At 44.5% G+C, this 72,089-nt stretch overlaps 1 protein-coding gene and 1 pseudogene across 1 annotated transcript; both read right to left on the bottom strand.

The window, feature by feature from the left end:
- Nucleotides 1-32,580: 32,580 nt before the first annotated feature.
- Nucleotides 32,581-35,899, bottom strand: LOC136330025 (SNW domain-containing protein 1 pseudogene; annotated as a pseudogene).
- Nucleotides 35,900-39,995: 4,096 nt separating this feature from the next.
- COA7 (cytochrome c oxidase assembly factor 7) lies at nucleotides 39,996-58,589 on the bottom strand. The gene is made up of 3 exons (XM_066269177.1): nucleotides 58,426-58,589; nucleotides 55,428-55,568; nucleotides 39,996-41,210 (listed from the first exon to the last, which is right to left on the bottom strand). The coding sequence occupies exons 1-3, from the start codon at nucleotides 58,529-58,531 to the stop codon at nucleotides 40,762-40,764; spliced, it is 696 nt and encodes a 231-aa protein (XP_066125274.1). The 5' UTR covers nucleotides 58,532-58,589; the 3' UTR covers nucleotides 39,996-40,761.
- Nucleotides 58,590-72,089: the final 13,500 nt, after the last annotated feature.

Raw genomic sequence — 72,089 nt, 5'->3', positions numbered from 1 at the left:
TCTTATAACATAATCTAGTTTTGTGTACCTCTTTTATTATTCTTATTTAAGTATTGAATGCATGAAATAATAAACTATCTTTCAGTATATTGGTTTTTTGTACTTAAAATGGTCATTAGGGCAGAGAACCAGTTGTTAAATTATTTGAATCCCACCACTGCTTACTCCCTCGGGACAAAGAGTAGGTTTGTTTGACCCATGAAACACCTTGAGAGAAATTAGAAAAAGTTTAAAAGCATATGCCAAGGCGTTACCTGGCCTGTGGTGGCACAGTAGATAAAGTGTTGACCTGGAATGCTGAGGTGGCTGATTTAAAACCCTAGGCTTGCCTGGTCAAGGCACATATGACAAGCAGTCAATGAATAAAGTGAAGCAACTATGATTTGATATTTCTTCCCCCCACCCTTCCTCCTCCTCTCTCTCTCCTCCCTCTGTAACATCAATAAATAAAATCTTAAAACAAAACAAAAAAAATGCCAAGGTGTTAGGCAAAGATACATTAGAGTTCCAGAAATTCTAAAACAGAAGAAATAGTCTGGAAACCTTTGTGGAGGAAGTGGGGGTTGAATTTGAACTTGATGGACCATGGCAATATTTGAAGGGTCTCAATGAGGTAGACAAAGTGTTCTATAATGTCAACTTTATCTTTAAAGAGAGTTCCATTTGTGGTTCCAAGGGCTTTTGACAAGTAGACCATTCAACAGCCTCATCCCAAGCCATAGTCATTCAACAAATACACACTTAATATCTTTTGTGTGCCAGCCCTTGCCCTAAACTGTAGGAACAAAGAACTGAATTACTCATAAATCCTACCCTTAGGGAGCTCTTGGGCTATTGGGGGAAGACTGATAGATTAAACAGACAATTATAATAGTGTGGGAAGTACTATGATTTCTTTATTCATTCATTAGTTGGAAGATGGCTTACCACTAAGATAGGCTAATACATGGCATCACATTAGTACTATTTAACTTTGCTGTGTCTTTTATCAAGCAGTGGAATGTATTTTCCTATCCTTTTTTTTCTGTGCTGACTTTGTAACTTGCTTAGATAAATAACATGTGGAGAAGTAACACTGTGCTACTTTTGAGTCTAGGCTTTAAAAGATCTGGTAGCAAAAAGATTTACCACCTTGGAATGCAATATCAATGCTGGAAGATGAGACCATGTAGAACATACATGAACTCTCCACTGGAGCCCTCTAAATCAGTGGTCCCCAACCCCCGGGCCACGGACCACTACCAGTCCACAGAGAAAGAATAAATAACTTACATTATTTCCGTTTTATTTATATTTAAGTCTGAACAATGTTTTATTTTTTTTTTTTAATTACCAGATTCCCTCTGTTACATCTAAGACTCACTCTTGACACTTGTCTCTGTCACATGATACATTTATCCATCCCACCCTAAAGGCTGGTCAGTGAAAATATTTTCTGACATTAAACCGATCTGTGGCCGAAAAAAGTTGGGGACCACTGCTCTAAATCAACCAGCTCCCATTTGAACTACCAGATGACTGCAACTACTGAGTGATCCCAGGTGAGATCAACAGAACTACCAGCTAAGCTGAGCCCAAAATACCAATTTATAAATTCAAGAGCAAACTGTAGTTATTATTTTAATCCATATGTTTTCGAGTAGTTTGCAACACAGCAATAGATTACCAATAGGCTATTATTATAATTGTGAAGGTACTTGCTTTCTCCATTTGTTTGTGATTTCCTCCTTCGAAACTGGCTTTGTGCTGAATATCTTCTATCTCTTCCTTTCTTGACTTTGTTCCATACCAGGGGTCCCCAAACTGCGGCCCCTTGAGGCCATTTATCCGGCCCATGTTGCACTTCCGGAAGGGGCACCTCTTTCGTTGGTGGTCAGTGAGAAGAGCATAGTTCCCATTGAAATACTGGTCAGTTTGTTGATTTAAATTTACTTATTCTTTATTTAAAATATTGTATTTGTTCCCGTTTTGTTTTGTTTTTTTGCTTTAAAATAAGATATGTGCAGTGTACATAGGGATTTGTCCATAGTTTTTTTTATAGTCCGGCTCTCCAACGGTCTGAGGGACAGTGAACTGGCCCCCTGTGTAAAATGTTTGGGGACCCCTGCTCCATACCTTAGGACTATTTGTATGGGTTATATCAAAGGTTACCTTGCCCTCTGTATTCTGGTATGGTTTGGCCTACTGGGCTCCCAGCAGGGTATATATTTCACTAATTAACTTCCTGAAGTTACATAATGAACTGGCTAGATCTTTTGACTACGGCTCTCTTTGTCTCCAGATATCAGTAATTTCTCCTCTGCTCCTTTAGGCATAAGGGCAGTACAAGTATCCTAACATGATTTGTGCAGGAGTACTATCCTATCCCTCGTCCCTGTATTAAATAAGCTCTTTAGTCCTGACTAAATAGGTCTGTTGGTTAGAGTGCAGTCCCCAAAGTGCAGAGGTTTGATGCCTTGTCAGGGCACATACAGGAACAGATGGATGTTCTTCTCTCTCTCTCTCTCTCTCTCTCTCTCTCTCTCCCCCTTATTTTATCTCTAAAGTTAATAAGTTTTTTAAAAAGTTTAAATAAGCCCTTTATTAAGCTCTTCTCAAATTACCCAATTTGAGAGTGCCATCTCTTTCCTCTTGACACCCTGATTGATAGTGAGGAGCCCTGAGGAACCACTGCGCCACCTCACCGCAGGTGTTGTAAAGTACCAAAAGCTACAGAATCGATATTAATATTTTAAGAGGCTTAAAGAACATTTTATTAATTTAGGTTAAGGTGTGCAGAGAAATTTTGTGAATAAACTCTGTACTGTGTGATTGGCATAAAACCAGGATGGTCCTTGGCATTGTATTATAAATGCAAAGGGAAGGAAAACATGGATTCTCTGACATTCCACCACACCTGTGGGGAAAGGGGTGAATGGCTAGCCAGGTGCAGGAAGAGAAAAGCTAAAATAAACCTTTTCTTATAGTAATGAGCCATTTGCGGGCATTTGTCCCTACGAAGCTACCTCTCCCATATGAATACATATAGTTAATGTGTGTGACTCTGGACAAAGAGATGGTGGATAAACATTAGAAAATATAGGAATGTCTCTTAATATGTAAAGAGACATCTTTCTATCATTGTGTTGACTTGTAAATTTTGTTTTCTCCAAAATGATGTATGGCTTGCAAATTGAACATGGTCCTATCATGTTAAAGGGCATATGACTATAACCAATAGTGGTACAGGGCACCTAATTGCTTCTATACTTCCCGCTTGCAAAACTATAAAAACTAAGTAGAGCAAAGGGCCGGCACGTTCTCCCCCAGATTTCTGTTGGAGTTGTCGCCATTTGGCCAAGCTAGACAATAAAGCTTTGGTGTGTAATTGATGGATTTTGTTCGTGTCTTCAATGTTTCTAGTCCCTCTGGATTAGGTTTAACAATAGTGTTTCATTTCTTAATCTATCCCAGCTGCCACCTAGTTTATAGTACATGCTCAGTAAATATGGTTTAGTGAAGAAATGAAGATGCTGTAAGATCGGTGGATAATGGAGGAAGGCCACGTGGGGAACTCAGTCCCGGGAATTTTGGCTAGTACCACCCACAACCAAGCGTGCCAAAAGAAACTTACCAAGAGCCTTTTGGAAAAGAGCAACACCTCTGTCAGCCAGTGAGATTTCACCACGTCATATTAACTCGACCACCCTAGGGACCCTTTAAATATCTCTCACGCGGGTTACCCCTTACGACTTCTCTGACCCCTGACCCCCCAGGACCAGAGACTTCTCTGACCCCTGACCCCCCAGGACCAGAGAACATCGTCAGGGCAGTACGATACTCAATAAAGCCTTTACTATCCCACACATTGTGGCTACTGCCCCTTCCTTCCTTCTCGGCAGGGAAAAATACCTTACAGATGCCAAGGGATCTTGCTGTTAGAGCTGCACTTGGATCAGAAAGACCTGGGTCTGGATTCTGGCTTTGTGGCTTCCTAGCTATATGGCCTGAATTCTCTCATGTGTTAGATTTGGATAATAAATACCAACACTGCAGGATTTCTGCTCAGATTACAGATGTTTGTAAAATGTTTGGATTACAGTAAATGATAAATATGACTTTGGTGAGGAGGTAGAAAGGGTTTAATAACCATTTTCCCATTTGATTCTCACTATATCACTTCTGAAGATCACTATTCCCCATGTTGTTGTTGTTTTTAGTAACCTAAGACCAGAAAAGGAAACAACCTGCCGAAGGCCACACATTGAGCTGGAGGTAGAGTCAGAATTTTAGTCCAGGTTTCTGATTCTTGATTCAGTGATCTTTTAGCCATCCCAGGTTCCAAAGAGGCGTGGCCTAAACACACCTTCTCTCCAATAAGCCAACAGGGAAAAAAAAAAAAAAAAGAGAAGCTGGCAGGGGTCTCCTCCCCACCCTCTTCTTCAACAAAACTTCTTGAATTTATCTAAGAAAAGGCCCTTGGCCCACCTGCAATGCCTCATTGCCCACCAGGAACCTTGAGAATGAAATCACCCTCCTGGAGATGGGGGATGGGAGAAATCATGCTTGGCTGGGAAGGCCCAGGAAATGAATGCAGAGCGTTTTGTAGGGCAGCTCAAGGCACACGAGTTCTCTCCCTCACCTGTGCCCTCCCAGGCATTCCTTCTCTTTGCCCCAGGCTTCCTCCTCCAGCAAGCCTTCTGGACCACTCCAGAACTCAGTGATGAGCCCTTCTCTGAGTTATCATAGTACCTGGCACATAGTAGGTGTTCTTTAAACCTTCGGGAACAAAAGAATGAATGTGTCTGCATAAATATTCATTCCCAAAATACCAAGGTCTGCTCTGTGCCCCCACCCCCCAATTTGTGGGGTGGAGCAGTCAGAAAATGGTCATGCCTCATAGACAGGATCCTCATCTTAGTAGTCACCATCTTGGGTGAGTTTGCCAACAGTGTCATGGAATACTATCTGAGCTGGAAGGGCCCTCACTGGCTCATTATAAAAATGGGGAAACCAAGATTCAGAGAAATGATATTCTGGTACAGAGAAGAGAAGTGACTAGAAGGTGGGACAGCTAGTTTCAAACGCCAGCCCTGCCAGTAACTGGCAGGCAACTCTCATTGTGTCTCTGGGCCTGGTTCTCCTGTCTGTCACACGGGGCAAGACTTATACTTCACTATCCGGCACAGATGGCTGTCCTAGTGCCGCGCTCTATCTCCGAGCTGGCCTTTCCCCGGGAGGAGGGATCTTTCTTTGTGAATCATTCATTTTCAAAACCTCCAGCTCAGGGTTTCCAAACTCCACCTCCTCTCCTGGCTGCTGTGCGTTACCATAGAAACCGCAAGCCCCTGGCAGCTCCCTGCTGTTCTGCACCCCTCCCCCTCTGCCATCTCTCAGCCGTTTCTCCTGTAGCTGTAGATCTCCCCCAGGCCTGATAAACTCTTGAATCTACAGGAATTATTATCCCCATTTCAAACTGCGGACAATTGAGACCCAGAAAAGGGCCGAGATTTGTTTCCAGGCTTCCTGCCGCCTGTTCTGGTAGAATCTTAAACACATATTTCCTCCACTTGGAGAACCTGGTGCTCACCACAACCACCCCCCTATGGTGTTATGCGCTCCTATCCAGGGTGGCTTGTTTTTTCTTTGTTTGGGTTTTTTGTTTATTTGTCATTCTGCAGTTTTGGTAGTTTAACTTTTTATTCTAAGAAAATCAGAACATGTTCTGACTAAACCTAGAGTGACTTGAAGTCCACGCATTACATTAGTGACTTTAAATCTATTTTAGGATGTGTTGTTTAAGTCTTTTGTGAACTGAAAATAGTGCTGGGTGTTAAAACCTGACAAAAAGCTACCACAGAATGCACCAGCCCTGATTATGCTGATGCAACAAAGAAAATCACGTTTTAGTGCATTGTAATATGCAAGAATGCATTAAGAAAAATAGTGCAAGACCATGCAGAATTTACACAGCAAACACCTGAGAATTTGGACACATTATGTCAAGTAGTTAAAAGTGTTTCTAGACTGACCTTTGGTGGCCCAGTGGGTAAAGTGTCCACCTGAAACATTGAGGTCACTGGTTCAAAACCCTGGGCTTGCAGGGTCAAGGCACATTTGAGAAGCCCGACACATGGAAAATATAATTTATCCCCTCAGTCTCAACCGGCTCATTTTCACCTTCTGTTTGTTACTTAACCTGAAGACCCTATTAACACGCACTCCCGTGTGACGGCTGTACAGATAGATGTAAAAGCAGTTGTGGGACTCAGCTGGTTTACACCAGTTCGGCAGAACCGATACCTAATTTTTTGTTGAGTTCAGTGAACCATTTGTTAAAATGGCACTTGTAATCAGGATTCTTTCTAAGGTGGGCACCTGGGCAGCCGCCCAATGTGGAAATCACAATTTACATTCCGTACTCTTTTTAAACGTTCATCTGTGCAATAGCGTATGCTAAGCGCCTGTAGTAATGTTCATTCTGTCTATAGGTGAAAAAAAATTGCAAGTGTGGACGCCAATCAAGAAGCAATATGGAAATATCTTAAATAACAGTTTTATTGTTTTTTGTCAGGTATTATTTAATATATTTTCATTAATATTTTAAAACTCTTATAACAATCTAGTTTTGTGTACCGCTTTTATTGTTCTTATTTAAGTATTAAACACATGAAATAAATGGTTATTAATTATTTTAATCCCATCACTGTGTGAAAGGACTTTGGAAGTGGTGAGCTACCCAGCTGATGTTATTTATCATTATTGAATGAAGGTTGAAGAAGGATCTCCTAAAAAATTCTCCCCCAGGGCCTCTGACTGTCAGATTTTTAGATTCTGATATTTTCTATTAATTTATGTAATGCTAAAGGTCTATGAGTCTAGAATCCTAAATCTGATTCTAATCCCAGAACCTTGTGAGTCTGACATTCTCTGCTTCTATGCAAGTGTGAAGATAAGATCTGAAGGCCAGGGCAGAGTAGAGACCCAGGTCAGCAGGATGGTTCTGGGCCCCAAGGGAGGAGCAGCTGTCCCTGCTCTTACCATCTGGGCTCACCTAGGGAGCCAGAGCCTAATTCTCATCAGACCTGTCTTTAGCTCATCATCACTCTTTGTCCAGCCAGCTTTCCTTGGGGCCTCCTCACCGGTATTATCCATATTTATCACATATTATTTTCATTTAGATCCAATTAAGCCCCTTTGTCAACAATGAAGGAATGAAAACCTCCTTTGATTAGTAGGCCCAGAAGGGTTTTTATTTTTTGTTTTTTGTTTTGTATTTTTCTGAAGCTGGAAATGGGGAGAGACAGTCAGACAGACTCCTGCATGCGCCTGACCGGGTTCCACCCGGCACACCCACCAGGGGCAACACTCTGCCCACCAGGGGGCGATGCTCTGCCCCTCAGGGGCATTGCTCTGCCACAACCAGAGCCACTCTAGCGCCTGGGGCAGAGGCCAAGGAGCCATCCCCAGCGCCCGGGCCATCTTTGCTCCAATGGAGCCTTGGCTGCGGGAGGGGAAGAGAGAGACAGAGAGGAAGAGGGGGGTGGAGAAGCAAATGGGCGCTTCTCCTGTGTGCCCTGGCCAGGAATCGAACCCGGGTCCCCTGCACGCCAGGCCGATGCTCTACCACTGAGCCAACAGGCCAGGGCCAAAAGGGTTTAATTTAGAATGACTCTACTTGTCTGTTCCCTACCTCCACCCTTTTCCCTCTTTATAATTCCCCTATTCCTCCACACCCCAGATCAGCATAGTGGCTACAGGAGCATTCCTTTCTGCAGGTTCTGGTACATGGTGTTCCCTCCCTGATGGTCCAACAGGCAGTGGCTGACTCACTCCCGTTGGCTAATTAATGCATCAGGTATCCATGTATTCAGATGGAGCTGCTTATCTAGATGTAGCAGCATGTGTACATGTGAGTTTCATGTGCAGACAGCACTAGAATACTAGCCCTGGGCTGAAAACTTGAGACCTCAGTTCCAAGTCACTACTATTTACTAAATTATCTTGATCTAGTGCCTTCTTCTCTAAAGAGAGTATTCTGATCCTGTGGGCCTCACAGGGTGTTTTGAAGCTTTTGAACCAGTGAATCAACAATAAATTGTTTAACAATGATATATTGTGATATAAAGTGATATCTAAAAACAATGTAACACTAAAGTGTTCATGGTCAGCCCATACCAGTGCAACTGCATAGCTGTGTGTCCTCAGACAGGTAATTGTACTTCTGAACCTTAGTTTCTGTGTGTGTGTGTGTGTGAGAGAGAGAGAGAGAGAGAGAGAGAGAGAGAGAGGAGCACACATTCATGTGTGTGGTTTTTGAGTGTTTACTATATGCTGGGCACTGTGTCTAGCATGCTACATGGTTTACTCTGTACCAGTCAGGATTCTCAGTTGCAAACAATTGAAATATCTGGCAAAACTAAGCAAAAGGGCTTTATTGGAAGGCTACTAGATAGCTCACTGAAATGATAGAGAGATTGGAGAGCTAGACAGGAATTAAGACAGCTGAGCACAGCCAAAGTCCTACCACAGGAACTCTGTTTAGGACAGACTCCACCTCAGGACACATGGCCACTTGCTGCTCACCACTGCGCTGCTGGGCTCTTGTCCCCCCTGCAGCCATCTGAAGTAATTAATCCCTGACTGTGTCGCCTTTCTGCCTAATGCCCACCAGGCTCAAGGCCCGGGTAGGGCACCAAGTTGTCCAAATCCAGACCCACAGAGCACAGGGGAAGAGTAGTTGGCCTCTTCAAGTTCCACATAGTTTGAAATTTCTCCACATAGGCAGTGTTTGGATGCTGGGCAACCAAAAGCAGCTAATGTCCATTAAAGCCTTCCGCAGCACTGAGTCGGGTAACATTACATTTTACAGATGAAGAGACTGATCCTCTCAAAGGTTTATTTACTGATCATCCAGCTAGTAGGTGAGTACATTAACAGCCACCTTGAAGGAATAAAAGAAACAAATGGATGTAGGTAATCAGCAAAGATTAACTCCCTTTTTTACCTTAGTAATAGCTCTTGCTGGGAATGTTTGCCCAGCCATGGGGAAAGCTTTCAAAGACTTGTTCACATTCCCTATGATTTTGGAGCTGGCCCCTAACTTCCTGGTAACATCCACAATTTTAATTTATTTCAAGAGATCGACTAATATGCAGATAGATCATCATTATCACCAAATTATCATATTGCTTTTAGCTCGTTGGAGTTTCACAAAGTTCTGTAAGGTATCACCTCAGTTTACCAAATGAGAAAACTAGGGCTCAGAGAGGTTTAATGAATGTCTCAAGCTCACAAAGCAAGTCAGAACCTGAATCATATCTAGGATCTGTCCCCCGGGATCACACAGCCTTTAATTTAAAAGAGCAGGCTGAAAACAGGACATCCAGGATTCCACATAGACACAGAATGTCAAGTCAGGAAGAGACCTTAGCAATATTTGCATGCTTTTCCCCTTTTCTCTAATGGGAAATCTGAGGCCTAAAGAGAGGAAGTGCCTTGCTCAACCTTATCCAGTGCCATCTGTGAAGTAAGTCTCTATACAAGAGCCAGGGTTTGAATACAGTTCTCTTACCTCCCAGTTTAGTGAGTATTCCCCACACCCTTATGGAGCTCATTTTCAAGATGATATAATTAAGATGGACAGCAGGAGAACACATGGGCCACCCAGCTATTAGGAGGAGGGCCAGGCTAAGATGCATACCCAGAAGAAAGGACATGGTAGCAGGATGGCTAGGAGGTAGGAGACTATGTACCTCCAGAAGATTCTATTCTCTCATAATCACAAAAATGTTTTCAAACACTAAGAACCAATTATATTCTCCTGGTTGGCATCTGGCAACTGTCAAAATGTTCTCTATATCTATCTATGAGTCTTTCTAATTTGCTTGTCGTTTATTTTGTTTTTTAAATTCAAATGTTGACAGATATGTATTTATTGCCATTTTATTATTCATATTTCTTTTCTTCTTCTTCTTCTTCTTCTTCTTCTTCTTCTTCTTCTTCTTCTTCTTCTTCTTCTTCTCCTCCTCCTCCTCTTCTTCTTCTTCCTCCTCCTCCTCCTCCTTCTCTTTCTCCTCCTCCTCCTTCTTCTTCTTCTTCCTCTTCTTCTTCTTAAAGAGGACCCTCTAATATTTCATATAATACTGGTTTGGTGATTATGAATTCCTTTAGCTTTTTCTTGTCTGGGAAGCTTTTTATCTGTCCTTCGATTCTAAATAATAGCTTTGCTAGGTAAAGTAATCTTGGTTGTAGATCTTTGCTTTCCATCACTCTGAATATTTCTTGCCAATCCCTTCTGGCCAGCAAAGTTTCTATTGAGAAAGCAGCTGACAGTCTTATGGGAGCTCCTATGAGCCACTGCTTTTCTCTTGCTGCTTTTAAGATTCTCCGTCTTTAACCTTTTGCATTTTAATGATGATGTGTCTTAGCATGGGCCTCTTTGGGTTCATTTTGTTTGGGACTCTCAGCACTTCCTGGACTTGTATGTCTATTTCTTTCACCAGGTTAGGGAAGCGTTCTGTTATTATTTTTTTTCATATACATTTCAATTTGTTGCTCTCTCTCTTCTCCTTCCAGTACCCCTATGATGAGAATGTTGGTATGCTTAAAGTTGTCCCAGAGGCTCCTTACACTATTTTCATTTTTTTGAATTATTTTTTCTTTTTGCTGTTCTGATGGGTGTTTGTTGCTTCTTTATAATCCAGATCACTGATTTTATTCTCAGCTTCATCTAATCTCCTGTTGATTCCCTGTTAACTATTCTTCATTTCTGACTGGTTCTTTTTTATGCTTTCCATGGCTTTTTTTATGCTGTTGAAGTTCTCACTAAGTTCATTGAGCATCCTTACAGCCAGTGTTTTGAAATCTGCATCTAGTATATTGCTTTTCTCCATTTTGTTTGGTTTTTTATTTTTCTAGAGTTTTGTTCTGTTCTTTCATTTGGGACATGTTTCTTTGTCACCTTATTTTGGCTGTCTCCCTGTGTTTGAGTCTATGTATTAGATAGAGCTACCTCATCTCTTGGGATTGATAGAGTGGCTATATATAGTAGGTGTTCTGTAGGGTCCAGTAGTACAGACTCTCCATGCACCTAAGCTGGACACTCCAGCTGCACTCCTCTGTGTGGGCTGTGTACACCCTCTTGTTGCAGTTGAACCTTGAGTGTTGTTGGTATATCAATGGGAGAAATTTATACCCAGGCTAATTGGCAGCATAGATTGGCTGTGACCACCACCATCCACAATGGAGAATCAGCTGTTCAGGGGCCCACCTCACAGAGCAGAACTTAATTCAGTGGGGTGCAAGTTTGCTCCTTGAGTGTGTTGCTTATGGAAGTGGTTGGGCGGTGCTTTGATGTGGTCTGAAGCTATCTACTGAGTGCACTGGTTCTGGAGCCTACTGGAAGCTGCAGGCCAATGTCAGCTGCCACCTGTGTTCTTCCCAGGGCCACCCAGCATGGGCTACAAAGTAATCTACGGATGACTATATTCTTGTGCTGAGCTTGTAGGTGCTCAAGTGAGGTTATGTTTTTTTGTTTTTTGTTTTTTAAAATTTTTATTTATTGATTTCAGTGAGAGAGGAAGTGGGGGTGGGGAGACACAGGAACATCAAGCTGTTCCTGTATGTGCCCTGACCGGGGATTGAACCAGCAACCTCTACACTTCAGGATAATGCTCTAACCAACTGAGCTATCTGGCCAGAGCGAGGTTATGGTTTGAGCCAGGGTCAGCTGCTACTAATGCCAGGCCTGGGGCCCCTTAATGAGCGATACAGGACACACTGTGACTAGATGTTGCCTTTTTTTTTTTTTTTACAGAGACAGAGAGAGAGTCAGAGAGAGGGATAGACAGGGACAGACAGACAGGAATGGAGAGATGAGAAGCATCAATCATTAGTTTTTTGTTCCGCATTGCAACATCTTAGTTGTTCATTGATTGCTTTCTCATATGTGCCTTGACCGTGGGCCTTCAGCAGACCAAGTAACCCCTTGCTTGAGCCAGTGACCCTGGGTCCAAGCTGGTGAGCTTTTTGCTCAAACCAGATGAGCCCGCGCTCAAGCTGGCGACCTTGGGGTCTCGAATCTGGGTCCTCGGCATCCCAGTTTGACGCTCTATCCACTGCGCCACCGCCTGGTCAGGCTATATGCTGCTTTTTTTTGAGAGAGAGATTTTAGGAAAGTAGAAGCATGAACCAAGACAGGCTATTTGTATGGGAATACCACTGGAGTTAGCTTGGGTGGGCTGCAAATTGGGTGGGGCAGGGTTTCAAGGAATCAAGATGGGTGTAAGAGTGGGGACCAGGTTGATGAAGACTGAGGTATGGCACCTGCCTGCCAGCTCTGTGTATGTGTGGAGGGGGAGTTCTCAGAAAAGGAACAGACTCTGCCAGCCCTTTTGTCTGGCGGAAAGCTGCACCTCAGCCCCCACTCTGATGTCAGACAATTCAGTTTCTCGTTGTATGGCCCTGGTACCTTTTGAGCTGCTGCCCCAATGCTCAGAGGGAGTGAGTCTGAGTAAGTCTGTGCGTGAGCCCTTAAGAGAAACTTCCTGGGACTCTAGTAGCCCTCCCTCTTACTCAGCCACAATCACTATAGGTTTTTACAGCCAGAGGTTATGGGGACTTCTCTTCCTGACATGGAACCCTGGGCTAGGGGCCTGGTATGGGGCTAGGACCCCCTCACTCCTCAGGGGGGGACTTTTTTTTTTTAATTTTTTATTTATTTATTAAATTTAATGCAGTGACATTGATAAATCAGGGTACATATGTTGAGAGAAAATATCTCTAGATTCTTTTGACAATTGATTGTGCTGTATACCCCTCCCCCAAAGTTAAATTGTCTTCTGTCACCTTCTATCTGGTTTTCTTTGTGCTCCTCCCCTCCCCTAACCCCTCTCTCCTTCTTCACCCCCTCCCCCCCCACCCCCCACCCCTGTTGCTATCACATTCTTTTTTTTTTTTTTTTTTTTTTTTTTCATTTTTCTGAAGCTGGAAACAGGGAGAGACAGTCAGACAGACTCCCGCATGCGCCCGACCGGGATCCACCCGGCACGCCCACCAGGGGCGATGCTCTGCCCATCCTGGGCGTCGCCATGTTGCGACCAGAGCCACTCTAGCGCCTGAGGCAGAGGCCACAGAGCCATGCCCAGCGCCCGGGCCATCTTTGCTCCAATGGAGCCTTGGCTGCGGGAGGGGACGAGAGAGACAGAGAGGAAAGCGCGGCGGAGGGGTGGAGAAGCAAATGGGCGCTTCTCCTGTGTGCCCTGGCCGGGAATCGAACCCGGGTCCTCCGCACGCTAGGCCGACGCTCTATCACATTCTTGTTCATGTCTCTGAGTCTCAGGGGGGACTTCTGCAGCCAAGATATCCCTCCTGATTTTTATCTGCCACACGTGGGTGTGGGACCAACCTGTTCTGCCTGTCTGAGTCTCTGCCCCTCCTGCCAGTCTCAATGTGCCTTCTTCTTTGAATCCTTAGTTGTAGGACTTTCATTTATCTAAATTTCAGGTGGTTCTGAATGGTGGTTGTTCTGTAGTTGTTGTAATTCTGATGTGGTTGTGGGAGGATACAAGTACTGCATTTATCTACTTTGCCATCTTGACTGGAACCACAATAGTCTTAAATCTTTGTGTTACTGGAATAGCTGGGGAGAACGGTCTGCAAGCAATTAGATTAGACCTAGACAGATTAAACTTGTGCAGCTCAAAGAAACGAACAATGCAATCATTAGCACCATGATCTGAGGCCCACACCTGAACACTGGGGAATCTCAATGTACTTTAGCCCTTGAGGCAGACTTCCTACCACACAGATGCCCCACCCCCACCCCTGACTCCTTCAACAATCAGATCAAATGGTTTCCTCTAGGAACAGTTTTTTACTCCAACACTGGATTGAGAATTACTCTGGTCCCCCACAGTTCCTACAACTTCCCTATGTCACAGCTCTGACCACACTGAGTTGTCATTGTCTATGTACCTGTCTCGTCTACTACAGACTGTTTACTTCAAGATATGGACGGTCTGCCACAGAGAGGCCTCAGCAGATGTTGGCTAATCAAATGAATGAATGAATAAAAGAAGGAGAGAACATCCAAGAACCCAGTCCTCACCCCAACTCCTCTTCTATCTTCCCCCACTCTAAACTCCAGGCTGAATGATGGCAGTCTCTATCTATCCTATCCCAACTCCCGTATTTGGATTTTGGATCATGTCCCTCTGCTAATGAAGCTTCAGTTCTCCCTCAACTAACTTTGACCTGGCTTCCCCTGCTCCTGACCAAGTCTAAGGATCCAGGGTTGCCTTTAGTCTAATGTGCCTAAAAACTGAACTCCAGCCCTAAGAGCCCCATCTACAGAAGCCCGCTGACCAGCAGCTTAGCCAGAGTAGACAAAAGGTTGGCATGCCCTCTGGGCAGGCCCTGAGGCAGGCACTGAGGACATCAGAATTGGACAGGTAGTCTAAAGGGGCCCTGAGTCTGCAAGATATTTGAGACCTAGCTCAAAAGAGAGTGGGCATTTCAGAAAGGAATGGGCATCTCCATGTGAAGTTGACAGAAGCCCAGGAGCCAGCCACGTGCCCATTAGCAAGATCTCTTGCAGCCAAATGTGTCTTTACTGGGCTCGTACAGGGCACTGAGCTAGGAATACGGGAGATTTAGAGGCTGAATCAGATAGAGGCCCAACCTTGGGGTAAAATGAACCAAGAAGGATGCCAGGACATCTGGAAGAAGGCATTCTAGGGACCAGCGGTCAGATTAAAATAATTTAACAATTGGTTCTCTGCCCTAATGACCATTTTAAGTAAAAAAATATATATACACCGAAAGGTAGTTTATTATTTCATGCATTTAGTATTTAAATAAGAACAGTATTTAAATGTTATGAAGCGATTTAAAAAAAGAAGCATTTGATTTTTTTTATTAAACAAGAACAGCAAATGACAAGTCAAAGAAAGTTATTTAATCATGCAAATGAGATGCAAAACCAACTTTTATTTCATTGTTGAAAATGCATTATACAAAAGGCTGAAAGTACTAAAGTATCTGCACGTTCCCTGATCCCCTAATTTGTGTGAGCCGTATTAGAAACAGGTGACTTCTCTTCTCTGAACACTTTATATATATTTTTTTCATTTCAGACAAATGAAATTTTTTATTGATTTAAATTTATTGTGTTTACATAGATTCAAGTGTCCCACTAAATACATCCACCCCACCCCCGTGTTCCCCTAAATATCCCCTTTGCCCCCCTCTCCTCTAAGCCCTCCCCCTTTTCCTCTAAGATTTGCTTTCCTGCTCTCTATAACGCTGTGTTATGTATATATAATTTCATCAATCTCTTTCCCTTCTCTGATCTCATCCTCTCCTCCCCTTTCCCTCTGTTCACTTTCCCTCTGGTCCCTTTGATCCCTCCTCTGCCTCTGTTCCGTTCCTCGGTTCACATTGTTCATTGGATTCCTCAAATGAGTGAGGTCATGTATTTTTCTTTCTCTGCCTGGCTTATTTCACTTACCATAATAGTTTCCAGGTCCATCCATGTTGTCGCAAAAGGTAAGATTTCCTTCTTTTTCATGGCCCCATAGTATTCCATTGTGTATATGTACCACTGCTTTTTAATCCACTTGTCCACTGACGGACACTTGGGCTGTTTCCAGATCTTGGCTATGAACACTTTATATTCATCGTTTAAAAACCCCATCTTAGAGAGAACCCTGATTACAAGAACCATTTTGCCTGACAAGGTGGTGGCGCAGTGGATAGAGCATTGGACTGGGATACGGAAGGACCCAGGTTTGAGACCCCAAGGTTGCCAGCTTGAGCACAGGCTCATCTGGCTTGAGCAAAAAAAGCTCACCAGCTTGGACCCAAGGTCACTTGCTCGAGCAAGGGGTTACTCGGTCTGCTGAAGGCCCGCGGTCAAGGCACATATGAGAGAGCAGTCAATGAACCTAAGGTGTCCCAACAAAAAACTGATGATTGATGCTTCTCATCTCTCTCCATTCCTGTCTGTCTGTCCCTATCTATCCCTCTCTCTGACTCTCTCTCTGTCCCTGTAAAGAAAAAAAGAACCATTTTAACAACTGGTTCGCTGAACTCAACAAAAATTAGATATTGATTCTGCCAAACCAGTGGGAACTGGCTGAATCCCACCACTGCTGGGGACCCTGTTAAACATTCCAAAACACACTAGTATTCTAGCACGCTAATATTTCAGCACACTACATTCTGTTACCTTGGCATTCTTTTATGGAGAGCATTCCACCCCACTAACATTCTCTTTCTGCCATTCTAATGTTCTGCCACACCAACATTCTTTCAACCTTCTTTTTCCTTTTCTTTTCTTTCAGTGAGAGAGACAGAGACAGGAAGGGAGAGAGATGAGAAGCATCAACTCATAGTTGGAGCACTTTAGTTGCTCTTTGATTGCTTCTCATATGTGCTTTGATTGGGGGGCTTTAGCTGAGCCAGTGACCATGGAGTCATGTCTATAATCCCATACTCCAGCTGGGGACCCCATGCTCAAGCTAGTAAGCCTACACTCAAGCTGGTGACCTCAAGGTTTGAACCTGGGACTTCAGCTTCCCAGGTCAACACTCTATCCACTGCGCCATGACCAGTCAGGTCTATCACTCCAACCTTTTAAAACACCAGCACTGGCACTGGCTGGCTGGCTCAGTGGTAGAGCATTGGCTGGGGCTGTGGATATCCCAGGTTCAATTCCCAGAGTGACCATCTGCTTCTCCACCCTTCCCCCTCTTGCTTCTCTCTCTCCCTCTCTCTCTTCTCCTACCACAGCTCTGGCTTGATTGGAATAAGTTGGCCCTGAGCACTCAGGATGGCTCAATGGCCTTTGCCTCAGGCACTAAGAAAAGTTCAGTTGCTGAGCAATGGAGCAACACGCCAGATGGGAAGGGCATCACCCTCTAGGAGGCTTACTGGGTGGATCTCAGTTCAACACTAGTGGGAATCTGTCTCTGTCTCCACTCCTCTCAGTTAATAAAAAAATAATAAAATAAAACACCAGCACTACAATTCAAACTTTCAACCTTTCAATTTCCTTCTATTAAAAGCATTTATTTGTTTTTTTGTTCACTTATACCATTGGCTCTTTTTTTTTTTTTTTTTTTTAATTTTAGAGAGGAGAGAGAAAGGGTGAGAGAGAGCCAGAGAGAGAGAAGGAGGGAGGAGCTGGAAGCATCAACTCCCATATGTGCCTTGACCAGGAAAGCCCAGGGTTTCGAACCGGTGACCTCAGCATTTCCAGGTCGACGCTCTATCCACTGCGCCACCACAGGTCAGGCACCATTGGCTATTAATATATATTTTTTCTTAAACCAAGGCTTCCCTGATTGTGGGATTGAGTTGCAGCCTTCTTTTATTTATTTATTTATTTATTTATTATTTATTTATTTATTTCAGAGACAGAGAGTGAGTCAGAGAGAGGGATAGACAGGGAGGGAGAGAGATGAGAAGCATCAATCATCAGTTTTCCATTGGGACTCCTTAGTTGTTCATTGAGTGCTTTCTCATATGTGCCTTGACCGCGGGCCTTCAGCAGACCGAGTAACCCCTTGATGGAGCCATGCGACCTTGGATTCAAGCTGGTGAGCTTTTTCCTCAAACCAGATGAGCCTGCGCTCAAGCTGGCGACCTCGGGGTCTCGAACCTGGGTTCTCTGCATCCCAGTCTGACACTCTATCCACTGCACCACCGCCTGGTCAGGCCCAATGGCTCTTAATATTTTGGAGAACACAGACTTCTTTAGATGTGATTGCCTGACCAGGCAATGGCACAGTGGATAGAGCATCAGCCTGGGACACTGAGGACCCAGGTTCGAAACCCTGAAGTTGCTAGCTTGAGAATGAGCTCACCAGCTTGAATGCAGGGTCACCGGCTTGAGCGTGGGGTCACAGACATGACCCATGGTCACTGGGGTCACTGGCTTGAACCCAAAGGTTGCTGGCTTGAGCCCAAGGTCACTGGCTTGGCTGGAGCCCCCTGGTCAAGGCACATATGAGAAAGCAACCAATGAACAACTAAGCTGTCACAATAAAGAATTGATGCTTCTCATCTCTTTCTCTCCCTTCCTGACTGTCTGTCCCTCTTTCTCTCTTTCTCTAAATTAAAAAACTAAGTTATTAAGCCTGATCTGTGTTGGTACAGTGGATAAAGCGTTGACCTGGAATGCTAAGGTTGCTTGTTCAAAACCTGGGCTTACCTGGTTGAGGCACATACCAGAAGCAACTATTATGAGGTGCTGCTTTGTGTTCCTCCCCCTACTTCTTTCTCTCCTTCTCTGCTCTTTCTAAAATCAATACATAAACTTTAAAAAAAAGTTATTAAAATCTACAGCTCCCTACCCAAGGGTAAAAAATGTATATACACATCAATTTTGCATATCACTTCAGATTTTCAGTGACTCTAGGCAGAGTCCATGGATTCCAAGTTAAGAATAGTTTAATTGAAAAAAAAAAGAGAGAGAACAGTTTAATTTTACTCTGCCTTAATCCAGAAAGACATTTAAAGTAAAACAAGGTCAGAAAATTTCACATAAGACAAGATAAGATAAAAAAAAACAAGGTGGGGACAAAGGAGAACCTGGAATGATGCAAAAAATGCAGAACATAGTGATCTACCCAGCTAAATTTGTGTTCCACATATTTAGCAATATGACTTCCAGCAGCCAGGGCAAAAAGGGAAACCTGTTTATGTGCACAACTCACAGTGTTCATGAGATAAAAACAAACTGCTTTCACCTTAGGACATACAACTATTCTTGGTATGAAGACCAGACAAGACTTTCTACTGAGATCCTCATAAAGAATAATGGACCATGGCCTCCATGGGACTCTTACAATAGACCCAGAGATGAGTTATATGATAGGGTAACCAGTTTGTCCTGTTTTTTTCCTGGGACTTTCTCATTTTTTAGCTCTGAAAATCTTGCCTCCCAGGAACTGCTTTAGTCCCAGACAAACCAAGATGGTTGGTCACCTTATTTGTGAGTTACAGTTCAGTCAAAGCTTCCCTACAGTAAGGTTCTAAAAGATCGTGTATAACTAAAGTTATCATTGGAGATCCTTTTAATCACCCATAAAGTATAGAACCATCTCAGCACAGCCAATTTTATATCTAGCAATGGAACGAAATGCTGTTTTTTTGATGGGATATCTGAGGAAGGGACTGACTTACTTGGGGACAAGACGTACCCTTAAACACTATAATCACACTCAGTGTCGCAAAATGCACATGCATTGAGGGTTTTATGAGGCATATAGGAACTAATCCAAATGGAAGATACTGCAGATTCACCTTTCCTGTGATGAAGCCAGAATGCCAGTGCTCATACTACCAGTCACCACAAACCAATATGCAGAGACAAGAACTGAATCAGGATAATGCACTTTTAATAAGATGGCCAGTAATCTGAGAAGATGGCAGGCTTTAGACCTAAAGTCCGTCTTAACATCTCATTTCAAGCTGGGCTACTTTTATAGTGATTTCAGAGTGGTTAGTAACATGTATGATTAGTCAAGAAAAGATGGAGGCAGTGAACTTTTCTCAGGATTGTCTTTAAAGACTTTGGCATGTCCTTTCAGGTTGTCCAGTCAGGTTGTTCCTTCCCAGAGATCTCTTGATTGCTACCAGGACAGCTGATCTACTCCCAGATCTTATGAGTGATTGATCACACCATCTAATTCTGCAAAAACAGGTTTTTTTAGCCAAGTATCCTAGGAGAAAAGGCAAAAGCAAATTATATAAGATACATTGTCTAGAGGTAACCCCTTACCCTCCCTAGACCTTTTCAGTGATACATCATCCTGGGGCATATGCTGAGTGAGTGAAATGTTTAATATATTGATATCATTGCTCTATTTCCATCACTTTTTTTTAGTCACAGCAAGTAAAACTGAATTTCTGTAAACTGAATAAAGATAATACCCATCTCAGAGTTGTTGTGAGAATTAAAAGTTAATATTTAAAAATATTTATTTATTGACTTCAGAGAGAGCGAAAGAGAAACATCATTTTGCTGCTCCACTCATCCATACACTCATTGGCTGTCTCTTGCATGTGCCCTGACTGGGGATCAATATCGCAACCCTGCCTGACCAGGAGGTAGCGCAGTGGATAGAGCGTTGAACTGGGATGCGGAGGACCCAGGTTTGAGACCCTTAGGTCACCAGCTTGAGTGCGGGCTCATCTGGCTTGAGCAAAAAAGCTCACCAGCTTGGACCCAAGGTCACTGGCTCAAGCAAGGGGTTACTCGGTCTGCTGAAGGCCCATGGTCAAGGCACATATGAGAAAGCAATCAATGAACAACTAAGGTGTCACGACGAAAAACTGATGATTGATGCTTCTCATCTCTCTCTGTTCCTGTCTGGCTGTCCCTATCTATCCCTCTCTTTGACTCTCTGTCCCTGTTTTTTTCTGAAAAAAGAAAAAAGGAAAAAAAATACCGCAACCCTGGCACATGGGGATGATACTCCAACCAACTGAGCTACCCAGCCATGGTAAAAGAGTTAATATTTAGAAAGCACTTAAAACAGTTCCTGACACAGAGTGATTGCTCTCACTGTTGTTAAATACCTATATAGTGGCTCTCAACTGTATGTCCTACAGCCGTGATGGAACCTATGACAAACGTGTCAGCACTGACATGAGTAGCCATTTTCAATGACACGCGGCCGCATGCAGCCGCATACCAGAGAAGTATGGGGCCGCATACCGAGAAGGACGTTCCATCCTCGGCTCCTGCACGGCCAGGTGTAGTAGCCAAGGATAAAACATTTGCTGTAATGTAAACACTCTGTGCTGGAGGTCTGGAGGTCAAAACAACAGAACTCAGGCACAGAGCGTGTAGTTCTGGGACTTCCGGTTAAGGCCATTAGGGGATCTTTAACCTCACTTCTGGCCTGCGGAACAGGGAGCAGCCGAATGCCTCGGGGGACGCATCTCTGGGGGCCATGTGATCGCCATTACCAGCAACCACATAACCACAGCAACCATCATCCAATCTACTGTTCTGGGGTTTTGTGGATTTCTAATTGACCATCATTACTGAGATAAGTGAGGGTGAGGCTGGGAGAGGCGAGGGCCTGTGCTATGGGTGCCGTTCCCTGCCATTAGAATAGCGGCAGCCATCTTAATTTACATAAGATGCAACTTATAGAATTTCAAGACAGCATCTGGGCTCAGGTGTTTGTTGACTTGAGGTCAAACTTTGAGAATCTGGAAAGGTGCCGCTTGGAGAATCAAGAGGAGTGCCACTATGAACAGGAAATTTGGAGTGCCTGGAACCGATTACCAGACACTTTTAGCACCCTGAAAAATATATAGCAATGGCTTTACTCACAATTTTTCCCTCTACATACTTTTGTGAGACCTTATTCTCAGCATTAAATAATATCAAAACCAACAAAAGAAACAGATTGACAGATGAAGTTAGTAGCGCTTGCTTGGGCTTGCAGTGTACAAAATACCAACCTTCAATTGAAGATTTTGCCAATGAAATTCAGCAACAAAAAAGTCACTAATAGGCAGGTTGTTAGTTAAAGAATTCCCCCTCCCCCTCACTTATCTTAGTTCACGGCACCCCACACAAATTAAATAATATCAAGACTAACAAAAGAAACCGACTGACAGATGAACAAAGAAGTCACTAAGCAGGTAAGTTAAATAATTTGTTTTTGGTTTATTAAATAGGTATATATTACAATTATACATTTTTGTTATTTAAACTATAAATATCACAAAATTATGGTTATTTTCTCGAAGTGACACACCAGCCGAGTTATGCTCGTTTTTTTGGTGAATTTTGACACACCAAGCTCAAAAGATTGCTCATCACTGTCCTACAGCAATCCTGGATATAAGTTGATGGCAATTTGGAAAAAGATATTCTGTGAAGGGATGAGGTCTAGAACCCAGCCCTTTGTACTTGCAACTTCATGAAGGGATGCTTTCTAAATTTCTAGAGGAGCCTAGAACTCACTGCCTTCAGATAGTTCTCCCCAAGCACTGAGATCTTCATCATGAGTGGCCGTGAACACTACCTGGAGAGGCCCCAGCTCCTTTGAGTCCACTCCTTGATTTAGAAAATCCCCAAACGCATGCAACCAGGAGAGCAATATCTCACTGAGCTCCCCCAAGCCTCAGGACTGCACACCCCTCAAACGTCATCTTCCCTGGTCTAGGGGTGGGTATCCCCAGCTGGCTTGGGTCTGTTCAGAGGCCTGGCATAAGTACTGAGCTGTCTGCCACACAGACCAATGAGTGCAGATGTGAGAGACTGAGATTAGTACCATATTTTTCGCTCCATAAGATGCACTTTTCCCCCCAAAAGTGGAGGGGAAAATGCCCATGTACCTTATGGAGCAAAAAATACAGTATTTTATTAAATATTTTAACACATCATTTGGTTCAGAATATTTTTTTTCTTATTTTTCTCCTTAAAACCCTAAGTATGTCTTTTGGTCAGGTGTGTTTTTTGGAGCGAAAAATACGGTATACAGTTTCTGAATTCAGAGTCCAGAGATAAGAATTGACTAGAGCATGGGAAGTGTCCACAGTGACAAAAGGAGAGAGCACATAGGCAATTAATTCAGAAGACCTAGAGTGGACATGCGTGATACTTAATTATGCTGAGGCCAATAATTAGTAAGAAATCCCAAGGTGGCTGGGTTCCTTAATCTTCCTCCAGTCAGAGCACACATTTCCCAGAGGCTTGGAATCTCAGAGATGAAAGGAACAGTAATGAATTGATTAATTTAACAAAAACTCCCCAGATGCCTACTCCGGTCTAAGCACTGGGCATGCATAATTGTCATGAAATCTGACCTGACTCCTAAGGTGGAATCTCCTCAAAACTTCCTTGACTGCAGGCCAAACCCCAATTCCACCACTTACCAACTCTGATCAGCAAGTCATTTACCTCTTCTAAGGCTCAGTTTACATATCTGCTAACCGGAAATAATGCTGAATAATATATTATACCTACACCATAGGATTGTCCTGAGGATTAAATAAAATAACTAACAAACCTTATATATAGTTCTTAGTATACATCAAACACTAAGTGTTTTCCATATGTAAACTCATTTAATAAAAATAACCCTGGGAGGTAGGTACTATTCTTATCCTCATTTTTCAGTTGATGAAACGGGCACAGAGAGATCAGTTAACTTGCCCCAGGTCACAGAGCAAGTAACTGGTAGAGCCAGGATTGAATTTAGCTCTGATTATATTGTTAACAGCTTTATTGAGATAGATTACATTTGACTGTTAGGAAAGTTTCTCCCTCCGAGCTGAAATCCCTCTCAGATCATGCCCCTTTTCTATGGCTTCCTATTATTCCCCCCAAACCTCTGTAGAACCTTTCTTCTCTCTTATTCAGTTAAGGTCTCTTAGAGATTTGCAGTCAGGCCAGACCTATATTGTGGGATTTTGTCTGGCTTCCTTCCTATATGTTGGTGACTCAGCCATTGACCCACAGGATTGACAAGCCTCTGACAACTCCCAAGACCACTGCAGGTTGGGGGCTGCTGCCTCTCATCCCAGAGCACTACACCTACATAAATAAACTGCACCTAAAAAGAAAAGAAAAGAAAAAACAACAGGCAAAACTACATAATGGCCCTGGCCGGTTGGCTCAGCGGTAGAGCGTCGGCCTAGCATGCGGAGGACCGGGGTTCGATTCCCAGCCAGGGCACACAGGAGAAGCGCCCATTTGCTTCTCCACCCCTCCGCCGTGCCTTCCTCTCTGTCTCTCTCTTCCCCTCCCGCAGCCAAGGCTCCATTGGAGCAAAGATGGCCCGGGTGCTGGGGATGGCTCTGTGGCCTCTGCCTCAGGCGCTAGAGTGGCTCTGGTCGCAACATGGCGAGGCCCAGGATGGGCAGAGCATCGCCCCTTGGTGGGCAGAGCGTCGCCCCATGGTGGGCGTGCCGGGTGGATCCCGATGGGGCGCATACGGGAGTCTGTCTGACTGTCTCTCCCTGTTTCCAGCTTCAGAAAAATGCAAAAAACAACAACAACAAAAAAAACACACACTACATAATATGTGGGGTACAGTGAAATGAAATGCAGGGCTCCTTGTTCACAATTACTAAGAATTTCAAGACTGTGACAGCAGAGTATTAAACTAAACATGGGGTCCAGTGCAAATAAATGCACAGGTGGCTCATCCACAAAGCTGGCCCTCAGCAGCACACTTCATCTCTTCATCACCCCACCCCACACTCAGCCCATCCTACCATGTACCCCTGGGGAGGCCAAGCCTGTAAAGTTCTTAGCACACCTGAGAAATACAGGAAGCATTTGATACTTACCAAGTAAAAGCCTATTTGAGCTCTGGAGTCTGTCAGTTAGCTATAAGTCTATCTTGAACCTCAGTGGCTGTAAGACTCAGTTGGCTCACCTCCCTCTTTGACTTTCTTTGTCAGAGACAGTCCCCTGGGTTAGTGGATGTGGTACAAACACCAGACTAGGAGTTGGAAATATACTACTGCTTTGCTGGATAACCAGAGGCATTTTACGCCTTCTCTGATCTCAGTTTCCTTGTCTATTACATGAAATGGTTAAATTCAGCATTAAATAAAATGCTACTATTGAGTACTGACCAGCATGTTCACATCATAATCACTATATCATTAAACTGAGTACTTATTATTTACCAAACACATTACACCACTGTACCTTTCTCCATTTAATTCTTAGGACAAGTCAATGAGGTATTTTCCAAAACTCTAAAATGTAAACTTGTAGGGGTAGTAATTTTTGTCCGCTATTTTCACTGATGTTTATCTTCAGCAATGCCTGGCACATAGTTAGTGCTCAAAAGCTATTTGTGGAACAAATGAATGGGAAAACAGGCTCAGGGAGGCAGCGATTTATTTGGCCAAGGTCTTATAGTTAGGAAACTCCAGAGCCAGAATGCCAATGCAGATCTGCCTAGCTCTAAAGTCTATGCTAATGCTTATTCGCCTGCCATGTGGGTGTGCTTCCCATTTTATAGATGAAAAAATAGGCTCAGGAAATGCAGATGCACTCCAGGATCTCTACCGGCTCTCAAATCCTGTGGTTCTAAGCACGTGGGTCCCACTCTGCTGGAGTAACATCACTTTGAAAGCTGATACAATTGTCTCCTCTGCCCAGGACTCTTCTGAGGTCATGAGAGTACTCTACTCTCTTCACAGAAGCAGGGTTACTGGCAAAGGCAGCCCAGGCTTGAATCCTGCTCTTCTATATACTGTGACCTTGGGCTAGTTCTTAATTTCTCTAAGCCCCAATTTTCTCATCTGTAAAATGGGTTCCATACTTCCTAGACCTCCCTTGAAGGATGTCTCTTCCTCTAGGAGGTGTTCTGCACACAGTGGACCCTTAATAATTATAGCTATTATTACCCTACACCGGAACAGCTTCAAGGTCAAAGCTTACTGCCACTGATATCTGGAGTCTGCTGGGGTCTCCTGGAACCAGATCGGAGGTTACCCTCTGGAGGAGGGTAGGGTCAGCTGCTATTCTTGGAGTTCATGGAACTCAGCCGGGTTTCAAGTTCCCTGAGGGGAGTCCTGGCTGGTCTGAAGTCAGGATGTTCTCCTGGACTGTCTACATGGCCCAGGCTGGAGAGAACCCTGGGGTACAGAGTGTGTTGCGGAGAGACCACATCCTCTCAAGGCTAACCTCAGCCTTTTAAGTATGTTCATTAGAATCTACTTGGTACTCAGAAGGGTCCTGAGTGCTATTTGGGGATTTCCCTGAGAATACAGAGAGTTTTCAACATCTGGATGACAGGCAGCTTTGAGTAGTAGAAAGAGGGGTTATGAGACAGGCAGGACTAAGTTTTAGTCCCAGTGACACTACTCTATTGGGTCTGTCTCTTTGCAGTCACTTTGTCAATCTGGGCTTCAGTTTCTTTGAAAATGATGAGAATGAGAGCTTCCTTAGAGGGTTATTGAGAGGATTAGAGCACCTAGCATAAATGCTCAATAAATGATCACTATTTAGACTGTGAGCTCTTAAATGGCAGGGATCTGTCATATTCAGCTCTGTATCTTCAGTGACCAACCTAGGGCCCAGCTGAGGTGAGCCTCTTAGTGTTGGTTAAATGAATAACAAATTATGGAGGGGACTGAAGAGCAACGCCTTATAGGGTCCCCATTTTTCACCACACTCACTCCTACCCTCCACACCCCAGTCTCTCTCCCCCACAACATCCCTGACTGCTGAGCATCTGCTCTCATTTTACACATTCCTGTATTAGGAAGCTCCCGTCCTAACAAGGCTCTCTATTCTGTCAAGTAGAAAGTTCTTCCTTCTGTTTAGACCTCTGTAAACTGAGGTCTGTCTCCTTACAGTTTTCAGAGGAGCTGAACAGATTAAGCCTAGTTCTACTTCCAGAAGACAGTCCTTCAGGGACTTTGAGCTACCTCATTTAACCCTATAACCCTCACATTAGCCCTGAGAGTAAACATCATCCCTATTTCAGAGATGAGGAAAATGAGGCTTGTTTTTATGTGGCAGAGAAATGATTTAAATCCAGATCCTCCTCTAAAACACTACCTTTCTAATGCTCAATGATTCCACTGGAAGACAGGATTTATTTCCAAAGTCCCTTCCCTTCAATAAAGATTTATCAAATATCTGTACCAGGTCTTGAGGTAGGTACTAGGAATACAGATGAGTCAGATATAATCTATGTCTTTGAGGCACTTACAGCCTCTCCCAAACCACGTGGAAAGAACTGAGAGAGACTCGTAAGGACTGTCAAAGCTTCATAGACCTTGGTCTTCTAGGAGGGCTTCCACAAGGAAGTGACATCTGGATTGAGTTTTGAGGATTAATAGGAGTTGGCCTGGCTTGTTGAAAGTAGAGGGGAGGGGCACAAGAAAGCAAGATGTTTTGGTCAAACTGCTGTGCAAAGAGCTGAAGGTGTGGAGCCCAGACTGCAGAGGCATAGTGGTACCAAGCTCAGGAGCTAGGACTATGTAATATACCACTTGAGTGGGTCATCCACTGTAGGACATAAACGAATCTCCTGGGATTTGCTTGCTTGCTTATTTATTTATTTATCTGAGAGAGAGAGAAAGAGAAGAAGAGGGAAAGAGAGAAGGGAGAGAGAGAGAAACATCAGTTTGTTGTCCCACCTATTAATGCATTTATTGTTCGACTCTTTTTTTTTTTTTTTTTTGCATTTTTCTGAAGCTGGAAACAGGGAGAGACAGTCAGACTCCCGCATGCGCCCGACCGGGATCCACCCGGCACGCCCACCATGGGGCGATGCTCTGCCCACCAGGGGGCGTTGCTCTGCCCATCCTGGGCGTCGCCATGTTGCGACCAGAGCCACTCTAGCGCCTGAGGCAGAGGCCACAGAGCCATCCCCAGCGCCCGGGCCATCTTTGCTCCAATGGAGCCTTGGCTGCGGGAGAGGAAGAGAGAGACAGAGAGGAAGGAGGGGGGAGGGGTGGAGAAGCAAATGGGCGCTTCTCCTGTGTGCCCTGGCCAGGAATCGAACCCAGGTCCTCCACACGCTAGGCCAACGCTCTACCACTGAGCCAACCGGCCAGGGCTATTGTTTGACTCTTGTATGTACCCTGACCCAGGATTGAACCCGTAGCCTTGGCATGTCAGGACAATGCTTTAACCAATTAGGCTACCCGGCCAGGGTGGGATTTGCTTATTTAAAATCCAGATTTTTTTTTTTTATCATTTCTTCAGCTTTTGGCTAAGATCAAGTGTAAAATCCAGATTTTCATTTATTTCCTCTAGGTGAACCCAAGAATCTCTATTTTAAACAGGCACCCCCAAAAGATTGAGGATTAGTGGGTCATCATTGCTGTAGGGGACAAGAAATCTTTGAAAGATTTCAAAGAGGATTGAATTTTTGGTCTCTGTCTTCGGAGTCTCACAGACTAGTGAGGGAGAAAAATATGAAAACAAGTCATTATAATGATGGGCAAAGACTATTAATTCTTAGTACTTCAAGTAAGATATTCTTAGTATTCCAAGAAAAAAGAAAGTGCTATACTTAGACTCATGATTCTTTGGCCATGAAGATATTAATAATGGTTTCTTGGCACTATGTTATAGAGCACATACTTCAGGGTGCCAGGTGGCACTGTTGGGCCCTTTTCCTTCATTATTTACAAAAAAAAAAAAAATTTTTTTTATAAATAAATTTTTATTTTAATGGGGTGACTTTTTTTTTATTTTAAAACCACTTTCCTGAATAGAGCCCAAAAAATAGTATTGCTCTGTCACATGCCAGCTCCAGCTCAGACATGTGGTTTTCTTGATATGCAGTTTCAAAAACAGTACAGCCTGGTGGCTTATACTGATTCTTGGATGTGAGACAGCCTGGCTTGATTTGTCTTGGGGTGGTCAGAAGGTTGCTAATGTGCCACCGTGTACTCTTCAACTCAGCAAGTAGCCATTGGTGGCCTAGAACGGGCCCAGCCTCATTCTGGACACTGCTGACACCCTGTCCCTGTTTTCCCGGAACTCAGTCTTGTGGGAAGTGGAGACCATCAATACACAGAGAATAACACAGTGTGATCAGTGCTGTGATGGATGGAAATTCGGGGCACCAGTGGGCAGAGAAAGCTTCTAACCACCTGGGGGATGAAGGGAATGCTTCCAGAGTCTTAAAAGATGAAGGTCATTTTTATATAAAAGATAGGACAGTGCAGACAGAGGAACCAGCATCACAAAAACATGGCAGTAAGAAATACTCTGTGTGTTTTTATTTTTTTTGGCAGAGGTGCAGAGATTATAAATGGCTAGTTCCCTGTTGTAGAGACCCAAGTTAGGAATGAGATGGAGCTAAATATGGAGGCAAGGACTGTATCATGGGGGTGGGGAGACTTATATGTTGGGCAAAGAATGTTGGCCTTTCCCCTTTAGACAGTGGGGAGGCCTGATTTATAAACTGTAACACAATCACCACTCCTCAAGCCTGGGAGGGGTACCAGCTGGGAATAGTTTCCACTCTGGGCCCCCAGCAGGTGCAAGTCTTCTCAGTGACTCTCTACTAAGGGCAGCAGAGAAAGGAGGAGGGAGGAGGGAGGAGGGAGGAGGCAGGCCCCACTCCACCCTCCTCAGCAGTCCAGCCTCCTGCAGCTGTTTTTTGACCTGAATACCCTTAGAGAGCCTCACCATCAATTCCCTGGGTTTAAAAGAATGTCAGCAAAGGCAGACTGTTTTAAAAGCTAGACTTTCACAAGCCAGCATTGCCACCTGGAGAAAAAATAATTATCTAATTGTAAAGTCTGGTCCCATAAAAATCTTATCAAACAAGCATTTATCATTCTATGATAAAAAGCTACTATTTAATCCTCTTAACAACCCTAGAAGGAATTATTATCCCCATCTGAGACAAAATCAAGCGTGACAAAACCAAGACCCAAGAAGTTAGGTAATTTGCCTAAGGTCACACAGCCAATAAAAGGCAAACCCCAGATTGGAACCCCAGTTAAGACCTTTAGACCTAAGAACTGCCAAGAATCTGGTGCCCCAACCTTAATGTAGAATCAAATGAAAGAGACCTAAATTGCATAAAAAACCCCAAAAAACTGTATTTTTCCCCCAGAAATTATTACTTTGGCTTTTTATAAATATAAAATTATTTTTTAATTCCTACTTTTTTTTTTTCTTTTTTTTAATTTTTCTGAAGCTGGAAACGGGGAGAGTCAGTCAGATCCGCATGCGCCCGACCAGGATCCTCCCGGCACGCCCGCCAGGGGCAACACTCTGCCCACCAGGGGGCGATGCTCTGCCCCTCCGGGGCATCGCTCTGCCGCGACCAGAGCCACTCTAGCGCCTGGGGCAGAGGCCAAGGAGCCATCCTCAGCACCTGGGCCATCTTTGCTCCAATGGAGCCTTGGCTGCAGGAGGGGAAGAGAGAGACAGAGAGGAAGGAGGGGGGGGGTGGAAAAACAAATGGGCGCTTCTCCTATGTGCCCTGACCGGGAATCGAACCTGGGTCCCTCTGCATGCCAGGCCGACGCTCTACCGCTGAGCCAACTGGCCAGGGCCAATTCCTACTTTTTCATTCTTTGTTTGGTGCCCTAAACACTCACACTTTGGTATGCCTTTCACTAATCCAGAGTTGCACACATCTGTAGGATCTGAAGTCTAGGCATTTTCCCTCTGTCCTCTCACAAAAATTTTCAAGCAATTTCCTAAAACTTTTTACTTATTATTTTCTAATTTTTAAATGTTTTTTAAGTGAGAGGAGGGGAGATAGTGAGACAGTCCTGCATGCACCCTGACCAGGATCCACCCAGTAACCCATCTAGGGCCAATGCTCCGATTCAACTGAGCTATCCTCAGTGCCAAAGCTCAATGCTCAGACCAGCTGAGTTACTGGCTGCAAGAGAGGAAGAGAGAGAGAAGGGGGAGGGAAGAGGAATAGAAGCAGATGGTCGCTTCTCATGTGTGCCCTGACTGGGGATCAAACCTGGAACTTCTACATACCAGGCCGATGCTCTATCCACTGAACCATTCGGCCATGGCCTTCGTGAACTTTAACAAATTAAAATGTAATGTTTTTCTAAGTTAAAAAAAATTTACCGGCCTGACCTGTGGTGGCATAGTGGATAAAGTGCTGAGCTGGAACGCTGAGGTCACCAGTTCAAAACCCTGGGCTTGCCTGGTCAAGGCTTATATAAGAGTTGATACTTCCTGCTCCTACCCCCTTCTCTCTCTCCCTCTCCTCTTTCAAATGAATAAATTAAATTAAAATAAAATAAAATAGGTGCTTAGAAAATATTTCTAAAAAAAAAAAAAAAGATTTACCAAACAGCTCAAAAATTTTTTGTTCTCATCTTGATCTCATAGGCTCTAAATCAATATGAATGGCTCCCACGTCCAACCAGGTGCCCACGCTAGAAATCTGGTTATTTTTAAACCCCATGCCTGACTCTACCCACCTTCTATCCCTACATGATTCTCTTCCAATCTATTTTTCACATGAGGGTGATCTAATTTCCAAATGTGATTATTTCATTCTCCTGCTCAAAACCTTTCAGTGTTGCTGTATGACTCACAAGATAAAACCCAATTCTCTAGACCCTCCGGCCTTCCCATCCCTCTCTGAGACTCTTGCTTCCCTTTCTCATAGCACCAAAGCATTACACTATAAATTTTATTTTTTTAATCTTAATTTATTGATTTTAGCGAGAGACGAAGGGAGAGAGAGTAAGACAGGAACATTGATCTGTTCCTGTATGTGCCCTGACCAGGGATCAAACCAGCAACCTCTGTGCTTCAGGACAATGCTTCAACCAACCGAGCTATTTGGCCAGGGCGAGATTTTATTTTTATTCATTTGTTTGTTTAAAGAGATAAACGGAGACAGACATGAAGGGAGAAAGATGAGAAGTATCAACTCGTATTTGCGGAACTTTAGTTATGCATTGATTGCCTCTCACACGTGCCTTGATGCGGGGTGGGGGGCTTCCAGCCCAGCTAATGACTTTGGGCTTCAAGCTAGTAAGCCTGAGATCAGGCTGGCAACCTCAGGGTTTCAACCTGGGTCCTCAGAATCCCAGGTCAACATTCTATCCACTGCGCCACCACCTGGTCAGGCTTGTTTTTATTCTTTTTTTTTTTTTTTTTTTTTTTTTTTACACAGAAGTAGAGATAGACAGGGACAGACAGACAGGAACGGAGAGAGATGAGAAGCATCAATCATTAGTTTCTCGTTGCGCATTGCGACTTCTTAGTTGTTCATTGATTGCTTTCTCATATGTGCCTTGACCGTGGGCCTTCAGCAGACTAAGTAACTCTTGCTGGAGCCAGCGACCTTGGGTCTAAGCCAGTGAGCTTTTTTTTTTGCTCAAACCAGATGAACCCGCGCTCAAGCTGGCGACCTTGGGGTCTCGAACCTGGATCCTTCCGCATCCTAGTCCGGCGCTCTATCTACTGCACCACCACCTGGTCAGGCCTATTCTTTTTTTAACATCAAACAAAAGGAAGCAGTCTTGCCCTGGCCGGTTGGCTCAGCGGTAGAGCGTCGGCCTAGCGTGCGGAGGACCCGGGTTCGATTCCCGGCCAGGGCACATAGGAGAAGCGCCCATTTGCTTCTCCACCCCTCCGCCGCGCTTTCCTCTCTGTCTCTCTCTTCCCCTCCCGCAGCCAAGGCTCCATTGGAGCAAAGATGGCCCGGGCGCTGGGGATGGCTCTGTGGCCTCTACCTCAGGTGCTAGAGTGGCTCTGGTCGCAACATGGCGACGCCCCCGGAGGGGCAGAGCATCGCCTCCTGGTGGGCAGAGCATCGCCCCTGGTGGGCGTGCCGGGTGGATCCCGGTCGGGCGCATGCGGGAGTCTGTTTGACTGTCTCTCCCCGTTTCCAGCTTCAGGAAAATGAAAAAAAAAAAAAAAAGGAAGCAGTCTTAATTTCATGTGTGGGACAATATGTTTTATCAATGCCAAAATGTGGGAGCACAAACACAGTCCACTCTTTAAAAAAAAAAACTAAATAGTTCAAAGTAGAATTTTCCATCCTCCTTCTCCTCTAATAAAAGTTAGTGCTGGGGTCTCACACCCAGATTTTGTTTTTATCTGGCCCATATGACTTACATCTTTTCTGAAGAAAGGTGTATCTACTCCTTCCTTCTCTTCTTGCCTTCATGCTCATGTTCCTTGGGGCAGTTGCTATCTGAGAGTCTTGTAGAGCCACTGTGCTGTTTGGCTTCTTCCAAAAACATGTGCAGGCCCTAGCCGGTTGGCTCAGTAGTAGAGCATCAGCCTGGCGTGCAGGAGTCCCGGGTTCAATTCCCGGCCAGGGCACACAGGAGAAGCGCCCATCTGCTTCTCCACCCCTTACCCTCTCCTCTCTGTCTCTCTCTTCCCCTCCCGCAGCCAAGGCTCCATTGGAGCAAAGTTGGCCCGGGTGCTGGGGATGGCTCTATGGCCTTTGCCTTGGGCGCTAGAATGGCTCTGGTTGCAACAGAGCAACACCCCAGATGGGCAGAGTATTGCCCCCTGGTGGGCATGCTGGGCGGATCCTGGTCGGGTGCATGCGGGAGTCTGACTGCCTCCCCGTTTCCAGCTTCAGAAAAATACAAAAAAAAAAGAACAAAAACATGTCCAGACCAAAAGGGTGGTCCTCAAACCGAATTGGTCCTTCTCAACTTCTTTCCCTATGATCTGAACCAGAAAACTCCTTATCAGGAACAAATCTGGTCATCTTTATTCTGGCTTTTAGGTCATCATCATGCATGTCCTTATCCAGATTTTTACTGGGTCTATATATATATTCTGGACCATATCTTTACCACCTCTCCAGGCTTGATCATAAACAATATTAATTTCATCTTCTCCATCTGCAAAATCACCGTCCATATGCTTGGATTGATTGAACAGCCTTTGGATCATACTGAACTTCATTGGAAGTCCAAGGACTGGGCACATGAAGAGCAATGACCTCATTGATGTCTTGATTTTAATTTCTCTGCAGTTTCAAACTCTTAACAGGAGCTGCCCTGGAGAGATTATGGCCATGCTGTCTTTTTGCCTGTCATTCTGATTCCATCCCTCTCATTGTCTTTTTCCACATGGGTTTTGATTCCAGCTTTCCTCTCCCTGGCTTTCTGGATCATTTCTCTGAGTTTCTCCATGTTTCTCCTTTTCTTGAACCATCTTACTCTCTACTTGAGCACACATTTCCACAGCTTCAGGAGCCTTCCAATCAATAATGTAGGAGGGCTTCAGTCAGTTTGGCAACATTTTCATTTATGTGAACGATCTACAGGCCTCTTCCATCAGCAGCCAGATGCTTATCTAATGCATGAATTGTATAACTCTTTGCATTTTTTTCAGGTTAAAAAATATAAAGAGGAATCTTCCACTCTTGTTCCTTCACAGTCATAAAGATTTTAGTGAGAACACTAATGAGAACGCAAAACACTAGTCAACTATGAAACTAGTTCCCCATTAGACCAGTGGTCCCCAACCCCTGGGCCGTGGACCGGTACCGGTCCGTGGGCCATTTGGTACCGGTCCACAGAGAAAGAATAAATAACTTACATTATTTCTGTTTTATTTATATTTAAATCTGAACGATGTTTTATTTTTTTTAAATGACCAGATTCCCTGTGTTACATCCATCTAAGACTCACTCTTGATGCTTATCTCGTAAGTTCGACAATTATATTTAAAAATACCATAGTTTTTACACAGGCAGCTTAATTTTATTTTGTGCATTTATCCGTCCCACCCTAAAGGCCAGTCCGTGAAAATATTTTCTGACATTAAACTGGTCCGCGGCCCAAAAAAGGTTGGGGACCACTGCATTAGACCACCCTGCCCCAGCCTGGCAGAAAGGAAAAACATTGGAAACAGCTGGTAATCATGATTCAAATACCTGCTGGTCAGAAGATACAGTAATGGTACTGCTTGCTGTGACCAGAATCTAATAACCTATTTCAAACCTTGCCTCAAAGGTTGAATAAAAGTGAGAAACTCGGCCCTGGCCGGTTGGCTCAGTGGTAGAGCATCGGCCTGGCGTGCAGGAGTCCCAGGTTCGATTCCTGGCCAGGGCACACAGGAGAAGCGCCCATCTGCTTCTCCACCCCTCCCCCTCTCCTTCCTCTCTGTCTTTCTCTTCCCCTCCCACAACCAAGGCTCCACTGGAGCAAAGTTTGCCCGGGCGCTGAGGATGGCTCTGTGGCCTCTGCCTCAGGCGCTAGAATGGCTCTGATTGCAGCAGAGTGAAGCCCCAAGATGGGCAGAGCATCGCCCCCTGGTGGGCATGCCGGGTAGATCCCGGTCGGGCGCATGCAGGAGTCTGTCTGACTGCCTCCCCGTTTCCAGCTTCGGAAAAATACAAAAAAAAAAAAAAAAAAAAGTGAGAAACTCAGTCACAGCAACCTGGATGTGAAGTGGCCTTTGACCTTTATGGAGGGTAAGTTAATATTATTTGCCTTTAATAACTTTTTGTGAACTGTAACATTTTGATACTTAATGCTCATTCCACTGTTCCTAGCCCTACCTCAGTATGTGATCCAAGGCAAGTAGCACCATACTTCCTGGCAGGATTTGGTCCATAAAAATATAGCTCAGCACATCTGCCACCAAAAATCAAGTTAACCTAATGTGGAGAAGCAGCTGTGTTAGGCTTGCTCGCTGGTTTACAGGCTGCAAGCACTTTCCCTGATTGGTGTGTGAGCACATGGCAGTGTGACATGTGCTGAGGCTATGTAAGGCTATGGATGCTGGTACTCAGGGGGACTGTGGATGGCGAATTGTCTGCTCACCACTGTTAGGGGAAATTTTGCTGTTTTTTTTTTTTTTTTTTTTTTTTTGCCTGATACATGGTTTTCCCCTGCCTGTGTGCTTGTCCGCCATTGCAAGACTCTATTAAACAGAATGGCCCAACGCTTTCCAGCTCTGCAGATTCTCTACCATCTGCCCAAATCCAGTGTGGACCTGCCTGGCCTCAACCACTGGCATTACATCTGGTGTAGTGGGCAGGATTTAGAGCTGGTTGGTATGGAGCCACTGACACCCTTAAAGGGTGGAATAGAGGAGTGGCTGTTTCCAGTGGCTCTCCTGTTGGGGATCATGGGCTGGGTGTTTTCAACAACCCTGCGAGAAGAAACCAAGAGCTCTGTGTGAGAAGCTGCTCAAGGTTGAAAGCTCGAGGATGAGCTGCAGACTGAGCAGCAATTATTGCAAGAACTGGATTGAGTGCTGGAGAAGGAGGCTGACTGTGTTTGAGAGCTACAGTCAGAAATGCGCCTGGAACTGGAATGGTCTCTGGAGAAGGAATTACAGGTTCATGAGCTCCAGTTTGCACTGGAAGCAGAACATTGGCACCGTCAGCTGTTGCAGAAATAACTGCAGGTTCAAGAGCTCAAGCTTCAGCTTCAGGCCAAGAGCCGACAGCTGCAGGAGCCAAAGCAGGCGTGGAAGCAGCATCCGTGCTGGAAGAGTGGCTCCGAGTTGACAGGAGCAGGTGTTTTCAAGTCCTTTTCTGAGAGGGAGGCTCAGGCTGAAGCTGCTATCCACAGACTCAGAGCCTGGCCACCTGTCACCCACAAGGTAAAAATCCAGCAGCCAAGAGCACCCAGGGGCAGGCACAACCCCCTCCACAGGTAGTGGAACACTCTATGGTCCAGCCCAATACCCAGACAGAGCTGATGGAGTTGGGGGTGAAATTCAGGCAGGAACCCACTGAGCACCTGGCAGCCTGGTTGCTGTGGTTGTGGGACATAGAGGGTGGATGGCATCATGCTCTCCAGAACAGAGATGGACTGTAAGGCTGTGAGGGCTGCTGTCTGTGCTGCCCTTCTAACAGGAGAAATGGGCCTGTAAAGGTTACCTGAACATAGATGTGGGTAGACTCAATAGTGGCTGGGGAAGATAGGGAGAAATTGGATGGCAAGCCTAATAGAGTCTTGTTGGAGCTTTGGCAGCAGGTTGAGTCAGAACAATGTTTCAGCCACTTAAAAGGCAGGGGAAGTGGGTGGCCCCAGTATCTACCAGGAAAATGGATGGTGTCCAGGTTGCAAGGTTACAAGATCACTTATTGGAGACAGCTGAGGGAGAAGAGGATTTCCCCCCCCCCCCGCCAAAACCTGTTATCCCAGTTTGAATGGGGGAGGCCAAGGGATCCGTCCATGGGGATGGGCGGGGTCTGGAGAGCCCATGTGAAATTGGCAATCCACTGATCCCTTTCTAATGTGCAGTAGGTGTTGGCATTAGAAGGTAATAGGTGGAATGGACTTTCATTTTGGTGCTTTGCACAGACAGCTGAGCTGTCTATCCTGGACTAATCATTGAGCAGTGTAATAGACTCTTGGACTGTGACCAGAGGGGAACACCCTTGCTGGATGAACACACACTTGCGGACAGTACTATGAGAGAGCCTGATTGGGGGGGAACCTTTGGAGGCCCTCCTGCACTGGGAAGCTGCTCTCACTCAGTTACAGAGATGCACTAAGGTCATGTTCTTCAACTGACACAGCCCTGGACTATACAGGCCCTCCCACCTACTGTGGGGTGGGGAGTTAGAGGTGGGCCTCCAGTTAACTCCCTGGGCAGAGTGCTCAGGAAGACATTGAAGGGCACCTTTGTAATTGTCATTTTTTGTAACAGCTTATGTAGGTAATGTACCTATTGTGAGGTGGGCAACTCTAAAGGTGTGGAATGTGGGCAGGCAGCTGTGTTAGGCTTGCTCACTGGTTTACCGACTGCAAGCACTTTGCCTGATTGGTGCATGAGCACATGCATCAATATTAAACAGAATGACCCAACACTTTACAGCTTTGCAGATTCTCTACCATCTGCCCAAATCCAATGTGGACCTGGTCTTGGCTACTGGCATTATACCTAATTCTTCAAAATTGCAAAACCCATTATTTAATTCAAAAAATTTTATTCTTAAAAGATGGTTAAACAACATTATTGGGCAAAAAAATGTTGCTGGGGGTAAAGGGTAGTGAGGGTAATTGTTTAAAGCTGTATTTCAAGAGAATATAGTATTTTTATAGCCAACAATTTCTGCTCCAGCATTTAAAAAATTTTAAATGTTTAGTTTTTTTAAAAATTGTGGTAAAGTCCTGTAATGCTGGTGATTGAGGCCAGGTAGGTCCACACTGGATTTGGGCAGACTGCAGAGAAACTGCAGAGCCAGAAAGCATTGGACCATTCCCATTTAAGAGTCTTGCAATGGTGTAAAGCACACAAGTAGGGGAAAACCACTTTTTAGGCAAATGAACAGCAAATGGCCCCTCACAGTGGCAGGCAGGCAATCCGCAATCCACCATCCACCCTTATGGTAAGCACCCATAGCCCTACACACATGGCGCTGCCACATGCTCACACACTAAGTACAAGTACACTAAGGCAAAGTACAAGTGAGCAAGACTAACACAGCTGTTTTCCCAACAAGTACACATAAATTTTACCACCATAACCATTTATTAATTTTTTTTTTTTATTAAGTGAGAGGCAGGGAGGCAGACAGACTCCTGCATGCATCCTGACTGGATCCACCCAGCAAGCCTGCTACTAGCTGATGCTCTGCCCATCTGGGGCACCTGCTCTGTTGCTCAGCAACTGAGCTACAATATTTTAGTGCCTGAGGCAAGGCCATGGAGCCATCCTCAGGGCCCAGGGTCAACACACTTGAACCACTGAGCCATGGCTGCAGGAGGGGAGGAGAGAGAGAGACAGGAGGGGGGGAGGGATGGAGAAGCAGATGGTCGCTTCTCCTGTGTGCCCTAACTGGGAATCAAACCTGAGACTTCCTCATACTGGGCCAACACTCTACCATTGAACCAACCAGCTAGGGCCCCACCTTAACCATTTTTAAATGTTCAGTAGTGCCTGACCAGGCAGTAATGTAGTGGATACAGCATCAGCCTGGGACACTGAGGACCCAGGTTCAAAACCTCAAGGTCATGGGCTCACCAGCTTGAGCACAGGGTTGTCAGCTTGAGCGCGGGATCATAGACATGACCCCATTGCCGCTGGCTTGAGCACAGAGGTCGCTGACTTGAGCAAAGGGTCACTGGCTCAGCTGGAGCCCCCTCACCCCACCCCAGTCAAGGCACATATGAGAAGCAGTCAATGAACAAATAAGGTACCACAACTATGATCAGATGCTTCTCATCTCTCTCCCTTCCCGTCTTTCTATCCGTCTCTCAATAAAATAAAAAAAATCGGTAGTATTAATAATATTCACATATTTATGCAAGTAATCTCCATAAGTTTTTCATTTTGCAAAATTGAAACGCTATACCCATTAAATGATTCCCCATTTCTCCCTCCCTCCTGACTATGGCAACCACCATTCTACTGTCTCTTCTCTATGAATTTAGATACCTCACCTAAGTGGAATCATACAGGATTTATCTTTTTGTGACTGGCTTATTTCACTTACCATGTCTTTGGGGTTCATCCATGTTATATAGCATGTGTCATAATTTTCTTCCTTTTAAAGCTGTATAACATTCCATGGTTATGTTTTTGGCTATTGTGATTGCCTCTATGAGCATGGGTGTGTAATATCTCACAGACACTTCTGTCATTTTTTTTTCAAATATGTATCCAGAAGTGAATTGTCAGACCATATGGTAGTTTTGTGTTTACTTTTTGGGGGAACTATCATATCTTTCATGGTGGCTGCACCATTTTACCTTGCCACCAACAATGTACAAGGCTTCCACCTCGACACATTCTTGCAAACACAATCTATACATTCTTGTAAACATGTCTTTTTTTTTTTAAATACCTGTCCTGAAAGGGGTAAAATATTTAATCTCATTGTGGTTTTGATTTGCATTTTCCTGATGACTAGAGATGAGAACATCTTTTCATATGCTTGTTGGCCTACAGTTTATTTGAAACAACAAAAGCTACTTTACATTTTAAAAATAAACTCCCTTTTTAGAACTTGTCTTGCGAAAGTTGCTCTTCTCTATCAACTGGAAAAACTGGTGAGCTACGCTTACAAACCAAACACACAGTAAGCCTTCCTTCTTAAGACAGTTGCAAAACTGAAAGCCCCAAAGCTGTAGGTCAGGGGTCGAGAACCATTTTGGCTGAGAGTCATGAACGCCACATATTTAAAAATGTAATTCTGTGAGAGCTATACAACAACCCATGTACGTTACGCATTATCCAATAAAAATTTGGTGTCCTGGAGGACAGCTGTGATTGGCTCCAGCCACCTGCAACCATGAACATGAGCGGTAGGAAATGAATGGATTGTAATACATGAGAATGTTTTATATTTTTAACGTTATTTTTTTTATTAAAGATTTGTCTGCAAGCCAGATGCAGCCATCAAAAGAGCCACAACTGGCTTGCGAGTCATAGGTTCCCAACTCCTGCTGTAGGTGGTGACAGAAAAAAAGTCATGTTATCCGCAGGAAAAGAACAAGCTCGCCCCCTAGTGACAAGTTAGGAAGACCCAGAAAAAAATGTTTTTAAAAGAAAAGGCACAACCACCAAAGAACATAATCTCTAACCTACCCAGAATCGGAGAGAACACTAATAACAAAACTACTTATCAACCAAAATAGTTTATTCACAGGGACAATTAAAAAGGTTCAGTTCCAAGGGGCAAAAAGTCATCGCTTACAAATCCCTACGTAAAGTTGCTTTGGGAAGAATCCCTGTATGAGCAGGACCGGGTAAGAGGACTGAGGATGCTAACTTTTAATTGTGAATGTCTCCAATGAAGGAGGGCTTATGTTTCCTCTTCTTTAGCAACCCTGAATCGTGACTTTTAACCCTTCCAATCTCTACTAATTTATTGAAAAATGTGACTCTAAGGGCAAAATAAAGCCCACACCAAAATTACATAAACCAGAGGGTGGCAGTCATGACTGTTCTTAGCTTCTGAAGCCTTCTGTTATATAAATCAAGATCATTTCTGATTTTCAAGTTCTCCCAACTGAAATAACAATAATCATAATGATGAAGTCTGATTCCTTCAGGCTCTGTGGCTGCCAATTTTTCCAGTTTCCTACTCTTTGCCTCTCCTCCCCACCCCCCACAATCTCTATGGCTCTAGTTTACTGTTTTTCACAGAGCTACAAGAGTTTGAGATCTAAGTCCCCATTTATGTAGGTCTCTTCTCAGAACACATCAGTTAAAGAAATAAACACTTCAGTCTACATCACAGTAGGTGACACTCTGGGGCAATGGGTATATGTAACCAGGGCCACTAATATCAAGTCCCAAGTCTTTCCGCTCCAGCAGGTTGACCTCCAAGAACTGCATCAGGAATTGGGAGGTGCCAGTATCTTTGCACAGGCGGGTGGGCCACACTACCCAAAAGTTAAAGGTTGGACATTTTTCTGCTGTTCTTTATGTAGCTGCATAGCCCGATTTTTTAGCACCTCAGCCTTGGCTTCGTCCTTATCAACACCATCGCCCAGCTTGTACATGCGGCTGGCATTGGCACAGGCCCAGACATGGCCCAGGTCACAGGCTTTCATGGAGTATTTGCATGCTAGGCCCATGTCCTTGGGAAAGCCGGGAGCACCCTGCAGAAACATGGCACTGAGGTTGAAGCAGCTAGCGGCATAGTTGCCATCACAGGCCCTTGTGTAATAGTCTCTGGCTTTCCCCAGATCGGGCTGGCCATCATCATTGACCTGTCCATCATGTGCCAGGAGACCAACATTATGACATGCTTCCACAGACTTCCTTCCAGGCTTCTCACACGCCATCAGAAAGCAGCTGAAGGCAGCTTTCAAGTCCTGTGTCAGTCCACCTGGGAGTGAGGAAAGGAAAGAAAAAAGTAAACCCAAGCCAGGGCAGAACCTGAATGTCTAAGGCCATAGTTAGGGAACAATTCCTTAGTAAAGTTCACATACCTTGAGGTAAGGCAGCATAAAAGGAAGGTGGCCTAGTATTATGCACAGGCCTCCCAAGTTTTTTAGCCATGAAAACTTTTGTTCAAATGAGACCTTATGAGGCAGACCAAACAGGTAGAGGTTGCAAAATGTAGGAGTGAAGCCTGACCAGGTGGTGGCACAGTGGATAGAGCGTCAGCCTGGCACGCTGAAGACCAGGCTCGAAACACCAAGGTTGCTGGCTTGAGCACAGACTTATCTGGCTTGAGTACAGGCTCACCGACTTGAGCCCAAGGTCACTGGCTTGGCTGGAGTCTCAGCCAAGGCACATATGAGAAGCAAATCAATGAACAATTAAGGTAGCACAACTATGAGTTGATGCTTCTCATCTCTTTCCTGTCTGTCCGTTTCTTGCAAAAAAAAAAAAAGTGGGATAATAGCTACCTCATAGAGTTACAGCAAAAACATGACATTTTTATTTAATAATTATTAAATGTTTGTTAATTTAAATATATACTGAATATACATTATTTATCAACTACTGTGCTAGGGTTCTGGGGAACAGATTCTGTCCCCATCAATGGATCTTATGGTCTAATGAGATAGACAATAAACTACAAAAATAAATGTATGACTATTAAGTGTGACAAGTGTATAGAGGAAAAGTACATGACACTACCATATTTCCCCATGTATATGACACACCCTTTTTCAAAAATTTGGGGTCTAAAAACTGGGTGCGTCTTATACAGTGGTTATAGGGTTTTTTTGTTGTTGTTTTTTTACAGAGACAGAGTCAGAGAGAGGGATAGACAGACAGGAATGCAGAGAGATGAGAAGCATCAATCATCAGTTTTTCGTGGCGACACCTTAGTTGTTCATTGATTGCTTTCTCATATGTGCCTTGATGGGGGGGGGGGCTAGAGCACACCAAGTGACCCCTTGCTCAAGCCAGTGACCTTGGGTACAAGCTGGTGAGCTTTTGCTCAAACCAGATGAGCCTGCGCTCAAGCTGGCGACCTCGGGGTCTCAAACCTGGGTCCTCCACATCTCAGTCCAACGCTCTATCCACTGCCTGGTTGTAGGTTTTTATTTGCATTTCCCTTTTCACATTTGTTTTTGCACTCATTGTTGAAGACAGTGATTCATCATCAGACACAGATAAAGACAAGCTAATGGATGGGAGGTTTTTTGTTTTTGTATTTTTCTGAAGCTAGAAATGGGGAGAGACAGTCAGACAGACTCCCGCATGCGCCCGACCGGGATCCACCTGGCACGCCCACAAGGGGCGACGCTCTGCCCACCAGAGGGCGATGCTCTGCCCCTCCGGGGCATCGCTCTGCCACGACCAGAGCCACTCTAGCGCCTGGGGCAGAGGCCAAGGAGCCATCCCCAGCGCCAGGGCCATCTTTGCTCCAATGGAGCCTTGGCTGCGGGAGGGGAAGAGAGAGACAGAGAGGAAGGAGGGGGAGGAGGGTGGAGAAGCAAATGGGCGCTTCTCCTATGTGCCCTGACCGGGAATCGAACCCGGGTCCCCTGCACGCCAGGCCGACGCTCTACCGCTGAGCCAACCAGCCAGGGCCTGGATGGGAGTTTTGACAGTGATGAGTTGTATGAATTTTATGATAATTTTATGAATAAAACTTGAGTTCAATAACTTTATGTAATACATTTTTCTTTTCAAATTTCAGTGCGTCTTATACATGGGAGCATCTTATACATAGGGAAATATGATATATCAAGGTTCTGACCTATATTAGGGGGTGAGATCAAGGAAATATTCCCCAAAGAAGTGATATCTGAAATAATAGAAAAAAAAGAAGGGGAAGAAAATATGACTTGTTCCAAACAGCAGGAATGGGATACAAAGAGAAAAGTAGAACATGTGGCTAGAACCCAGAAATCCTGGAGAAGGAGGCTGGAGAGGCAGGCAGGGCTCATATCATACAGAGTATGATGGGCAGTGTTAAGGGCCCTGGACTTAATCCTAGAAACAATAAATAAGAAACCACTAATGGGTCATTTTAAGCAAAGGTGATTACAGGGCTCATTTTAATTTACTCATTTTAGAGAGAAGAGAAACAGGGGAGGGAGAGAGAATGAAGGGGGGAGGAGCAGGAAGCATCAACTCCCATATATGCCTTAACCAGGCAAACCCAGGGCCTCGAACCAGCAACCTCAGTGTTCCAGGTTGATGCTTTATCCACTGTGCCACCACAGGTCAGGCTACAGGGCTCACTTTTTATTAATGGAAATTTGAAATTCCCACATATCATCACACATTCTCAAAAACAAACATTTTAACTATCTCTTAACACTATTTTTAAAAGATGCCTTTCCAAAGATACCACCTAGAAATAAATCCAACAACATTAAGAATACCATTCTGAACACCTTTTTAGAAAGTATTCCAATTACATACTGGCTAGCTAAATAAACAGCTGGATAGAAGTACTTTAAAAAGCTGGATTACATATGCTAGTAAAAAACTTTGATTTTACCAGATGAAAACCAAACTGAAGAAACTGCTAAATTTCAAATGAATATTTCTTCACCAGAAAAATTTCCTAAATGGGTCCCTAGAGTTATGAAAAATATTAAAAGGTTATAGTCATTGTTTTATTTTTTAACTAAATTTTAGGAAGTACTGACTTAAACTAGAAAATGTGTGGATAGCCCTTGCCAGGTAGCTCAGTTGGTCAGAGCCTTGTCCCAATATGCCAAAGTTGCTCCTTCTTCTTTTCTTGCATTCTTTTTTTAAGCTTAGTTGTTTTTATTTTATTTTATTTATTTATTCATTTTAGAGGAGAGAGAGTTAGAGTGAGAGAGAGAAAGAAAGGGGGGGAGGAGCAGGAAGCATCAACTCCCATATGTGCCTTGACCAGGCAAGCCCAGGGTTTCGAACTGGTGACCTCAGCATTCCAGGTCAACGCTTTATCCACTGCGCCACCACAGGTCAGGCTTTTCTTGCATTCTTTTGAACTGTATTTATCTAACAGTAACTTTCACACTCGCTCAGATTTTTAGCTAAAAATAAATTTGTTTTTAAGCAAGTGAGAGACAGAGACATAAAAAGAGAGAGACAGGGAGAGAGATGAGCAGCATCAACTCATAGCTGCATCACCTTAGTTGTTCATTGATTGCTTCTCATCTATGCCTTGATGGGGGGCTCCAGCCAAGACAGTGACCCCTTTGCTCATGCCAGCGACCTTGGGCTTCAAGCCACCAGCCTTCAGGCTCAAGCCAGTGACCATGGGATCATGTTAATGGTCCCACGCTTAAGCCAGCAAGCCTGTGCTCAAGCTAGATGAGCCCACACTCAAGGCAGCGACCTCAGGGTTTCAAATCTGGGATCTCAGTGTCCCAGGCTGATGCTCTATCCACAATGACACCACTGATCAGGCCATTTCGTCTTTATTTTAAAAGATATTTTGGCTAAAGTAAAATTCAAATTTGACAGTCTTTTCTTTCAGCATTTAAAAGATGTTCTTTTGTCTTCTGGCTTAGGTTGTTCCTGATGAGAAGTCAATGGTTTTCTCACCATGGTTTTCCGCAATGTCATTTTCTGTTTTTAAGATTTTCTCTTTGACTATGGTTTATAGCAATTGGTAATAAGTGTTTAGGTCTATTTTCATTGGTCATCCTGCTTGGGTTCACTGAGCTTCATGGACCTGCAGAATGATTTTTTTAATCAAATTTGGAAATTTTTGTATTTTGTTTTTTTAAGTGAGAAGAGGAAGACAGACAGACTTCCACATGCGCCCTGACCGGGATCCACCTGGCAACCCCGACATGGGGCTGATGCTCATATCAACCAAGCTAATTTTAGGCCCTGAGGCTGATGCACTGAGACCAACCAAGCTATCCTCAGTGCCAGGGGCAATGCTGAAACCAATCAAGCCACTGGCTACAGGAGGGGAAGGAAAGAAGGGGAGGGGAAAAGAAAAGTAGATGGTTGCTTCTCTTGTGTGCCCTGACCAGGGATAGAACCCAGAATGTCTATATGCCGGCCCCAACGCTCTATCCACTGAGCAACCAGCTAGGGCCTATTATTTCTTTTTTTTTTTTTTCATTTTTCTGAAGCTTGGAAACAGGGAGAGACAGTCAGACAGACTCCCGCATGCGCCCGACCGGGATCCACCCGGCACGCCCACCAGGGGCGATGCTCTGCCCACCAGGGAGCGATGCTCTGCCCATCCTGGGCGTCGCCATGTTGCGACCAGAGCCACTCTAGCGCCTGAGGCAGAGGCCACAGAGCCATCCCCAGCGCCCGGGCCATCTTTGCTCCAATGGAGCCCTGGCTGCGGGAGGGGAAGAGAGAGACAGAGAGGAAAGCGCGGCGGAGGGGTGGAGAAGCAAATGGGTGCTTCTCCTGTGTGCCCTGGCCGGGAATCGAACCCGGGTCCTCCGCACGCTAGGCCGACGCTCTACCGCTGAGCCAACCGGCCAGGGCCCCTATTATTTCTTTATAAATATATTTTCTGTCCCAATCTTTTCTTTCTGGGACTCCAATATATATATGTTAGAGTGATGGATGTTGAACCCCAGAGGTTGGGGCTCTGTCTTTTCCCTTTTTTTCCTCAGTGCTTCAGTTTATATAATATTAAGAATACTTCAGCCTGACCAGGCGGTGGCGCAGTGGATAGAGCGTCGGACTGGGATGCGGAAGTACCCAGGTTCGAGACTCCGAGGTCCCGCGCGGGCTCATCTGGCTTGAGCAAAGAGCTCGCCAGCTTGGACCCAAGGTCGCTGGCTCCAGCAAGGGGTTACTCGGTCTGCTGAAGGCCCACGGTCAAGGCACATGTGAGAAAGCAATCAATGAACAACTAAGAAGTCGCAACGCACAACGAGAAACTGATGATTGATGCTTCTCATCTCTCTCTGTTCCTGTCTGTCTGTCCCTGTCTATCTCTGCCTCTGTAAAAAAAAAAAAAAAAAAAGAATACTTCAAGGGCCTGACCAGGCGGTGGCACAGTGGATAGAGCATCGGACTAGGATGCAGAGGACCCAGGTTCAAGACCCCGAGGTTGCCAGCTTGAGTGTAGGCTCATCTGGTTTGAGCAAAAGCCCACCAGCTTGAACCCAAGGTTGCTGGCTCCAGCAAGGGGTTACTCAGTCTGCTGAAGGCCCGCGGTCAAGGCACATATGAGAAAGCAATCAATGAACAACTAAGGTGTTGCAATGTGCAATGAAAAACTAATGATTGATGCTTCTCATCTCTCTCCGTTCCTGTCTGTCTGTCCCTGTCTATCCCTCTCTCTGACTCACTCTCTGTCTCTGTAAAAAAAAAAAAAAAAAAAAAAGAATACTTCAAGTAACCGATCTTTCAATTTACTGATTATTTTCTTCTGAAGTATCTAGCTTGCTGTTAAGTCTGACCAGTAAACTTTTCATTTCAAACATTTTCTTTTAATTCAGTGAGAGGAGGGGAGGCACAGACACTTCTGCATGTGCCTAAGGGGGATCCACCCGGCAAGCCTATTAGGAGGCAATGCTCTGCCCACCTGGGACCATTGCTCCGTTGCAACCAGAGCCATTTTTTAGTGCCTGAGGCAGAGGCCATGGAGCCATCCTCAGCGCCCAAGGCCAACTTGCTCCAATAGAGTCATGGCTACAGGAGGAGGAGAGAGAGAGAGAAGCGAGAGGGGAAGGGTACAGAAGCAGATGAGCACTTCTGTGTACCCTGGCCAGGAATCGAACCTGGGACTCCTGCACGCCAAGCCAATGCTCTACCACTGAGCCAACTGGCCAGGGCCTATAGTTATCTTTTATTTAAACCCTTAAACATATTTTTTATACTTTAATTCCAACATCTCTGTCATATCTGTGTCTGTTCCTATTAACTGCCCTTTTTTTTTTACTGGTAATTTCTTATTTTATGGTGGATGATACTTTGTACAGTCTGGATTTTGCAAAATTCTTTTAAAGACTTGAGTTTTATTCTGGCAGGTAGCTAGGTAATTTTCTGGTGAATCAGCCTGATCATTTGAAGATTGTTTTTAAGTTTTGTTAGAGCATATCTACAGTAGTCTTACTAATATGGCATGGTCTTTCTGGAGTCTCCATTGAATATCTGTGGTGTTCACTGAGGTCCCTCTACTCTGGGACAATTAGAACTCAAAATACTCCCTGCACTGTGAAACCTCTAGAATCTCTTCAGGTCACAGCTCCCCGGTATCTTTTTTACTGCAACGTCTCTCAAAGTCTCCCTCTACGCATGTACAGCTTAACACTGATCCACACTTAACAGCACCCCTGTATGGATTTCTGGAGCTCCTCTATGTAGTTCCTTCTCTGGTATCCTGTCCTGCAAATTTCACTTCCTTAATAGCTGGAAACTTTGACCTCGGCCTCATTAGTTCAGCATGATTATAATGTTCTACTTGGCTTCACCTCTTTGTGCATACCTAGAAAGCACTTCTAGGAAGAGAGCTAATGCAATCATGGACGGAGTTCATCTTACGCGTTTTCCTTTTTTCAGGGATCACCGTATTACACTGCCTGTTGTACGTTGTCTGAAAATAGTTGCTTTGTATATTTTATCTACTCTATGATTTTTTAAAGTTGATTTCAGCGAGAGAGGAAGGGGAGAGAGGGAGAGAGACAGAAACATTGAGCTGTTCCTGCATGTCCTCTGACCTGGAATTAAACCAGTAACCTCTGTGCTTCAGGATGATGCTCTAACCAATCAAGCTATCTGGCCAGGCCATAATCTATGATTTATTCATTTTATTTATTTTTTGTGTGTGAGAGAGACAGAGAAACAGAGAGAGGAACAGATAGGACAGGCAGGAAGGGAGAGAGATGAGAAGCATCAATTCTTTGTTGTAGCACCTTAGTTGTTCAGTGATTGCTTTCTCATGTGTGCCTTGACCAGTGTGGGTGGCTATAGCAGAGTGAGTGACCCTTCCTCAAGCTAGTGACCCTGGGCTTCAAGCCAGAGACCATGGGATTATGTCTATGATCCCACGCTCAAGCCAGCAATCCCGTACTTATGTTGGTGAGCCCATGCTCAAGACCAATGAGCCCATGCTCAAGCTGGTGACCTTGGGGTTTCTAACTTGGGTTCTCTGCATCCCAGTCTGATGCTCTATCCACCGTGCCACCCCCTGGTCAGGCAAATTATTTATATTCTTAGAAGTTCATTTGGAAGCCTAACCCGTGGTGGTACAGTGGATAAAACATCAACCTGGAATGCGGAGGTCACTGATTCAAATTCCTGGGCTTGCCCGGTCAAGGCTCATACGAGAAGCAACTACTACAAGTTGATGCTCCCCACTCCTCCCCCATCCTCTCTTTCTCTCTCTTTTCTCTAAAATCAATAAATAAAATACTTTTTTTAAAAAAAGTTCATTTGAGGCCCTGGCCGGTTGGCTCAGCGGTAGAGCATTGACCCGGTGTGTGGAAGTCCCGAGTTTAATTCCCGTCAAGGCACATAGGAGAAGCACCTATATGCTTCTTCACTCTTCCCCCTTTCCTGTCTATCTCTCTCTTCCCTTCCCGCAGCCAAGGCTCCATTGGAGTTGGCCTGGGTGCTAAGGATGGCTCCATGGCCTCTGACTCAGGCACTAGAATGGCTCTGGTTGCAATGAAGCAAGGCCCCAGATGGGCAGAGCAACACCCCCTGGTGGGTATGCTGGGTGGATCCTGGTTGGGCGCATGTGGGAGTCTGTCTGACTGCCTCCCAGCTTCTAACTTAAAATTAAATTTAAAAAAAAGTTCATTTGGTTGCCATATGGAAAGAAAATTGGGGACTTGCATTAATCTCCTAACTTGAATCAAAGCAGGAAAGGAAGGTGGCTTGGATAGAAATGGTAGCAGAAAAGGAAGAAATAGGACAGATCTGCGACATTATTTTGAAGATAAACTAGCATGAGCTACTAGGTTGAGAGAGACACCACTTGCTCAAGTAGAAGACAACAGGGCATAATAGATTGGCAGGAGAAGAAAACAAAAATTCCATAATTGATTAGTTTGAGATGCCTTTAAGAACCCCAAGAAGAACTGTCCAGAAAACTCTAGGCAGTCTAGAGCTCACAAGAATGGTCTTTACTAGAGATAAATATTTGTTTAAAATTATCATCAATTTATCTGAGCCTTCAACTCCTTCTCTAAAGTAATCCCACTTTTTAGAAGAGAAATTGAGGACTCTTAAATAAAAGGGAAAGGAAAGAACAATTATGAATCATTACCACCTAGAGACTTGATAGTTTGATGTATTTCTTCCTACTGCATTTTCTATGTAGTTTGGTCTTATTTTTGCATATTGTAATCATGAGTCCTTTTCACTCCCCATTAGAAACCCTTAACTTTGTTTCACTGGCTGCAAGATATTTCATCAAAGAGATGTGTATCAAAATTACTTTCCACTTCCTTATGGGATATTTAAATTGCTTCACAGATGAAAACATCTGGCCAAAGTACTCTTTGAGTCACTCTACATGTATAATCCAAAGTAACTTTTGCAGCAACCAATACAAATCGTACCTGTTCCTACTGATAGACTGTTTTACAATTTAACAAAGCAATCACATTGGATTACATATGATGCTTAGAAAAATCCTACAAAAAAGGTATGAGCAGCCTGACCAGGCAGTGGCGCAGTGGATAGAGCACTGGACTAAGATGCGGAGAACCCAGGTTCGAAACACGGAGATTGCCAGCTTGAGCGCGGTTCATCTGGTTTGAGCAAGGCTCACCAGCTTGAGCCCAAGGTCGCTGCCTTGAGCAAGGAAGGGGTCACTTGGTCTGCAGTAGCCCCCCAGTCAAGGTACATATAAGCAAGCAACCAATGAACAACTAAGGTGACACAACAAAGAATCGATGCTTCTCATCTCTCTCCCTTCCTGTCTGTCTGTCCCTATCTGTCCTTCTCTGTCTCTGTCATCAAAAAAAAAAAAAAAAAAAAAAATGAGCAGTTCTTATTACTCAATTTTTTTTTTTTTTTTTTTTTTTTTCATTTTTCTGAAGCTGGAAACAGGGAGAGACAGTCAGACAGACTCCCGCATGCGCCCGACCGGGATCCACCCGGCCCGCCCACCAGGGGCGGTGCTCTGCCCCCCAGGGGGCGATGCTCTGCCCATCCTGGGCGTCGCCATATTGCGACCAGAGCCACTCTAGCGCCTGAGGCAGAGGCCACAGAGCCATGCCCAGCGCCCGGGCCATCTCTGCTCCAATGGAGCCTTGGCTGCGGGAGGGGAAGAGAGAGACAGAGAGGAAAGCGCGGCGGAGGGGTGGAGAAGCAAATGGGCGCTTCTCCTGTGTGCCCTGGCCGGGAATCGAACCCGGGTCCTCCGCACGCTAGGCCGACACTCTACCGCTGAGCCAACCGGCCAGGGCATTACTCAATTTTTTGTCACTGAGGAATTTATGGCTCAGGGAAGGAAAATGCCTTGCCTGATGCCACAATGTTAGTTAGTGCTCAGGATTAAAAGTGGGTTCTTTGACCTCCCACTCTTCCCGTTACCCCAGCTATCCCTGGTAAAAAGAGTTATTAACCAGTCTGTGTCAAGAAAGGACAGAGTGTGTTTTCAAAGAACAGAGGGCAAAATCAGAGATTGTAAAATCATTTAGCTCAGAAGTAGGCAGGACTGGCTTTTAGACACGGTAGGGTAAAAACCAATCCAAAAGGGCTTGAGTAGCATAATGGGATCTTCTGTAGCCACTTTAGTATAAACACCTGTAAAATTTATTTAAGAATGTCAGTTTAACAGAGATAATTTATTGTTCTCTACCACTCTGTTTTCTTCTTCACACCAGCTCACCTTCTTTCTGCTTTGGACATAACTCTATTCTACCTCTACCAAACAAAATCTACTCTGTCCTTGAAGAACCAGTTCCAAAGCCTCATCCTCCCTGACAGCACCCCTAATGATGACACTCTCCCAGTGCTGAGCCCCCACAGTACTTTACATGTCTCTCTCTGAAGATGCTTATCAAGTTCTCCCAGGTAGTAACATTAGTATAAATATCCCCCCCACATACACACACAATTGGTCATGTCTAATCCTTGCTTCACTGTAAACAGCAAATACTAAAAGTCTGCTCAACAAAGCAGCACTGAAACAAAAATAAAGTCTCAGTGTATCATTATTTATCTCATAAATCTGTCTAATAAGAGAAGGGAAAATAATTGCACAGTCTCATTTGTTTTCCCTAATCAATAATGAACTCAAAATCCTTGTGGAAAATATAGTAAAATATGGTATAAAGACAAAAGCAGCCTGACCTGTGGTGGCGCAGTGGATAAAGCGTCAACCTGGAAACACTGAGGTTGCCCGTTCAAAACCCTGGGCTTGCCTGGTCAAGGCACATATGGGAGTTGATGCTTCCTGCTCTTCCCCCTTCTCTCTCTCTCTCTCTCTTCCCCCCTCCTCTCTAAAATGAATAAATAAATAAAAAATTAAAAAAAGACAAAAGCAAACCAAAACTTTACCAGGACACAAATCTAAAGACAATAAGTAGAAACCTTTTTGGTTTTGCACTATATTATATAGCTGAATTCATACCATATATAATTTTATATTCTACTTTCTTCACTGAACAGTATGTTTTCTCAATATCAACAAAAATTTTTATTAAAAATTTTATTTTTAGGCCCTGGCCAGTTGGCTCAGTGGTAGAGCATCGGCCTGGCGTGCAGAAGTCCCGGGTTCGATTCCCGGCCAGGGCACACAGGAGAGGCGCCCATCTGCTTCTCCACCTCTCCCCCTCTCTTTCCTCTCTGTCTCTCTCTTCCCCTCCCGCAGCTGAGGCTCCATTGGAGCGAAGGATGGCCCGGGCGCTGGGGATGGCTCCTTGGCCTCTGCCCCAGGCGCTAGAGTGGCTCTGGTCACGACGGAGCAACAACCTGGATGGGCAGAGCATCGCCCCCTGGTGGGTGTGCCGGGTGGATCCCGGTCGGGCGCATGCGGGAGTCTTGTCTGACTGCCTCCCCATTTCCAGCTTCAGAAAAATAAAAAAATAAAAATTATTTTTAGGCCCTGGCCGGCTAGCTCAGCAGTAGAGCGTCGGTCCAGCATGTGGAAGTCCCGGGTTCGATACATGGTCAGAGCACACAGGAGAAGCACCAATTTGCTTCTCCACCCTTCTCCCTCTACTTTCTCTCTGTCTCTCTCTTCCCCTCCCACAGCCAAGAGTCCACTGGAGCAAAGTTGACCCGGGCGTTGAGGATGGCTCCATAGCCTCTGCCTCAGGTGATAGAATGGCTCTGGTTGCAATGAAACAATGCCCCAAATGGGCAGAGCATCGCCCCCTTGTGGATCCCAGTCGGGCACCTGTGGGAAGTCAGCCTCTCTGCCTTTCTGCTTCTCACTTTGGAAAAAAAAAAATTATTAACTTACAGAGAGAGGAAGGGAGAGAGAGATAGAGACATTAATCTGTTCCTATATGTGCCCTGACAGAGGATCAAACCAGCAACCTCTGCATATCAGGATGATGCTCTAACTCAGTGGTCCCCAACCTTTTTTGGGCCACGGACTGGTTTAATATCAGAAAATATTTTCACAGACCGGCCTTTAGGGTGGGACAGATAAATGCACAAAATAAAATTATGCGACCAGCATAAAAACTGTGGTATTTTTAAATATAATTGTCAAACTTACAAGACAAGCATCAAGAGTGAGTCTTAGACGGATGTAACAGAGGGAAACTGGTCATTTTAAAAAAATAAAACATCGTTCAGATTTAAATATAAATAAAATGAAAATAATGTAAGTTATTTATTCTTTCTCTGCGGACCAGTACCAAATGGCTCACGGACCGCTACCGGTCCGCGGCCCAGGGGTTGGGGACCACTGCTCTAACTAAGCTATCCTGCCAGGGTAAAATATTTTATTTTTTAATGGGCTAAATAACATTTCATCCAATGGAAGTAATATTAATTATTTAACTAAGCTGCTACTGTTGGCACACAGGTTTTTGTGGGGGGTTTTTGACAGAGAGAGAGAGGGGGGTAGATAGGGACAGAGAGGAAGGAAGGAAGATGAGAAGCATCAATTCTTCGTTGCAGCACCTTAGTTCATTGATTGTTTTCTCACATATGCCTTGAACAGGGGACTACAGCAGACCGAGTGACCCCTTGCTCAAGCCAGCGACCTTGGGCTCAAGCTGGTGAGCCTTGCTCAAACCAGATGAGCCCGCGCTCAAGCTGGCGACCTCAGGGTCTCGAACCTGGGTTCTCTGCATCCCAGTCCTACACTCTGTCCAGTGCACCACCACCTGTTCAGGGAGCACACAGATTTTTAAAACAGTAATATAATGCAGTTATGTACTACTTGTAAACTATAAATAAATAATAAATTTGCCAGATAAATAATGCTGGGGTGACTTTCTTTGCAGATAAACTTTACATGCATTATGTTATTTCCTTAGGTTAGGATACTAGGAGAATTACAAGGTTAAAGAAATGCCCCTCTGCATCAGAAGAAAAACTGATACTCCCATGATGCTAAACTTTCATCAAAATAGGAACTACCAAGACCCAATGTCCCACCTGACCAGGTGGTGGCACAGTGAATAGAGCATTGGCCTAGAATGCTGAAGACCCAGTTTTAAAACCCCAAGGTAGCTGGCTTGAGCATGGGCTCATTCAGCTTGAGTGCGGGGTTGCTGGCTTGAGCATGGGATCATAGACATGACCCATAGTTGCTGGCTTGAGCTCAAAGGTAGCTGGATTGAAGCCCAAGGTCGCTAGAGCCCCCAGCAAAGGCACATATGTGAAAGCAATCAATGAATAACTAAGGTGCTGCATGAAGAACTGATGCTTTTCATCTCTCCCTTCCTGTCTGTCCATTCCTAGCTATCCCTCTCTCTTTCTGTTAAAAAAAAGAAAAGAAATAATCCACACAACTCCAGGGTATTAAAAAGACATCTTCTTCATTCAGCTTTCACTGCTTATCTTTCTAACCATCTTGGCTGGACACTGGGAACAAGGGATGAATGAATCATAACATCCTCCAGAAGCTCATGATCTAGGGAGCTTTTTGTCAAAGGTCATAGTCCCTATTTGTGGTGGTTTTAAAATATGTTCATAAATTCTTTGATATTCCTGATGTCAAGAGGTGGAATCTTAAGTTCTTTCCTCTTAGTGTGGACTATATTACTATATAGTGTTACTCACTTATAATAAATAGAACGTGATAGGAATGAAAAATGTGTGGCATCCAAGGGTAGGCCATTGAGGATTCATCAGAAGACACCGAGGAATCCTTTTTGCTTCCTCAGATCACTCATTCTGGAGAAAGCCAGATGCTATGACATGAGGACACAGAGAGGGATCCATATCACAAGGAACTGAGGTTGCTTGATAACAACTGGCAGGAAACAGTAAGAAGTCTTTACCAACAGCCAGATGAATAAGTCATCTTACAATTAGAAATTCCAGTTCCTGTCAAATCTTCATATGACTGCAGTACTAGATTCCTGGCTAATGTCTGCAAACCTATGAGAGACCCTGAGGCACACACATCTAAGCCACTCCCAAGTTTCTGACCCACAGAAACTATGTGAAATAAGTTTTCTGGGGTAATTTGCTATTGATCCCTTTCTCTTGGCCAGGCATGTGCTTGCTGATGCCTTTACCTACATTACCTATACTGCCCACAGAAACTAGGGATCAGGGAACATGCAGATACTCCAGGACTTTCAGCCTTTGATATAGTGCATTTTCACCAATGAAATAAAAGTTGGTTTTGCATCTCATTTGCATAATCAAACAACTTTCTTTGACTTGTCGTTTGCTTTTCTAATGTTCTTGTTTAATAAAAAAAATCAAATGCTTCTTTTTTTATCGCTTCATATTCATTTGGAAATATCCCCTAATTTTTGTGAGCAGTATATTTAATCTCACAAATACCCTATGAAGCAAATAGTTTTTTCTCCTTTTTACAGGTGATACAACAAGCAAAGTTAAAGTGACTGGCTCACGATCCCACTCACTATTTGCAAACAGCATTTCCTAAGGTCTGCCTAACTTAAAAGGCTGTACTCTTCCCCTCATTACTCTGCTGAACTTGTTTCCAAATCTTCCTGCAATGTGCTTCCCAGATGCCTGTGAGGACCCTTCTGCAGAGGGTTCAGTATGAGGTCAGCAGTACTATCAATGACAAGGACAAAAGAAAGCAGGCACTCCTTACCTTTTCCGGTCACATAATAGGCCCCCAGTTTGTAGCAGCTATCACTGTGTTTGTTCTCTTCACAGTTGAACTTCAATACCTTGGCAGCCTCAACAAAATTCTTCTGGATTCCTTCTAAATAGTCTACTAGGCGATAACAACCTGTAAAAAGAAGATAAGAGCTATTCTTCATGTGTGGGGGGGCACTACTCAGCAACAGGGAGGGTCCAGGTGTTACAGGCCAGATGTGTCTTTCATTTAAGACCAACCTCTGTTCTCCTGAAGTGCGACAAAGAATGCAGGTGGTGTTCAGCCAGGCCTACAAATGGCACTGTCGGCCCTTAGGCAGGGACTGAGCAGTATGAGACAGGCAAGTATGCCAGGACAAGTGGAACAGGGAAAGTGAGACAGACAGTAAAATGGCCAAGCAGTTTACAGCCATCTAGTAAATCATAAAAAGTAAATGGTTTACATTTCTCCCTAACCAGAGGGTATTAAATAGCTTAAATCACCCTAGTCAGGGGCCCTGGCCAGCTGGCTCAGCGGTAGAGCGTTGGCCTGGCATGCGGGGGACCCGGGTTCGATTCCCGGCCAGGGCACATAGGAGAAGCGCCCATTTGCTTCTCCACCCCCCCTCCTTCCTCTCTGTCTCTCTCTTCCCCTACCGCAGCCAAGGCTCCATTGGAGCAAAGACGGCCCGGGCACTGGGGATGGCTCCTTGGCCTCTGCCCTAGGCGCTAGAGTGGCTCTGGTCTCGGCAGAGCGACGCCCCGGAGGGGCAGAGCGTTGCCCCTGGTGGGCGTGCCGGGTGGATCCCGGTCGGGCGCATGCGGGAGTCTGTCTGACTGTCTCTCCCCGTTTCCAGCTTCAGAAAAATACCAAAAAAAAACAAAAAAACACCCCAGTCAGGGAGATGGATAGCAGAAATCCGATTAGTGCCATTTGCCAGCTACACCCAAGGACAGATGAAGTGAAGGGAATAAATCTCATTTTGGCATATCAGCATAAAGGTGATGAATATTCCACTGGGATCCTCTCTTAAGACCTTTCATAAACCCCCAGCCTTTAAAAACCCTCAAAATGAAGGTCCCAGCTAGGGCTCTCCCTCTTAGAAACAAGCCCATGCCTTTACCTTCCCCCACAGGCGTGCATCTCCTAACTCTAAAGGTACCTAAGAGACTTGCAACCAGGAAAACAATGGGCAGCAGCAGCTTCTCCGGGATAACCCTCCAGAGCCTGTCTCCAAGGTCCCCTTTTTTCTTCTCAGTGAGCCAAAGCAGTCCCACCTAGGTTCTCCTGTTGCTTCTTCCTTGTTTCACTGTCCCCCGCTTTAATAAACGTACTCTCAAAATTTACCTGGATCGTGTTGTGAAATCGTTCAAGTACAAAGTCAAGAACACACACACTATCAGCCAGGGTAGGCAAACCCGCTAGTATAAGGACTAGGGAGACCTTGGCCCCTGCAGTGGCTCCTCCTCTCACCACCCCTCCTGCTCCCTCTCAGCCAGGCTGGACCAAAGACACAATGACTTCCATAGTTTAAACTGTTAGCCTGGGAACGTCTTAGAAAGTTCAGTAGTCAAACACAGAAAACCAAAAGGGCACAAGGGCTGGCTAGTCTGTAGCAGCAAGTTAGAGGTACTTCAGTGACTACACCCTTACTCCTCAGCCGGGCTGGAAACATAAAGCCTGAAAACAGAGTAGAAACAGCAGCTATCAAAGAGTTAGAAATATACTCTCTCCTTGGCAGTCTAGTCCCAGCGAGCCTCTCCTCAACATCTCTCTCCTCTGTCCCTTCTGCATCCCCAATAACACCCATTTCTCATTCACTTTCACTCAACAATATTTGAGCATCTATGTTCATCTATGTACCAAACACTGTCCTGGATGCTGGGAATACAGTCACTTACCCTCTTAAAAATTACATTCTAGAGGAGTAAACACAATAAATGAGTAAAGAGGTGAACGAGATGTATTCAAACAGTGATAAATGTTATGATTGAAATAAAACAGGATTATCAGATAGTTTGTTGTATATGTTGGAGAAATGGTTAACAGACTGGGCAATCAGAGAAGGCCTTTCTGACCAACCCCAGAAGTCTCTCCCAACCATCCTGCTTCTCAGTTGACTCCAACTCCTCTGAATTCTCTCTACACTTAGGACATGCATCAGCCCTCAAAGAACAGCCCTGGGTTCTTTTTAAGCCATTACACTGCAGAGCAACTCTGTATTTGGTTAGCATCAAGAAACAACTAAAATGTTATTCTGGAAACCAGGCTACAAGCTACTATAAGGTAGGACCAGTGCCATTTTTTTTCTTTTCATTTATAAAAATAAAGTAGGAAGAAGAAAACCACCAAAAGGCACTGGCTGCTCTGGGTGGCCCCTTCTGGACACCCACCCTACACTGTCAATTCAATGTTACCAGAACACACAGGGCACATTCCTGTCTCAGTCCTTCCCACTAGCTGTTACCTCCGCCTGGCATATATTTCCCTAACCTTCTTCAAGGCTTTATCCAAATACCATTTTGTCAATTATTCCCCGTGTAGGGAATAATTGACCTTGAATTCCCAACACGGCTCAGTCAGTTCTTTCTCCTATTGCACTTATTATTTTAAAACACAGTATTTCACTTAGTTTCTTATGTTTATTGTCCACTTCCCCCCACTAGAATGTAAGCCCCACGAGGGCAGGGAATGTTATCTGCTCACTGATGTATCCCCAAGTCCCTCTACCCCAAGAGCCCCAAGCACTTCTCCTTCCCCTCCCACCCAGCCTCCAGGCTGAATCCGGCGGAGCATCCCCCCCCCCCCCCCCAGCGAGCCCCGAATATCCTCGTGGAACCCAACCCGCCCCAGCACAAACAAGGCCGTCAGCGCCGCACGGGTCGCCTCCGAAGGCGTCCCGGCGCAGAACGGTTCCAGAGTCCCTTAGAGGTCGCTCACGTGACCCGTCGGCCCTCGCCCCTCCTCCAAGAGTGCCCACGTGTTCCCAGGCCGCGCGGGCGGCTCTCACCATCCGGGTCCTTCTCCCGGTAGCACTGATAGTTGCACTCCACTTCCATGTTTTCCAGAAACGACTTCACTTGCTCCTCGTCCTGGAAGTCCACCACGCTAGCCATGGTTCTTATTCACCCAAATGACACTACCCACTCGCTCTGACCCAGGCCGCGCCGGAGCCCAGCCCCGTAGTCACGTGATCCGGCGGAGGGGCGGGGCCTGGGCGGGGCGTGTCGCGCGGTCCGAGCTTACGAGCACATTCCCCAAGGCCTGGCGCTGCAAACCTTGGTTTCCCCTAGGTCTTTGGCGGTCAAATCTTTTTTTCTAGTCAGGCCGTTACTAAAACTGATGACAGTCCTTCTGCAACATTTATCTGCGCCAGCTTTGTGGCCTTAAGTGACTTTCTGTAACAGACTTTTATACCTTCATCTCCCCGTGTATTCATTAGTTCTGTGATTTCTAAGTGCCTGCTGTGCTTTCTTCTAGTAATTCAACAGCTAGGAAGAATGGTCCTAGCCCCTAAAGAGCTTGCAGTTTAATAGGAAGACATTTAATTATTCACTCAACAAGCAAATTGAGCACCTCCTAGTGCCAAATGTAGCTGGACATGAATACATGAATAATGTAAGGAATGGATTGATGACTGGAACACAGTAGCTGTAGAAGTTGTACAAATAATATTGTTATAATAGCTATTATTTAAACAGGGATGAACTTTGTTTCAGATTCTAAGAGCGTTATACAAGTTATTTTATTCTCACCATGACACTCCTTGTGACAATATCAGATAGGTATTATTATATTCCCTTTCTGCAGATGAAGAAACTGAGGTACACAAACGTTAAGTAACTTGCCTGACCTGTGGTGGCGCAGTGGATAAAGCCTCGACCTAGTATGCTGAGGTTGCCTATTGGAAACTTGCCTGGTCAAGGCACATATAGGAGTTGATGCTTCCTGCTCCTACCTCTCTCTCTCTCACTTTCTCTCTCTCTCCTCTCTCTCTCTCCAATAAAAATGAATAAATAAAATCTAAAAAAAAATACTTTAAAAAAAAGTTAAGTAACTTGTCCAAGGTCACACAGGAAGTTGGAGAATGTGCAGTAAATATTTTTTGAATTAAAAAATGGATGGCCTGGCCAGGTGGTGGCGCAGTGAATAAAGCATTGGCCCTGGGATACTGAGGACCCAGGTTCAAAACCCCAAAGTTGCTGACTTGAGCACGGGCTCACCAGCTTGAGTGTGGAGTTGCTGGCTTCAGCGTGGGATCATAAATATGACCCCATAGTTGCTGGCTTGAGCCCAAAGGTCACTGACTTGAGCAAGGGGTCCCTGACTCAGCTGGAGCTCCCTGGTCAAGGCACACATGAGAAAGCAAACAATGAGCAGCTAAGGTGCTGCAATAAAGAGTTGATGCTTTTTATCTCTTCCTCTGCCTGTCTGTCCCTGTCTGACTCTATCTCTCATTAAAAAAAAAAAAAAAAAGGATGAATGCCCTGGCCCAGGTAACTCAGTCAGAGCATCATTCCTATGTGCCCAGATTGAGGGTTTGATCCTGGGTCAGGGCACGTAGAAGAATCAATCAGTGCATGCGTAAATAAGTAGAATGGTTGTTTCTCTCTTTCTCCCTTCCTCTCTTTCTAAAATCAATAAGTAAAAATTAAAAAAAATAAAAGAATGGATACGTTAGAGGAAGAATGTGTCAAGACGACGGGAGAGAGGAAAGGAGCTTCACCTGTTTCTATATTTGTTTGCCTGCTCAGAATCATCAGCTTTATAAAGCCTAGACTGAAAGCTCTTTCGAGACAGTTTTTATTCATTTTTTTTGTGTGTGTGTGAGATAGAGAGACAGACAGATAGGGACAGACAGAAAGGGCGAGAGATGAGAAGCATCAATTCTTCACTGTGGCACCTTAGTTGTTCATTGATTGCTTTCTCATATGTGCTTTGACCAGGGGGCTACAGCAGGGTGAGTGACCCTTTGTTCAAGCCAGAAACCCTAAACTCAAGCCAGCGACCTTGGACTTCAAGTTGTGACCTTTGGGCTCAAGCCAATGACCCTGGGGTCACGTCCATGATCCCACGCTCAAGCCAGCAACCCTGTGCTCAAGCTGGTGAGCCCAAGCTGAAGCCAGTGACCCCGGGATTCGCACCTGGGTCTTCTGTGTCCCAGACCAATGTTCTATTCACTGTACCACTGCCTGGTCAGGCTCTTATTCATCTTTGAAACTCAGCCAGCCCTAATCTAGAGCCCTTGGTGAAGTTCAATCCATGATTTCCCATTACCTACAGCAATACTTTCCAAATAACTCCCCAATCACCCTATTCCTAATGGCACCAGAGAATATACAACTTGCAAACACTTCCTCATTGGGAAGCAGCTTAGTGCAAGTGGAAAATATCTCTGAAATCCCAGTTTTATTTTTAAAATTTATATGATTTTACATCTAATTCCACAATATATCTTTCATAGAAAAACACAAGATTGTCTTTCCCCAAGCCTTTGAGTAAAATTTAAATTCCAGATGATATGCCGCATTTACCTGTGGTTTCTCATACCCTGGTCACATAGGAGATCCCTCCCTATACATGTCCCAGGTAGGGAAGCCCTGACCTTGGATTTATGAGCCCACCTTCCTTAAGCCTGGCCTTCAAGGCCGGGTATGATCTGATTCTAACCTCATCTCTTGCCTCCATTCCTTCACACTCCACCCAACCTTCTATTCTCTGAATAGGTCCCAGGTTTGTGTACCTATTTACTACTGCTCTTTTTTCTTTTTAATTCATTTTAGAGAGGAGATAGAGAGGGGAGGAGAGAGAGAGAAAGAGAAAGGGGAAGGAGCAGGAAGCATCAACTCCCATATGTGCCTTGACCAGACAAGTGCAGGGTTTTGAACCAGTGACCTCAGCTTTCCAGGTCGATGCTGTATCTGCTGCGCCACCACAGGTCAGGCCATACTACTGCTCTTGATGTGTGGGTTACCCTTTTATGTCAAATCAGAGATCTTCTCCTCTGTAAAATCTCCCCAGGTGCAAAACTACATACCCTTAACGTAGATTTAAATGTTCCCACTTCAGTGTTTCACACCACTTGGTTTATTCTGTTATAGTGTGATAGGAAAGGACTGACTTTGGAGAAAAGACAGAGCTTAGCCAGAATCCATGTGCCATGTTTATTCTTTTTTTTTTTTTTTTTAGATTTTATTTACTCATTTTTAGAGAGAGAGAAGAGAAAGAGAGAGAGAAGGTGGGGAGGAGCAGGAAGCATCAACTCCCATTTGTGCCTTGACCAGGCAAGCCCAGGGTTTTGAACTGGCGACCTCAGGGTCCCAGGTCGACGCTTTATCCACTGCGCCACCACAGGTCAGGCCATGTTTACTCTTTTATGACCTTGAACCAGTCACATTTTGTGACCCTCATAGATTTTCTGTAAATGCAAATCTCTTGTATGGCTGTCAGTAGGACTAAAAGTTCATGTAGGTGGTGTGCTTAGCAGAGTGCCTGTATCAGAGTCATTCCTGTTCCAGATATATTTCTTGTCATGCTCATAATGGCTATAATGGTTTAAAACTCTGTGTCCCCCACCAGACTGTGGTCCTAGTGCTGGTCACTGGGCCAAGAATAGAGCAAGGTTTGGTGAGGGTGATACAGGTAACTAAGATCAGGGACAAGCCACAAATAGTACTTTCCCTTAATCCTATTTGTGAAATTGAAATGCATTAAAATAAGAACAACTGAACACTAGAGGGAGCTGAAGAGTTGGGAAAAAGATGGAAGAAAGGCTGGGCCAAGTTTGAAATCACATATTTTAAAAGGAAATTTAAGGTCATTACAAAGGCAGCCAACTTCTTTTATTAGTCCTGTTCTTAACTCTATAGGTTTGTTCTCCCTATTCTTATATATTTTGACATTTACTTTTTTTTAACTTATGAGTATATGCTTATTATCAATCTCATATTTTTAGCCCCCTTTTTCTTTTCTTTTTTTCTTTTTAATTTCTGAAGCTGGAAACGGGGAGAGACAGTCAGACAGACTCCCACGTGCGCCCAACCGGGATCCACTCGGCACGCCCTCCGGGGCGTCGCTCTGCCGCGACCAGAGCCACTCTAGCGCCTGGGGCTGAGGCCGAGGAGCCATCCCCAGCGCCCGGGCGATCTTTGCTCCAATGGAGCCTTGGCTGTGGGAGGGGAAGAGAGAGACAGAGAGGAAGGAGAGGGGGAGGGGTGGAGAAGCAGATGGGCGCTTCTCCTGTGTGCCCTGACCGGGAATCGAACCCGGGTCCCCCGCACGCCAGGCCTACGCTCTACCGCTGAGCCAACCAGCCAGGGCTTTTTAGCCCTTTTTAATAAGCATGATGCCGCTTGTAAACACTGTTCAGACTGTTGCAGAGAAATGGAGGGTCAAGGAAATTAAATGATTAATCCAAGAAAACACAGTAAGAAGACACAGCAAAACCAGGCCTCTTGGAATCTTAAAAGTTCACAACCACCCCTGATTGTAAAGGGGAAGAATTCAAGAGCATTATCGCCCTCACTTCCTGACTCCAGACATAGATTCAACTAATTTTAGTTGATCACTAATTAGTACTTTAGTTTAGTACTATAGCTTCATTATCTCATTTATTCTTCACAGCATTACTACTCTTCATTCATTCAACAAACAATTCCTGGATGCTTAATAATGGTAAATGCTGTGCATTAGATGCAAAAGTGAAAAATGCAAGGTTTCAATAAGAACATGCTTTTCCTAAAAGAGGAACAGACTTTTCCTTAAAAGATGAAAAGTGCCTGACCAGGTGGTGGTGCAGTGGATAAAGTGTCGGACTGGGATACGGAAGACCCAGGTTTGAGACCCCGAGGTCGCCAGAGGTCGCCAGCTTGAGCACGGGCTCATCTGGTTTGAGCAAGGCTCACCAGCTTGAGCCCAAGGTCACTGGCTCAAGCAAGGGGTCACTCGGTCTGCTGTAGCCCCCCCCCCCCCCCGCCAAGGCTCATATGAGAAAGTAATCAATGAATAACTAAGGTGCCACAAAGAAAAATTGATGCTTCTCATCTCTCTCCCTTCCTGTTGCCTCTCTGTCTCTGTCCCTTTCTCTGACTCTCTCTGTGTCTCTGTCACAAAAAAAAAAAAAAAAAGAGGAAAAGCACTGGTAAATAAACATTATGAGATGTTCCCCTTAATGATAAAAGGAAGGGAAATTAGAAACTGTGTGATATAAATTTTCATTTCTTAGATCAACAAAGATTGGCATTCCATATCTGTGAAGATGCTGAGAAATCAGCATTCCCAGACACTGTTGGTGAGAATATATATTGGTGCTTCTCCTTTGGAGAACATTTGATAATATTTAATTAACATTTAAAATGTACTTACATATTTAGGGGGTGGAGAAAATATTTGCAAGCCATTTATCCCACAATGGGCTTATATTCAGGATATATAGAGAATTCCTACAACTCAACAATAGAAAGACAATGTTTTCAAAATGGGCAAAATAGCCTGACCAGGCGGTGGTGCAGTGGATAGAGTGTCGGACTGGGATGCAGAGGACCCAGGTTCGAGACCCCGAGGTTGCCAGCTCGAGTGCGGGCTTATTTGAGCAAAAGCTCACCAGCTTGAACCCAAAGTCGCTGGCTCCAGCAAGGGGTTACTCGGCCTGCTGAAGGCCTGTGGTCAAGGCACATATGAGAAAGCAATCAATGAACAACTAAGGTGTTGCAACGTGCAATGAAAAACTAATGATTGATGCTTCTCATCTCTCTCCGTTCCTGTCTGTCTGTCCCTGTCTATCCCTCTCTCTGACTCACTCTCTGTCTCAGTAAAAAATAAATAAATAAAAATTAAAAAATAAATAAATAAAATGGACAAAATATTTGAGTAGACATTTTACCAAAGAAGACATATGAATAGACAACAAACAACACAAAAATACACCTGGCATAGGAAAATGCTAATAAATTTCCACAAAGAGATACCATTCTACAAATACTAGAATGGTTGTAATCAACAAGACAAACAATATCATGTGTTGATAAGGATGTAAAAAAAAACTGGAACCCTTATATACTGCTGATGGAATGCAAAATACTGCAGCCACTTTGTATTTCAGTTTGTTTGAATTTTATTTTATTTTGGTAAAAACAATTAACATATCTATCTTGTTAACAGATTTTTAGGTGTACAATATATTATTGTTGAATATAGCTACAATGTGCAGTGTTATACAGCAGATTTCTAGAGTTTACTCATCTTGCTTAACTGAAACTTTTGCCCTTGATTAGTAACTCCCCATTTCCTATTCGCCCAGCCCCTACAACCACCACTCCATAATTTGAGTCTAAATTTGCCTATATTAGATACCTCATTAAGTGGAATTATGCAGTTTGTGTCTTTCTGTGACTGGCTCATTTCACTTAGCTTACTGTCCTCAAGGTTCGTCCACGTTGTAGCATACTGCAGAATTTCCTTCTTTTTTGAGGCTAAGTAGTACTCCTATGTATGCATGTGTACCACATGCAGTTACCTGTGAATGGGCATTTAGGTTATTCCACATCTTGGCTACTGTGAATAGTGCTACAATGAACATGGAGATTCTAGTTTCTCTCTCTCTCTTTTTTTTTAAAGATTTTATTGATTTTAGAGGAGAGAGAGAGAACAGATTGTAGGGGGGGGGCAGGAAGCATCACCTTGCTTCTTGCATGTGCCTTGACCAGGCAAGCTCAGGTTCTCGAACTGGCAACCTCAGCATTCCAGGTTGATGACACTTTATCCACTGCGCCACCACAGGTCAGGCTCTAGTTTCTCTTTATGATGCTGATTTTAATTCTTTTGGATAAATACTCAGAACTGGGATTGCTGGATCATATGGTAATTCTATTTTTAATTTTTTGGGAACCTCATGCTGTTTTCCATAGTAGTTACACCATTTTGTATTCCCAGCAACAGTGTGCAAGGATTCCAATTTCTCCATAGCCTCAACAGCACTTGTCTTCTGATTTATTTATTTTTATTTTTATTTTTTGACAGAGACAGAGAGAGAGTCAGAGAGAGGAACACATAGGGACGGGACAGACAGACAGGAAGAGAGAGAGATGATAAGCATTAATTCTTCATTGTGGAACCTTAGTAGTTCATTGATTGCTTTCTTATATGTGCCTTGACCAGAAGCTACAGCAGAGTGAGTGACCTTTTGCCCAAGCCATCAACCTTGGGCATCATGTCTATGATCCCACGTTCAAGCCAGTGACCTTGCACTCATGCTGGTGAGCTCATACTCAAGCCAGATGAGACTGGCAACCTTGGGGTTTCAAACCTGGGTCCTCTGCATCCTAGTCCAACGCTCTATCCATTGTGCCACCGCCTGGTCAGGCTGTCTTTTGATTTTTTATAATAGTCATCCTGACAAGTGTCTCATTGTGGTTCTGATTTGCATTTTCCTAATAACTAATGACTTTGAGCATTTTTTTTTAATTTTTAATTTTTCTGAAGCTGGAAACGGGGAAGCAGTCAGATAGACTCCCACATGTGCCGGAATGAATCCACCCAGCACTCCCACCAGGGGGCGATGCTCTGCCCATCCGAGGCGTCGCTCCGTCGCGACCAGAGCCACTCCAGTGCCTGGGGCAGAGGCCAAGGAGCCATACCCAGCGCCAGGGTCATCTTTTTGCTCCAATGGAGCCTCGGCTGCAGGAGGGGAAGAGAGAGAGAGGAAGGAGGGGGGGCTGGAGAAGCAGATGGGCGCCTCCCCCGTGTGCCCTGGCTGGGAATCAAACCTGGGACTCCTGCACGCCAGGCCGACGCTCTACCACTGAGCCAACCGGCCAGGGCCTTGAGCATTTTTTCATATGCCCATTGGCCGATTGTACATCTTCTTTGGAGAAATATCCATTCAAGTCCTTAGCTCATTTTAAAATCAGGTAATTAGGCCCTGGCCGGTTGGCTCAGTGGTAGAGCGTCAGCCTGGCGTGCTGAAGTCCCAGGTTCGATTCCCGGCCAAGGCACACAGGAGAGGCGCCCATCTGCTTCTCCACTCCACCCCCTCTCCTTCCTCTCTGTCTCTCTCTTCCCCTCCCGCAGCCAAGGCTCCATTGGAGTAAAAGATGGCCCGGGCGCTGGGGATGGCTCCTTGGCCTCTGCCTCAGGCGCTAGAATGGCTCTGGTCGCGACAGAGTGATGCCCGGATGGGCAGAGCATCACCCCCTGGTGGGCGTGCCGGGTGGATCCCGGTCAGGCGCATGCGGGAGTCTGTCTGACTGCCTTCCAGTTTCCAGCTTCAGAAAAATTAAATAAATAAATAAATAAATAAATAAATAAATAAAATCAGGTAATTAGCCTGACCTGTGGTGGCGCAGTGGATAAAGCATTGACCTGGAAATGCTGAGGTTGCCGGTTCGAAACCCTGGGCTTGCCTGGTCAAGGCACATATGGGAGTTGATGCTTCTAGCTCCTCCCCCTTCTCTCTCTCTGTCTCTATCTCCTTGCTCTCTCTCTCTCTCTCTGTGTCTCTCTCTCTCCTCTCTAAAAACAATGAATAAATTAATTAAAAAAATAAAATCAGGTAATTAGTTTTTTGCTTTTGAGTTGTAGGAATTCTCCACATATCCTGGAGATTTTTTTCTTGTTCTTTTCCAAGTGAAAGGAAGGAAGATAGACAGACCCCAACTGGAATCCACCCAGCAGCCTCCATCTGGGGCCATGCTCACAACTGGGCTATTTTTAGCACCTGAGGCAGAGGCTTCCTGGAGCCATCCTCAGTGCCCAGGGCCAATGTACTCAAACCAATCTAGCCATGGCTGCCAGAGGGGAAGAGAAAGAGAGAGAACGGGGAGGCAAAGGAGAGGAGAGGAGAAGCAGATGATCACTTCTACTGTGTGCCCTTACCAGGAATCAAACCTGGGACATTCACATGCCGGTCCAATGCTTTACCACTGAGCCAACCAGCCAGGGCCATATCCTGGATATTAACTCCTTATCAGATATCTGTTTGCAAACACTTCCTTCCATTCTGTTGGTTGTCTCTTCATCCTATTAATTGTTTCCTTTGCTGTGCAGATGCTTTTTAGTTTGAAGTAGTCCCATGTGTTTATTTTTGCTTTTGTTGCCTATGTGCTATTGGTGTCATTAAAATGTGCTTATATAAATATTTTGATCCAGGAATTCAGCTTTGAAGAATGTATCATACTTTGAAGAATGTATCATAAGAAATGCTTCCACAAATAAATGCTTGCTGCAGTTTTGTTGTTGTTGCTGCTGTTATTGGTAATAGAAATAACAAATATCCAAGAATAGGGGATTTGATACAATGTAGACAAAAAAGAAAAAAAATAAGTCTATTCATGTCAACATTGAAAGATGTTCAAATAGATTGTTAGGTGAAAAAAAGTGTATAGTATAACTTAATTTTTGTTTAAAAAGCAGCTTTTTGTATAGTCATAAGAAAAAAAAAACAAAGGGAAATACACTGAACTGTTAATAGTTAACATGGGCTGTGAAGGGAATAGTGGGACTTGCAGTGTTTGTATTCCATCTTTATTTTTATAATAATCATATATTACTTTTGTAATCTGACAAAATAATAAAAGTATTGTTTTTTAAAGATATAATGTCTTCCCTAGACATGTTCATTGTCGTGTGGGTCATTTCAGGTATTAATATCTCCATTTTATAAATGAAGTTCAGAGAAGGAAAGTGATTTCTTCAAGGTCATATGGCCTGGAAAGCCTCCCAGGAAGATTAGGTATCTGTGAGCTAACAGGGTCTGCCCAGAGGGGAAAGACAAGACCAATCACGTTTGCTGTGTGGTCACTTTAAAGGCCTGGGATTGGTGCTTGTGTCTAAACTGAGCCGGCTGTCCTCAGTGGCTGGCAGTAAGCTGCTGCAGCTGGGGAAGGCCGAGCCTCGGGATGATAAGGCTTTCCCGCGGCTGTCCTTGAGCACAGCATTGGGTGGGTTAGGAGTGCCCTGCTTTTCCAGCAGTGGCCAATCCCCCAAGCCCGTCCCCGCAGAGCCTCCAGCCCCCTCTCCCTGCATCCTTCCCACCGGAAACAGGGAAAGTCCATGACAGGTGCCAGCTCTGCTCAGACTCGAGTTTCAGCAGCATGATTACACATCACATAGTCCCCATATGACTTGCGTGGCTTCCAGCTAGTGTGAAACAATCCAAAACAGGTTCAATGCAGCCTCTACATTCCTGACTGTCTGAAGCTCCGAGGCTGTGCTTCCATAAAAGCCCTGCTTTATAGAGAGGATGACTGGGGTCTGGAGAGGAAGAGGCTTGGCCCAGAGCACACAGAAACTAAATGAGAGAGCCCTGGAACCACAGATTCGTCCTTCAGTGCAGCAAGCTGGATGGTAACTTTTCAAACTATGTATATTGTCACCTCCTCCTGACAAATACCGTCCCTCCTTTTTGTCTCTGGTTTCCTCTGTGTCCCTTGCTCATATATCATTATCTGAGGCAGCAAAGTTCATCAAGAATAATAAGGACTTTGCCCTGGCCGGATAGCTCGGTTGGTTAGAGCATCCTTAGCAGGGGTCCCCAAACTACGGCCCGCGGGCCGCATGCGGCCCCCTGAGGCCATTTATCCGGCCCCTGCCGTACACCTGGAAGGGGCACCTCTTTCATTGGTGGTCAGTGAGAGGAGCATAGTTTCTATTGAAATACTGGTCAGATTGTTGATTTAAATTTACTTGTTCTCTATTTTAAATATTGTATTCGTTCCCATTTTGTTTTTTTACTTTAAAATAAGATATGTGTAGTGTGCATAGGGATTTGTTCATAGTTTTTTTATAGTCCGGCCCTCCAACTGTCTGAGGGACAGTGAACTGGCCCCCTGTGTAAAAAGTTTGGGGACCTCTGGAGAGGTTACCCAGTTTGATCCCTGGTCAGAGCATGTACAGGAACAGATGTTTCTCTCTCCTGTGCTCTCCCTTTCCTCTCTAAGAGTCAATAAAATAAACATTTAAAAAATAATAAAAATTATTTAAAAAAATAATAAGGACTTTGGAATCACACTAACTTTGGATTCCTATACTTGCTATGGGAACTTGGACTAATTGCATTACTTTTCTGGCTTTATTGTCCTCTTCTGCAATGGAATGTTAATCTCTATTTACCTGATAGAAATAAATAAGATATTGGGAGGCAGTATGGGATAAAACAGTAGTTTTCAAAGTATGGTTCCTGGGCCAGCAGCAGCAGAATCACGTGGGAGTTTGTTAGAAATGAATATTCTCTGGTCCCACCCCAGTCTACAAATCCAAACTCTGGGGTTTAGCAATCTGTGTTTAAACAAATTCTCTATGTGATTCCTACACATGCTAAAATTTGAGAACCACTGCTATTCAGTGGGTAAAGCCATTGAGTTAGAGTCAGTCAAATCTGGGTTCTTCTAAAAGTGTCTTAGTTCTGCCTTTTACTGTTTGGGAAGCCTCAAGCAAAGCATTTTACCTACCTTAGTTTACTCATCTGAGAAATGGGAGTAATAGATATATGTATATATATAACAGAGTTGTTTATTCATTCAACAAATTTTTTAGGAGCAGCCCTGGCCAGCTGGCTCAGTGGTAGAGTGTTGGCCCAGTGTGTGAATGTCCCGGGTTCGATTCCCAGTTAGGACACACGGAAGAGGCGACCATCTGCTTCTCCATACTTCCCCCTTCTTTCTCTCTCTCTCTCTCTCTCTTTCTCTCACTCTCTTTCCTCCTCCCACAGTCATGGCTTGATTGGTTCCGGTGAGTTAGCCTCAGGTGCTGAGGACAGCTCCATGGTCTTCGCCTCAGGTTCTATGAAATGGCTCTGGTTGCAATGAAGCAATGGTCCCAGATGGGCACGTGGGCTTGCTGGGTGGATCCTAGTCCAGGCACATGCAGGAGTTTGTCTTTCATCCTCCTCTCCTCTCACTAAAATAAAATAAAAATTAAAAAAAAATATTTTTAGGGGCCTATTATGTGTCAATCACTATTCTAAGTTATAGGGATACATCAGTGAATAAAACAGACAAAAATCCTTGCCCTCAATTAGTATGTGTTCTAATGAGATTTTTGAGGATTAATTAAAATAATTATGGTAATGATCTATAAAGTTCAGTACAATTAGTGACACATATTGAGCACTCGGCAAATGGTAGCTATTATTCATGGGGGGGAAAGGACTTGTAAACAGTGGAATGCTGTCTTAGATTAAGCTGTGAGCTCTTGGGAATTGTCTGATTCATGCCTATGTCATCTGAATTTAACATAAGGCCTGGTGCAGATTAGGGTTCAGTAAATAGTTGATGAATGTATGTACAAAAGTCAGATTAATACTGAATGGGTTTCCTTTAAAATCCATCTTTAGAGCTGACATCTCAACAAAAAGTTACACTCTCCAATAAGCCTTTCTCTCCTCCTACAGTTGTGTATTTTACTCTTTCCACTTATTGAGAAGTGACTTTCTCTACATTCATGTGTTGTGATAGGCCTGAAATGTAGATGATGTATGATAAATCTGTGTCGAGGGAATGAATGGATGCCTGAAGCAGCATAGAAATATGCTGAAAATATCAGTGGAATAGGGGTCAGAAGCTTCAATTCTAATGCCTGTTCTGCTACTTCTGTAGTGTTTGACTTTGGCTAAATCCATTTTATTTTCAGATCCTCAGTCTCCTAATCTGTAAAATTGGACTCATAATCACTAGCTTACCACAATCCTGGGAGGAAAAAACCAACTTTATTTATTTTTTTCATAATGCTCAGTACTTCTTGTCATGCTTTGATTTTTTTACACTTTTTATTGAACATGTTGAGGTGACACTGGTTAGCAAAATTATACAGGTTTCAGATGCACAGTTCTACAACACATCGTCTGTACACTGTATTGTGTGTTCGCCTTCTCAAGTCAAGTCTCCATCCACCATCATTTATCCCCTCATATCCTTCTCCATCTCCTTCCACCACCCCACTCCCTCAGCAGTCACCACACTGTTGTTTGTGTCCATTAGCTTTTCTCTTTTTTTTATTTTTTGCTCAATCCCTCCAGCACCCAAGGCAGACCAACTTTAATATCTATTTTTTTCTTTTTAAGTGAGAAGAGGAGAGATAGTGAGACAGACTCTTGCATGCACCCTGACCGGGATCCACTCAGCAACTCCTATCTGGGGCTGATGCTTGAATCAACCGAGCTATTATTAGTGCTTGAGTCTAACGTACTCAGACCAACCAAGCTCTCCTCAGTGCCTGGGGCAGATGTTCAAACCAATTGAGCCACTGGTTATGGGAAGGGGAAAGGAAAAGAAGGAGAAGTAGGAGGGAGAGAGAAACAAATGGTTGCTTCTCTTGACCAGAAATCAAACCTGGGACAACCATATGCCAGGCCAATGTTCTATCCACTGAACCAACTGGCCAGGGCCTAATACCTAAATTTTAAGGATGCTTCACACAACCACTATGATGTTGTCTCTTTATCTTACCTTTCAGGAAGAATTGCTGAAAGCAAAAAATGGAACTCATGTAGGTAGACCTCTTTATAAACCTTCAAACACTAAAAATTAAGATACTGGGTTTTTTTTGTTTTTTGTTTTTTTATTTATTTATTCATTTTAGAGAGGAGAGTGAAAGACAGAGAGAGAGAAGAGGGGGAGGAGCTGGAAGCATCAACTCCCATATGTGCCTTGACCAGGCAAGCCCAGGGTTTCGAACTGGTGA

The sequence above is a fragment of the Saccopteryx bilineata genome, chromosome 3, assembly GCF_036850765.1.
Source record: "Saccopteryx bilineata isolate mSacBil1 chromosome 3, mSacBil1_pri_phased_curated, whole genome shotgun sequence".
In the NCBI taxonomy this organism is placed as follows: Eukaryota; Metazoa; Chordata; class Mammalia; order Chiroptera; family Emballonuridae; genus Saccopteryx; species Saccopteryx bilineata.
Note: the sequence above shows the minus strand (reverse complement) of the source record. Positions and strands in the feature narration are given on the sequence as shown.

Excerpts from the sequence above, each read along its gene's own strand:
- COA7 (XM_066269177.1), bottom strand. The coding sequence starts at position 58,531 with ATGGCTAGCGTGGTGGACTTCCAGGACGAGGAGCAAGTGAAGTCGTTT. Across the intron at positions 55,569-58,425 it reads CCGGGAGAAGGACCCGGATG|GTTGTTATCGCCTAGTAGAC; the intron begins GTGAGAGCCGCC and ends TTCTTTTTACAG. Across the intron at positions 41,211-55,427 it reads CTATTATGTGACCGGAAAAG|GTGGACTGACACAGGACTTG; the intron begins GTAAGGAGTGCC and ends CCTCACTCCCAG.